General features: G+C 37.2%; 2 protein-coding genes and 1 pseudogene across 2 annotated transcripts; all 3 read left to right on the plus strand.

Annotated features, from left to right (window-relative positions):
* The first annotated feature begins 7905 nt into the window (after positions 1-7905).
* LOC107418619 (loganic acid O-methyltransferase-like) lies at positions 7906-14729 on the plus strand. Its single transcript, XM_048474700.2, has 4 exons — positions 7906-8004; positions 8404-9060; positions 9401-9622; positions 14595-14729. The coding sequence occupies exons 1-4, from the start codon at positions 7912-7914 to the stop codon at positions 14727-14729; spliced, it is 1107 nt and encodes a 368-aa protein (XP_048330657.2). The 5' UTR covers positions 7906-7911.
* Positions 14730-39019: 24290 nt separating this feature from the next.
* Positions 39020-39391, plus strand: LOC132800731 (NADH dehydrogenase [ubiquinone] iron-sulfur protein 2-like). Its single transcript, XM_060814984.1, has one exon. The coding sequence runs from the start codon at positions 39020-39022 to the stop codon at positions 39389-39391; it is 372 nt and encodes a 123-aa protein (XP_060670967.1).
* Positions 39392-61848: 22457 nt separating this feature from the next.
* Positions 61849-62694, plus strand: LOC125422621 (small ribosomal subunit protein uS4m-like; annotated as a pseudogene).
* Positions 62695-72089: the final 9395 nt, after the last annotated feature.

The following is a 72089-nucleotide window of genomic DNA, read 5'->3' on the forward strand; positions in this document are numbered from 1 at the left end:
TTGCTAATGGCCCCATTCGGGTTTCACATATTTCAACTAACGACCAACTTGTAGATGTATTAACAAAGCCTCTTGGTTGTCAACTCTTTCAGTCTTTCTGGTCCAAGATTCGTGTCCTTGACCAACCTTCTTATATGCTACTATACATGTATGTATATCTGATGGTTCTGTATCTTTATCTTCTCTGGTTTCAGTTGCTGTACACTGTATATATGTATTGCTGATAATAATAATAATCAAGCTTTTCACTCAATACGTGTTACTCCCTCACATCAACTTCCTTTCTCTCTCTCTCTCTCTCAAACTCAATCAAACCAACTATTTTAATCCATAAAATAACCATCAATCAAATTAACTAGAAAAAAAAAAAAAAAAACAAAACCAAACAATGAAATGCTTCTTGGCAACTTTTCTGACTCCACAATCTTCATCTTCAAGCTACCAAAAATGTGTCACTTTCTTCATTTATTATGGATTGTACAAGCAATATCATCTATGAAAATTTTGAAAGATTATACATGCATTGAAACTAGAATATAGTTAACATTATAAAAATAAAATATCAAGACTTATTTTATAATTATAATTTAAATATTAAGTGTTTAAAGTGTTAACTTTTGTGGCGGGCTTGAACTTCAACTATATACTTGGCATCGCCCCCTAATCCACACCATGAGGTTTTGGCTTGGAAACATGTTCCATCTTTAGATTAGAAAAATTGTTGCAACTTGATCCCGATAAAATATAGAGAGATATACATATCACTATATATGTTTGGTACTTAATTATTTGTGGATGAAGATACCAAAGAAGCACAAAGAGAGTCTTCATACAAGGTACTCAATTAATTAATAATATTTGACTTTAAAGTATGTATGAATTAATAAATGTCTAGGGTAACACCTCGTTCCATAGCGCATGGGAATTTTTTTCTTCACGAGGACCAATAATGGATAAATTTTGACTTTTTATTTTGGGTGGAATCTGCATTGATCGAGGCACTGTTACAAAGTACGCCTCGTCCTAAGTTCGTAGACTAGAAGCATGTCGAAAACAGAACTACGGTTTAGAAGTTATAAGCAAGAAAAGTTGCGTTCCAACTGTCCAAGGATGCCAAGTTTGACTTTTTATTTTTGTAGAATTTTGTTTGACTCTTCTATGGTTGTAAAGTACTTATCGATACGAGTTTATAGACTAGTGGCACGCCTAATTTGGACATTTGGTTGAAAAGTTATAGACCTATAAAATTTTTCTATTACCGTATTATTTTATGTTATTTTGTGCATGTGTAAAATGTGTGCACAGCGTGTGTCACGTGTCAACTTCTCAGCCAATTTTTTGAATGCACAGTGCTACCCACGGGTGGCTTTTGAATTGGGCAAAATTTGAGTGTGGAGGCAAGTGGAAGAGAGAGAAAAAGTTGTGAGAGCGAGGAGAGAGAGAGAGAGAGAGAGGACCAGCCACCACCGTTTAACCCATGTCCAGCTGTTTTCCATTCATACATGCCTGAACACCACCACCACCCTTCCATTTCTAGCTAGCCACCTGAAACCATGGCCAACTGACCCCCGACGTGCCCAGACCTGCCGTTTGTTTGTTGACGGTGGATTTCTCCTAAACCAGCCACCTATTTTTGACACTGTTAGTCCCATTGAGACACCCATCTTCCGATCTACCTCCCCACTAAATTTCATGGCCATTGGCCACCGGACAGACCACCAGTGGTGAGTTTCTCCGGTGGGCATGGGAGCTTGCCTTGAAATCTCATTCCGGCAACCCACATACCATTTTCCACTAATTTGACTTCCCTAAATCCAAATTCGAGGTTGGTTTTCTCCAATTCATGATGATTTATGAGATTCAAGGATATTACGTCCCAGAGCTTTCTGGCAAGATTCCGGCAACCACAAGTCCGATATACGGAAGGTGAGACTCAATTCTTAATCCTCGCATTGTAAGCTTCATTTCGGTATATCATTTATGAATTTTGGATACTGTTTGTGTTAACTCCCTGGGTACCCATGTGTAAAATACCCGAATAAAATATTAATTTATTTGATCTTGTGTACTGTTGATATTTTAGGGGCACATGTGGGTTGTGAGGCCGATCCCGTTAAGGAATTGGATTGATACGCCTGCTCGAGGTGAGTAAGCCACCTTCAAATTTATTTTGGAGCATTAAATTATATATATTTGGTTTCATTGTATACGTGGAAAATTATATTTTATATGTCGGATATTTGACAAATTTTATTTGAAATTTGTATGCCAAAAATTGGGGTAGAATGAAATATATGTGCATATGAATTATATTTTGAGTTTTTAGGAATTTCGAATTTAATTTTTATTAAATTATTGTTGAGAAAATTTTGTGATTTTGATGCATAGTAAATTTGTTTTCATGGTTTTAAGAATATATAAATTTCATGGGGCTTAAATATTATTTTTGAGCGGATTGATTTCATGGATTTGAAGAAAATAAATAAATAAATTTATTATGCATTGAAAGAAAATTATTTTATGGTATTGGAAATTTTCGGGTTTACACTGTTGGATTTAGGAGAATGGATTTAACGTGATTGAATTATGATGATGGATTGGAATTGATGCGTATTAGCCCTTGTTTCAAGGAAATTGGATATGGTATATATATATATATATATATACAGATGATTTTAAGACGTACTATGCAGTATCAGTGTTCTGTAGTTGTGAATGTGATTAGCACGCGGACGAATATGATGAGGGTGCAGGTTGTATACTCTTCTGTTGTGGCCATCGGACCGAGGGCAAACAAGTTTGATATTGGACATAGCCACCCCCCTCTATGGCCGAGATTGAGGGTTATAGCATCGGTGCCGTTAGGATGCCAAGATAGCCGGATGCAGGTTTCTTTCTTTAACCTCCCCATCAGGCGGTGCTTTAGGGTGCTGGGTACCATCGAGCATCACTGATATATAGTGTAGTGCGTCAAATTATTTTTCCTGACTTGATTTTGAAAATTAAATGTTTTCAAATTGTATTTGAAATTTAAATTATTTAATTGTGATTTTATTATTTATTTAAATTGGTATCCAAAAATATATTTTATCATGTTTCAAGGTTTACATAAATTTGAGATTTATCAAAGATTTCTACGGTGTCTCTCATTATTTTAATAAATTATTGAACAAATATTATAAATTATTTATTGGAACCAATTCTTCTTTATGTTAAATCTCTTTATTACTAAATGAATTTATTGCATATTAATTGCATTTTATTTATTAATATTTCTTGATTATTTCATTGATTTAATCAAATTTTATAATTTATATATTAAGTTTATTTTAGTTTTTATGCCAAATTTCTCTTGTACAAGTTTATTTATGATTTTAGTTATCTTATGGTATTCTGTTATAAATTTAATTAATTGTTTTTAAATTATTCTCAAGGTAAACTTAAATTCTCAATATTTGTATTCTATTTGCATTTATTCATTTATGGATTTCCTTAATTTTTTTAGGGTATATAAATGTTGGGCTTTGTGAAAGGGTTTTAAAAGGGAACCTTTCCAATTGAGTGAACTATGAAAATTTTGAGAACAAATGTTATTTTCAAATATTTATTATTTTATTGTTATACTATTATTATTATTATATAGTAGATCGGGTCACTCACTGCGATAATTAGCATCTCACGTTTTAAATTCGTTTCCCTAGGCCAAGCTTAGTAGATTTTGATTGTTCGGAGCAAGCTCGACGTCTTTCTCGTTGCTGAAAATCTATGGAGTCTTTACTTCATTTGTTTTCTATCCTATAATATTTCTATCCACTCCCTATTGTAGTAACTTTTATATTAGTGTTGTAACTCTAAATGCTCTGCATACTATATTGGATGTTATTTGATTTTATATCAATACAAATCCCTGTATTTTTATGGAAGTGCTGGAAATTGTGGATTTAAATTGTAGGAAGGTGGGGGGAATAAGGCATTGTTATTAGAAGTGGATTTTCTGTGCAGAGAATTTGTAGTAAGTCCAACCCTTAGGGGAGATACTGTCGAATAGTCAATTGGAAGGTTAGGTAGTGTTTCCCTGGGATCAGGGCTTGTCTAGGATTCCAGTGTGAGATTTTGGAAGGGTCCTAACATCTAGCTTGTTGAATTTGGAGACTACAAATAGCGATTTACTGAACCATCATGTAGAAATATATTTACATAGCACTTAGAGAGAATTAGAAGAAAGAGAGATGGTAGCAAAGGAAACAGGGATTCTACAAGAAGCTTATCCAATGAAAGGTGGAGGTGGCCACTATAGTTATGCCAAGAACTCTAAACATCAGGTCTATACATTTACCTCTTATATATAATGTATGTATACATTCTACAAATTCTCAAGTGATGCCCTCCTGGTAGAAAAATACTTTGACATCATTTTTCAGGTTTTGAATTGCTTTAGAAACAAAAATGGAGGTACAGATGATGGGTTGTATGTGTGTTGTGTCAAATTTGGTGTCTAGGTTTAATTATCCCATAAAAATCATACTTTCAAATTTTTGAAATACAATTATAATCTTGAGTATATTTTATCTACATATTGTACTAAGTATTGATAGAAATACTGGTACAAAAGCTTGTTGTTTGGGGAAATTATTAACTGTGTATTGAATGCTTGATATATTTCTGCATAGAAAAGCTACCGATTTTGCAAAAGAATTGATAAAGGCAGCAATTGTTGAGAAGCTTGACAAAGAAGTCTTACTTCTTCCAAAACTTTCCACATTGCGGATTTGGGTTGCTCTGTTGGACCCAATACTTTTTTTGCTGTACAAAATATACTTGAAGCAGTTTTGTCCAAATACCAATACTACGAAGGATTGAAATCCCAAATCCCAGATTTTCAAGTTCTCTTTAGCGATCATACCCCAAATGATTTCAACCTGCTTTTCACATTCCTCCCTAACAACAGGCGATATTATGCAGTAGGAGTTTCGGGATCTTTCCACGGTCACTTGTTTCCCAATGATTCTCTTCACTTTATTAATTCTTCTTATGCCATCCACTAGCTTTTTAGAGTGCCAATGGAGGCGGTGAATAAGAATTCTCCTACATGGAATAAAGGTCAGATTCATTATTCGAGTTCCAGAGATGAAGTATTTTTGGCTTATAAAGCTCAGTTTGATAAGGATATAGAGCGATTTCTACAAGCCAGTGTACAAGAGATTGTTTGTGGAGGATTGATGGCACTTATTGTTCCTGGAATTCCCAATGGAACTCATCGCTCTCAAAATGGATCAAGTATGAATTTGGAGCTTCTTAGATCTTGCCTCATGGACTTGGCAAGGAAGGTAAGAAAATATTGGTAAGTAATTAGCATATATGCAAAAACTCAGTAATAATATAGGATTTCTGACCTTGTGTATATGAAATAGGATAAATTTTTTTGGATACTTGGGTTATATAAGGATTCGAACTTAGAATCATTATCATTTATAAAAACAGTAGCTTTGTCACTAACCTATTCCTGCCGCACAGACAACATCATTGGATTTTTTATATTGCATCTTAGTTTCATGAATAATTTATGGTTAAGGTTATTTTGTTTTAATTGCTAAACAAACCTTCACTACTACCAATTTTTCTTTATATTTCTAAGGAATGGTTAGTGAGGAGAAAGTAGACTCTTTCAATATACCAACTTATCGCTTGTCTCCCCAAGACTAGAAGCTGCTGTTGAAATGAATGGTTGTTTTACCATAGAGGGAATGGAACACCTGCATGTTCCTATACCAAGTCACTTTGGTGAGTATAAAATTAATGGCCAAGTTGCTACCTCTCATTTGAGCGCTGTAATGAAGGGATAATCAAGCAGCATTTTGGTGAAAAGATCTTGGATGTGCTCTTTGACAGTTATAGGAAGAAATTTGATGGGAATTTTTCCAATTTTAAGTCAGGAAAAGTAAACTACTTTTTCCTCCTTTAACGCAGAGTAATGGACTAGGCAACTGGCTAGTTATAAATTACCTTCTTGCTTCTTTGTCATTTTATTATTTGTTTTGGTGCAATTGTGGTTTTATTAGAGGGACACACAAAATTACTATGATTTTATATGGAAAAAAGAATCAAAGCTGGAGATAAATTCGGTGAAAGATATCAAATTAAGTGCATCTCATATTCTTATTAAGAGCATCTCATTTCATGTTGATTGGGTGTGACACAAATAAATTAAGGTGTCTTTCTCTTATGGTAAAACTTTGTCTTGAAGGTTGAAGTAACTCCTAAAACTATCTTCCAGTATGTTCATGTAACTGTTTATTATATCTTAGGACATGCGTTTATTATATATAAGCTTTGTTAACAATCTGTTAGGATGCTGGTTTATTAAATGTATCAGGCTTTGTTAACATTCTCCCTCACTTGTTGATATACCATGTTAAATTATTATTAAGCTTAAAAACTTAATTCGTTAGGATGTGAGTTTATTATATATATCAACCTTCGTCAACAATAATATATAAATAAACTCCACATCTATTTGTGAGAGCACCAAAACCTAATGGGATTGCCCTTCTAAATAATCTTTTTGGAATAGCTAATAGGATGTTTAAATATAGAGCCAAGCTCAAATTCAGACTACTTGATAATTTTAATATCATATTTTTTTTTATTAACCCTTAAATCACATTAAGGATTAAAATTTTAAATTTAAAAATAGTAAAATAAAGATTGATTGACAAAATAAAATCTTATTTAAAGAAAATGATATTTGTTTGGATTTGAGTTTGGTTGTTTAAATATGCATATATATATATATATGAGAATTTTCTAATGCAGACATCCATATTTTATTAAGATGGGCATGTTATTTTAGATAATAATTTTTAAAGAAACCATTGTTTAAAGTGCTACATTGTTTTATAAAAATTATTATCAAAAGTAACGTTGGATTATATATATATAATTATACTTCACAAATATCTTTGGAAAACCCTTCAGTAGTTATTATTATTATTTCTTGGCGCATAACTCATGTTGGTTTCTTTTGCTTTAAAGGTAATTCTTCAGGAAAACAAAATAGTAATAATAATAATTAATAATGTTTTACACAAATAGTCACCTTTTGCTTTGGTCGACAGAAATGCCTTTGGTTATTGAAATTTAATATTTTTTCTTCAAAAAGATTTGTGATTCTTTCTTTAAAAGTTAAACCGTACGTACAGTATATGATAAATACTGGCCTTACCGTTGTGCTATATCTTCTCAAAGGAAACGTATGCATTATCAATGTAAATATGGTTTGATTGGCGGTGTGTACACAATCAAATGCCAGTTGGTACGTATTTGCAATGAAAAAAAATAAATAAATAAATAAATTATCTCCTTATTTATAAGTATCTGCAGAAATTCCACGGTTGTTCTTTGTTTAATTATTGAGGCCTGACTTATAAATGAAAGTGGCTCTTTCTTTTATATGAATATTTTATGTGAATATAAAAATGCTACTCGTTTTCCTTTATATGCATATTCAAAAATATATATATATATATCATTATTTGATGTTGGATTATCAATTAAATTTTTACATCATTTAAATGATTATTTCAAAAATATTTATATTTTTATATTAGATTTTTACTATAAAAAATCAATTCCATTGAACCATCAATTCTAATAAATGATACTCATTCACCCAAAAAATTTCACTGATATACCATTAATAACAAATAGCAAATCTCAAATCAACGAATTGCTTTGTGAGAGTGATGCGGCACTAAATATATTACGTAGTGGTTGAGTAATCACAAGACGTTTTTGACTAATAACACTTACTCAGCTTATCAAATAATTTATTCACTATAAACTTCGTGAACAATTGATCCTGAAAACATATACTTGCAAACCACTAAGAGAGAAATAGAAGAAAGAAGAGAGATGGCAACAGAGGAAACAAGGACTGTGCAAGAAGCATATCCAATGATGGGTGGAGATGGTCTCTACAGTTATGCCAAGAACTCTACACAGCAGGTCTACGTAATTATTTCATATAATATATATATATATATATAAAGATGCTTTTATCTAGATCGTGGACTAAAGTTAAAGTCAAAAGACAGCGTCACAATTAGTGAATAGGAGCGCTAATAAGGGCGTCTACATGAATTTGTAAGCTGTTGTTGGAATTCATTTTAGTCCACGATAGTCGATAAGAAAATTTCCATACATATTGTTATATAATTATAGAGATAGCTAGAAAAACTTTTTACTGATACTTTTGGATTGTGTGTAATTTGTTTTCCAGGCTTAATTATACGGACTGTTGACGGTTATGGGTATTCTAACAATTATTGTAGTAGAAGTAAATCTTGTTTGGTTCGGCTATTATCAATTGTGAAATGAATTTGCAAATTTGGTACATTTTTGCAGAGGAAAGCTATCGATTCTGCCAAAGAACTGATAAAGAAAGCAATTGCAGAAAAGCTTGACAAAGAAATCCTACTTTCTCCCAAAAGTTTCCGAATTGCAGATTTGGGTTGCTCTGTTGGTCCCAATACATTCTTTGCAGCACAGAATGTACTCGCAGCAGTTGGGTCCAAATACAAGAGCGAAGGATTGAATTCACAAATCCCGGATGTTCAAGTTTTCTTTAGCGATCATAGCTCAAATGATTTCAACCAGCTTTTCACATCCCTCCCTCAAGACCGGCGATATTATGCAGCAGGTGTTCCTGGATCTTTCCATGGTCGCTTGTTTCCAAAGAATTCTCTTCACTTTGTTCATTCTTCTTTTGCCATACAGTGGCTTTCTAGAGCACCAAAAGAGGTGGTGAACAAGAACTCTCCTGCTTGGAATAAGGGCCGGATTCATTACTCGAATTCGGGAGATGAAGTAGTTTTGGCTTATAAAGCTCAATACGATAAGGATATGCAGCAATTTCTACAAGCCAGGGCACAAGAGATTGTATGTGGAGGATTAATGGTACTCATCGTTCCTGGAATTCCCAATGGAACTCATCACTCTCAATGTCTGCCAAGTTTGACTTTTGAGATTCTTGGATCTTGCCTCATGGACTTGGCAAGGAAGGTAAGAAACATTGATTCTAGGCCGATTAAAAATATAAACTCAACTGAATTTGATTATACTATTTTAAATCTGATCCAGTCTAATGTTGATTAAATCTAAAATAGTCCAAATTGATTGGATCAAACTAAAATAATCTAGTTCAATTGATATCAATCTCTCATTTCAAATCGGCAATAAAATATATGTGCAAAACTTAGTAATAATGAAAGTATTTTTCTAACATTGTGCAATTTGATATTTGATATTGCTATCTTTTCTAAATAAGTTTAGGTTCACTTTGAATTAATTGAAAAATAAATCTTAACTTAAGGATGCTACTCTTTTTACTATATATTTGCAGGGAATAATTAGTGAGGAGAAGGTGGACTCTTTTAATTTACCAATATATAACATGTCTCCCCAAGAACTAGAAGCAGCTGTTGAAAGAAATGGATGTTTTAGCATAGAGGGAGTGGAATACCTACCTCTTGTTATACCAAATATTTCTGGCGAATCTAAAATTAATGGCCAAGTTCTTGCATCCTATTTGAGAGCTGCCATGGAAGGGATAATCAAGCACTACGCGAAAATTGATATTTAGCGACACTCATTTAGCGACGCTACGAAACAAACACGTCTGAAAAAATAAAACCGCGACTCTGAGGTTAATACGTCAGTAAAAATTCAATAAATATACGACGTACTATATAATTGTGAGTCGCCTGTTCTCTCCTCCACTTTTTTTTTTAGTTCTTTTAATTAATCTAATTTTAATTTAACAACAAATAACCCATAAAGATATTAGAGCAACATAACTGAGGTTGGTTTTTGTTTTTTTTCTTTTTTGTTATATGTGTAACAGGCGACCCACCAGTAAGATTGTGCATCGCCTGTTCTCTTTTCACTTTATTTTTTTTAGATCTTTTAATCAATCTAATTTTATTTTAATAATAACAATCAATAAAAATATTAGTGCACCAAAACTGAGGTTTATATATATATATATATGTATAGTTAACAGGCGACGCACCAATAAGATTGTGAGTCGCCTGTTCTCTCTTCACTATTTTTTTTTTATTTTTTAATAAAATCAAAATAGGACCATAACAAGAATTGAACCCAGACCCTCTTACACTCTCAAGAAATCACCACACCATCAAGTCAAATAACTTGTATGTACAAATGCAACAAAAACTGCTTAATATAGTGTTAGGCGACGAATTACTCAAAGAATGCGTCGCCAAATAGATGAACAGGCGACGCATTCTTCAACAAATGCGTCACCTATTCTTTTTTTTCTTCAATTTTTTTATTCAAACATTTAAAAAAAAAAATAAAATCAAAATAGGACCATAACAAGAATTGAATCCAAAACCTCTTACATTCTCAAGAAATCACCACACCACTAGGCCAAATGACTTATATATACTGATACAGCAAAAATTCGTTAATATAGTATTAGGCGACGCATTATTTAAACAATGCATCACCAAATACAACAGGCGATACAAGAACAGGCAACGCATTCTTCAACAAATGCGTCGCCTGTTCTTTTTTTTTTTTTTTTCAATTTTTTTGTTTAAACATTTAAAAAAAAAATTAAAATAGGGCCATAACAAGAATTGAACCCAGGACCTCCTACACTCTCAAAAAATCACCACACCACTAGGCCAAATCACTTATATGTACTAATACAGCAAAAAGTGGTTAATATAGTGTTAGGCAACACATTATTGAAACAATGCGTCGCCAAATACAAGAACAGGCAACGCATTATTCAACAAATGCGTCGCCTGTTCTTTTTTTTTTTTTTTCAATTTTTTTGTTTAAACATTTAAAAAAAAATAAAATCAAAATAGGACCATAACAAGAATTGAACTCAGGACCTCTTACACTTTCAACAAATCACCACACCACTAGGCCAAATCACTTATATATACTAATACAGCAAAAATTGGTTAATATAGTGTTAGGCGACGCATTATTCAAACAATACGTCGCCAAATACATGACGCATTCTTCAACAAATAAGTCACCTGTTCTTTTTTTTTTTTTTCAATTTTTTTGCTTAAACATTTAAAAATAAATAAAATCAAAATAGGGCCATAACAAGAATTGAACTCAAGACCTCCTACACTCTCAAGAAATCACCACACCACCAAATCAAATGATTATATGTACTAATACAGCAAAAATTGGCTAATATAGTGTTAGGCGACGCATTATTAAAACAATGCGTCACCAAATACATGAATAGGCGACGCATTCCTCAACAAATGTGTCGCCTGTTCTTTTTTTTTTTTTCAATTTTTTTGTTTAAACATTTAAAAAAAAAATCACTTACATGTACTAATACAGTAAAAATTGGTTAATATAGTGTTAGGCGACACATTATTCAAACAATGCGTCGCCAAATACATGAATAGGCGACGATTCTTCAACAAATGTGTCGCCTGTTCTTTTTTTTTTTTTTTCAATTTTTTTGTTTAAACATTTAAAAAAAAAAACAAATAAGGCCATTACAAGAATTGAACCCAAGACCTCCTACACTCTCAAGAAATCACCACACCACTAGGCCAAATGGCTTATATGTACTGATACAGGAAAAAATGATTAATATAGTGTTAGGCGATGCATTATTCAAACAATGAACAAGCGACGCATTCTTCAACAAATGCGTCGCCTGTTCTTTTTTTTTTTTTCAATTTTTTTTAAACATTTAAAAATAAATAAAATCAAAATGACCTCCTACACTCTCAAGAAATCACCACACCACCAGGCCAAATGACTTATATGTACTGATACCGCAAAAATTGATTAACATAGTGTTAGGCGACGCATTATTCAAACAATGCGTCGCCAAATACAAGAACAGGCGACGCATTCTTCAACAAATGTGTCGCCTGTTCTTTTTTTTTTTTTCAATTTTTTTGTTTAAACATTTAAAAAAATAAAATCAAAATAGGGCCATAACAAGAATTGAACCCAAGACCTCCTACACTCTCAAGAAATCACCACACCACCAGGCCAAATAATACAATAAGAACTAGCTAGTATAGTTTTAGGGGACGCAGTCTTTTAAGAAATAGTCGCTAAATAGACTAAAAGGCGACGCATTTGTAAACAACTGCGTTGCCGTTTCACCCATCCAATTTTTAACTTTTTTTTTCAATTTGAAAGTTATTTTTAGTAATTTTTTAGTTTTGTAAATATGTTTTTTTTTTTTTTTAAGTTGTAGATGACCAATCAACAAAACTAATTAAAGATTAAAAAAAGAAAATGGAATAGGCGACGTGTTTAGTGGAATTGCGTCGCCTGTTCCTTCAATTATTTTTTATTTTTTTTTAAGAAAAAGCAATTTAATAGAGTTTCAATTTTTAAAAACAAGTAAACTATCAATGACCACAAACACATGAAAGTTAAGCTCATTTAACATACTTATCTAGATAAATTGGTCAATAAATGCTTGTTAAATTAGAATTCTATATTTGGTACCCTATATCAAATTAGGTCTTTAGATATTTTGTCTCGTCTATACACATATATGTATAACTGAGAAGAGCATTGACAAAACTATTTTCTATTTTTAGATTAATGGAATTTATTTTCATTGGATTGCTGCATGAACAATTTAAAAATTATTTAAAGATTATAAAGAAAATATAAAAAAATGAAATAGGCGATGCTTTTCAACCATAATACGTCGCTTGATCCCAAAATTCAAGAATAGGCGATCCTTCTTGAAGAGAATACGTCGCCTATTCTCTCAATTAACAAAAACAAAAATTTTGAAAGACATGCAAATTTTATAAAGAATAAAGGTGTACTTGAAAAACAGAAAAATAAACAGCAATCTTCGATATTTTGCTTCGCATTTTTAAGAAATATTTTCAGTTTTTATTTGTAGTTGAAAAATAAAAATATTAATCAAAGAAAAAAAATGCAATTGGGAGAAAAAGCGCGTTCTTGCCATTTTTTGAAAATTTTTGGCGCATTTTTAAATTTTTACGCGCTTCTTTGAATCCATTTTTTCTTTTTTAAAACTACATCAAGTACACCACCTAATCGATATTAGATTTGGAAGCAATCTAAGAGAGACTTGAAGAGTGAGATATTCCAAGTTTCATTTTTCATTTGCCTACGTTGTCGTCGGCCCAGAAGCTAGATTTCTCTTTGTCGCCCTCGTGATTTTTTGGTTTTCTTCTTTCTTTATCTCCATCGTTTAGGTTAGTTTCTTTTTTCTTGACATGAGGTGGGTTGTTTTTTTTTTTTTTTTTTTCATTTTAACTGCAGCTTAGGTTCATTGGGTTTTATTAATCTTGCTTTTTTAGAAATTATGTTTGTGATATTGCTTGACATTATTTTGCTAAGTTCAACAAGTATTTTGTGTTGAAGATTAACTTGAATCAAGATGGTCTATTGTTTTAACTTCACCACAACATCGTATGGTTGTTGAAGAAGATGTTCTTGGAGATACAAAGATGGCTCACAATCCATTTGTCATATAGTTCCCAAGTGTTGATGAAAATGATAATGAGGATGGATGTGAGAGTGACTATGTTTGTAATGACTGTGAGGAGAGAAATGTGATTCGTCAAATCTTAAGAACAATGGTAATATTTTTTAAATTTTCATTTATACTAAATTACAAATTTAATAATGATTAATATTTTATTTATTTTGCATAAGTGGTGCTAATAACTTTTTTAATGTTTCTATATGCAGTATGAGGATGTAATATCGTCAACAAGAGGTCAACTTCCATCTCAATGAATATGCATTCATGGAAGTTTAATTAATATTAAATTTGTTATGAAAAATACAATAGCTTACAAATTATGTAAAAATATATCAATGAGATGATATTTAATTTATTTGATAATTAATTTGTTATGACAAAATATTTATTTAAAATTTTTGTATTCTATTTATTTTGGATGAAGATAGTTTTCATTTTTTTGTATTTTAATTATTTTTATATTTTTACTATTTTAATCACTTTTCACAAAATTTAAAAAAAAAAAAAGGGGCGACGCATTAAGAAATAATGCATCGCTAAAAGTATCGATCCATTGTTAAATAGGCGACTCTATTAATGTGTCTCTAAATAGGCAATTCTACTAATGCGTCGCTAAATAGTCAACTCTATTAATGTGTCGCTAAATAGGCGACTCTATTAATGCGTCGCTAAATAGTCACTTTATTAATGCGTCGCTAAATAGTCACTTTATTAATGCGTCGCTAAATAGACGACTCTACGAATGCGTCGCTAAATAGTAAACTTTTTTAATGCGTCGCTAAATAGGCGACTCTAATAATGTGTCGCTAAATAGTCAACTCTATTAATGCGTTGCTAAATAAGCGACTCTATTAATGAGTCGCTAAAAGTAAATATGAGTTGCTAAAAACTCAAAGATAGGCAACTCTTATAATGCGTCGCTTGTTGTCTTATAGATTTAGCGACAAGACGTTAGGCTACACCGTGCGATACGTCGTTATTTATTTTGTGCGACGCATTTATTGCGTCAGTTATCAATGCGATTCTAGTAGTGAAGCAGCATTTTGGTGAAGAAATCTTGGATGTGATCTTTGACTCTTACGGGAAGAAGATTGAAGAGAACTCTTCCATTTTTAAGTTTGGGAAGGCGGTCTACTTCCTTATCATTCTTAAACGCATAGCAAAAAACTAGCTTAGTTAGCTGGAATAAAGATGCGCAAGGAGGTGGAGACAAATGAGGAGCATCTGATTGATCATTTTGTTTGCATATGTAGCACAAATAAATTAAGTTTCCTTTCTCTTATAATAAAACTTGGTCATGAAGGTCTATAGTACTCAAAAAGCTATCTTCTAATATGTTCATGTGACCCACGTGAACTCCACACGTTTCTGTGAGACGGCCGGAGCTAATAGGATAGGATCTACTAAATTATTATTGTTATTATTTTGCTTTTCAAAAGACAGTCGCAGAGACAGCCAAATGTTAAACAAGTTTCAATCTCATATTTTCAATATAAGAAAATATATAAGAAGATTAAATATAATTTAATAATAAAATAGCACGTGGCTTAGCTAATTTGGTTTAGATTGCTTAGGCTCTAACGAAACCTTGTATCTGGATTGAAGAGGGTCCGGCTCACTTCTCAATTCTCACATCCTTTCTCATCCTTCATCTGAATGGATTCTTCTTTTTCCTATTTTCTTGTTATTTTATTTTTATATGTTAAAGAATTAGAATATATACTTCAACGCATATGTAACAGTTCAGACCACCCGCATGTGGATATTATTCTCTTTGGGTCTGGGGAATCCTCTTATAACTCAGCTTTCACGGGTTTAAAGTGCGTTTACAAGGGAAAAGTATCCACATACTTATAAGCCATGCTTCGTTCCCCTTTCCAACCGATGTGAAATTTCACAATCCTTCCCCCTTGGGGCCCAGCTTCCTCGCTGGCACACCGATCCAGGTCCAGCTCTGATACCATCTGTAACAGCTCAGACCACCCGTGTCCGATATTGTCTCTTTGGGCTTGGAGAATCCTCTTACAACTCAGCCCTCAAGGTTCTGTCAAAATGCATCGTAATCGTTAGGGGAAATTCTCTTACAACCCTTGCCTACCAGTCCCACTAGTATGGGCTTCCCAGGTCCAAAATGGATAATATCTACATGCGGGTGGTTTGCACTGTTACACGTACCTTTGGAAAACCCACTTATATATGTACATTTCTTTTGGTTGAAAGTACCTCACACGCAATAATTTTTTACTACCTAACGTGTCAACAAGTTATTTAATTTACCATTGTACAATCAATTTAAAGGTAAATTCACATTTTTTGATTTTCGAGAATTTTTCCAAATAACTTATGTTACGTAATTTATTGTAGAGAAAAAATAGCCAATGCGTAGAGAAATTTTTTAAACAATTTATGTTACGTAATTTGTTGTAGGGACAAAAGGAGTCAATATGTTGCCATGTTATATTTTTAAAATATTGATTAAATTTATTTATTAATTAATATATGGATGTTGCAATAATAGTTAATTATTTTTTTATATATTTATTTGTTTACAAGAATACTTATTCATATTTGAATTGTATAAATATGTTAATTAATAATATTTTAATACATATTATTTTATAAATAAATTTAATAAATATTTAAATATTTATAATATTATTGTAAAATAAAATATGTGCTAAAGTGGCAACCTATATATATATATATATATATGTAGCACTTCCACTTCATTTGACATCTTTTAAAAGAAAAATCATGGATCTTTGCACAATAAATTTTAAGCATGATTTGCGTTGACAAATAGTTATCTAAGTTATATATTCTGTTTTGATGTGAAAATATATTATTAATTTGAATATTTATATAATTTAAATATAGATATTAAACTTTTAAATGAATAAGTGAACAAAAAATCAATTAAATGTTATAATAATATTCCAATATTATATGGTAAACAGATATGATGAATATTTTATGACATTAGCATTATTGTTTGCATAATTAATTTGATAAATAAGTATATAAGGTTTTCTTTTTTTTCTTTTTTTTGAAAAATCATTATATGAGTTATATGTATATTTGTTGAATAATACTAGACATATAAAATAAAAAAAATATATGATTATGAGAAAGTTAAATATATATTTATATATAATAATAAAATAGCACATGCCTTAGTTAATTTTGCTTTAGGTTGCTTAGGCTGTAACAAAACCTTGTATCTGGATCGAGGAGGGTCCGGCTTACTTCTCACATCCTCTCTCATTCATCATCTGAATGAATTCGTCTATTTCTTTAAATATAGAAATGGAGTATACTTTCACCGGATACCTTTGAAAAATCCACTGACACACGTACGTTTCTTTTGGCTGAAAAGTAATTCCTCACACGAAGCCATTTTTGACTGCTTAACGTGTCAATAAATTATGTAATTTACCATTATACAATCAATTTCAAAGTATTTTCAATTTTTTTTGGTTTTCCAGAATTTATCCAAATAACTTATATTTTGTAATTTATTTGGGAAAAAAAATAAATTGTGCCCCCCGGAGCTCAACTCCCCCTTCTCAATTTTCCTGGTGTCCCCAGTGGAACTCATCATTCTCAAAGTCTGCCAAATATGATTTTGGAGCTTCTTGAGTCTTGCCTCGTGGACTTGGCAAGGAAGGTAAGAGACATTGATTGCCATCCCCATTTAATGAGAAATCTTTAGCCTTAACTGTGGAAACAGGACAAATAAAGAAAAAGTTGCCACCCCTGTATTTCAAGTATATATGAAAGACTCAGTAATAATAAGAGAAATTTCTAATTACCTTTGTGTATGCAATTGGATATATCTGATATTGAATCTTTGCTTAAAGAATAAAGTTTGGGTTATTTTGAATTAATTCGCAAAATAAATTTGCAGTGAATAATTAGTGAGGAGACAGTAGACTCCATTAATATGCCAACATATCGCATGTCTCCCCAGGAACTAGAAGCTACTTTTGAAAGAAATGGCTGTTTTAGCATAATAGATGGAATGGAAGGTCTTCCTCTTCCTGTACCAAGTGACTCCTCCACTCCTGCATCTCATTTAAGAACTGCCGTGGAAGGGATGATCAAGCTGCATTTTGGTGAAAAGATCTTGGATGAGCTCTTTGATTGTTAGAGGAAAAAAATTGATGAGAATTTCTATTTCCTTATTAAAAGCAGAGCAGCAAACTGGGTAACAGGCTAGCGATAAATTGCCTTCTTGCTGCTTTATCCTTCTATTATTTGTGTTAGTGCAACTATGGTTTGATTAGCGGAATACAGAAAAGTACCATGATTCGTAATATGGAGAAAAGAAGCAAAAAGGTGGAGGTAAATTCAGTGAAAGATATTATTTACAAGCTGGCTTTTTTTAGGGGAGTTGGTAAGTGATTCTAAAGAAGCTACTTGTTCTATTCATGGGTTCTGAGACTTTCTTGGGGAAGGATTGCTATTTAGTGGAGGACACTAAAATGCTGTTTGATTTTCATAGTCAATTTCTTTGTTCTTTTGCTCCAAGAGAAGCAAACAAAGCTACTCATTTGTGGCTCGCCACTCTTCATCTCTATCTTATTTTGAATCTTGGATGGACGATGGACCAGATTGGTTGAATCCTACTCTTGAAGAGGATATGTGTGCCATTCCTATTTCTTAATAAATTTTTGAGTTTATTTTTCCAAAAGAACAAAAAAAAAAAAAAAAAAAACTTTACGTTTTTGTTTAAAAAAACTTTACTTTTTGTTTATGATATGATACCAAGATAATGTGGTATCTTTAGCATTTTATATATATATATATATCTTCCTTTAATTTATTATTTTTGGGATATGCTTCACAATTTTTTTCAATTCAAATGATAAATCAAAAGTTAAGATTTAAATTCAAATTTTAGAAAAATTAAATTTCAGATTTGAAACTAATTATATACACACACATACATATACATATATATATATATATATATATATATTTTTATATATACATATATATTTTTAGAAAAAGATAACTTAGTAGTTAATTGACATGTATTAAATTAGATTACTTTATGTTGACATCATCAATGATGTATTTTTAGCATCATATATATTATTTTACTTCCTTAGCCAAAGGGTTTGGGTTATCACATTCTATTGTGACTGAAGTCCTTAAAGATTTACCAAATAAATAAATAAAAATCTAAGGGCAAATTTCATTTAAACATCTTAGATTTATTTCAATTCATATCTTATATTTTGGAAATTTCAATTTTATTTTAATTCATGTCTTATATTTTGAAAAATTCATCATTAACTTCTTTTTAATTTTAAGTATTTATCAAAATGACCCATCTATTAATTGAGTGATGTTAAATTTAACGATTAAATGGTGTGTATATATATATATATATACATATATCTTTCACAATAAATTTCTTCCATCCCAGTGTCTTAGACTTACCACATTTAAAAAATATATGTAAATAATTATCAATTAAATCAATATCATTTTACACATTCAAATAGTATTTTAATACTTACATTTATTAAATTACATTTTTTTGAATAAAAATAATTGTTTACTTTGATAACCTTTAGCTTTATTTGTTTGTTTACGATATGGTACCAAGATCACGTGGTACTTCTAGCATTATTTATTTAATATAATTTTTTCTTAAAAAGAAAAAGGTTATATAGTTAATTGGCATTTGCTTGGTAGAGATTATATTATTTTTATGTTGACGTCATCAATGATGTATTATTACAAGCATTAGGTACATTATTCAATTGGTATTTTTAGCTTTTTATAATATGTACACACTATTTGACTGTTAAATTAAAGTCACATGCAACGTCATCATCCAAAAATCTTCGGTTTAGGAAAAAGTAAAATAATATATGTAATGCTTAGAAGTATATTATTGATAATGTCAACATCAAAGTAATGTATTTCTGGTATTCTTTTCCTTTTTTTTGTTTCTTTTAAACAAGAGGTTTTGGATGATGATGTTGTGTATGCACATACATATATATACAAATATATATATATATAGAGAGAGAGAGAGAGAGTGAGAGAGAGATTCTATGGTCAGGTCGGTCCTGACCATAATAGGTGCGGTCTAAAAACAGGCGAAAATGCTTAGTCATTGGATTTCAACATATATAATGAACGGATTAGATACTTCCCTGTTATATATGAGAAATTGCAATCATCCCGCAATAAAAAATCATTTCTTTTCCCGCGCCGCACAACTGTTCACAGACCTCATCATTTGCAAAATTTCGAAATCCATCTCCTACGATTTTAAAATTTCAAAATTTTCAATAAAATCCACCATCTCGGACTGTTTCAAAATTCCCCATTCAAATCCCACCATCTCTCAGCATTTCCAAGTTCCCAAATAAAATCCGCCATCTCCCACTCCTAGCCCCATATATTCTTTGCTTCCACCGTCCAAGCCTTCTCCTAGACAATCCCAAAGGTTAGTAATTGTGAGCCACTACTTTGTTTTTTTTATTTATTTTTTATTTAATGTGAACCAATGGCTTATTAAATCTTGCATTGTCTTATTTAGAAGTCACAGCTGGAGATTAATTGTGTAAGCATGTCAACTAGTACTAGTGAGGACATTATATGCATTTAAAAACTTCAAAGACAGATAAGAACCCATATCATCAATTTTGGAAATGCTTAGATGAAGAACAAGTCGTACAGAATTGTGAATGTGTTGAATTAGCATTTGTTTTTGCTAATAAATTAATTAAATTTTCATTTGGTTTTCATTTTATAAATTCAACTGACACAGGAAAAGTGATGTGGTAAATTCATTTGGGCAAAAGAAGGAGAGCTTAAGGTTGACAAAATGGATATACTTATCAGTGAAATTCATCGTTTGTCCTTGCAAGTGGAGAAATCTAATAATATTCTTGAAGCAATTCAAAAGAATACTAAGAGGAGCCACCAAAATGACCTTAAGAGTGTTATAGTTGCGGTAATTTTATTATTTAGTTTATTTAAAATGTTTAGCTATTGACCAAGTGACAATATATGTGTGTGTTGGTAAACTAATTATGTACTAAATTCTATTATGTCCTTGTTTTAGAAGCAAATGTATCCCAAAAAAATTTGACTTATGTTGTTGAACTATGCAATATGACTTCGTTAATTAAATGGCATTTTTCTATTTGTTGTCGATTCTAAATGAATCATATAAAATGGTACTAATGGATATACTTGGTAAAGTTCAGTGCAACTTGTCGATTCTATAAATTTCTCGTTACATCAAAATAAGGATAAAGGTTTTGAAACAAAAGTTATAAGATAATTTAAAAAAATAGATAAATAAAAATTGACAAACTTGAACCAAAGCTGACGTTACATACACGTAAAAGTGTCAGCGTATTACATTTTTTTATTTAATTTTGTTTTATAGTTATTATTCACTATTGTAATTTCCATTGATGCTTGTAAATTTTCTAATGATTTTATACAAAATAATCACAAATAATGTTAAAAAAATATACAAAATCAATAAAAAAAAATCATGAACAAAATTAAAATATTAAAAAGTACACCAAGGCCAACGTTGTTTATAAATAATAACATCGGCTATTTTCAACTCATTATTTAAGTGTTTTTTTTCTTGTTATCCTTTACTATTGAAATTTTCATTGATGCTTGTAAATGTTTTACAAAAATCGTTAACAAACCATAAAATTTACAAAAGTTCCTAAGATTAAATCAACCAGCAAAGCCGTGATTTTGACATGTAAAGCTTACCCCTTGTTTTTATTACTTGTTTATGTATGTTATCTTTCACCACTCTAATTTCCATTGATCTTATAAATTCTTTGAATGATTTTAGACAAAATAATGACAAATGATTCTAAACAAAATCAAAAAAATCATTAGAAAGAAAAGATGTTACAAAGAAAATGAAGAAATTAAAAAATGGACCACCGCCAACGCTACGGAAACAAACAAGCGTCGGCTTTAGAATAAAAAGTTTCTTGTTATATGTCAATGTTGTAAATTCGATGATCTTGTTAAATTACAACATGATTTTAGACCCCAAAAAATGATATATAATTGTAAACAAAATGTAATAAAACAAATAAAAAAATCAAAATGTACACCAATGCCGATCCTATTTAGATATTGTAACATCGGCGTTTGTATCTATTTAATTTTTTTTTCCAAGTGCCTTTTTCTTGTTATCCTTCACTACTATTGAAATTTCCATTGATGCTTGTAAATTTTTTAAATGATTTTAGACAAGATAATGACTAAGGTTTTGTTACAAAAATTGTTAACAAACCTCAAAATCTACAAAAATTCCTAAGCTTAAATCAATCAGAAAATTCGACGCTAGATCAAACTTTGTACCGATTATGGACAAAATAATTACTGAGTAATTTAGACAAACTTTGCAAAATCTTGCAAAAAATAAAGCAAGAACATAAAGAGATGTTATGATAATTTAGTGGACCAACGCCAACGCTACATTGAAGCTTTATCGTCGTCTTTTGTATAAATGCCGATGCTAGATCAACAACCACTCGTCGGCTTAAGGCCACAACATTAGGATAATTTATTAACTGTATTGCCTTTGTAATTTTGTTTGCTGCTTGTAAGTTATTGCACCGATTTTGGACAAAATAATTACTGAGGAATTTAAACAAACTTTGCAAAATCCTAGGTCAATGACCACTCGTCGGCTTACAGCCACAATATTAGGATAATTTATTGACTGTCTTGCCTTTGTAATTTGGTTTGCTTCTGTAAGTTTTTGTACCGATTTTGGACAAAATTATAATTGAAACAAACTTTGCAAAATCATGTAAAAAATAAAGCTAGAACAAAAAGATGTGTTATGTTAAGTAGGGGATAAATGCCGACGCTATGGTTTCTTTTCCTGGTCGTCTTATGTGTAAACGCCGATGCTAGTTCAACGACTAATCATCGACTACAACATCAGGATAATTTATTGACTGTATTGCTTTTGTGATTTCGTTTGCTCCATAACATTAGGATAAATTATTGATCGTATTGCCTTTGTGATTTTGCTTGCTCCACAACATTAGGATAATTTATTGATTGTATTGCATTTGTGATTTCGTTTGCATCTTGTAAGTTTTTGTACCGATCTTGCTCAAAATAATTACTGAGGAGTACAATCAAACTTTGCAAAATCATGTAAAGAATAAAGGTAGAACAAAAAGATATGTTATGTTTATTAGGGGACTAACGCCGACGCTACGTTGACAACTACCCGTCGTCTTATGGAACAACGCCGATGCTATACCAATGACCACTCATCGGCTTACGTCCACAAAATAGGATAATTTATTGACTGTATTACCTTTGTGATTTTGTTTGCTTCTTGTAACTTTTTGTACCGATTTTGGCCAAAATCATTACTGAGGAATTCAAACAAACTTTGCAAAATCATGTAAAGAATCAAGCTTAAACAAAAAGATGATGTGTTATGTTTATTAGGGGACGAACGCCAACGTTGCATTTTCGTATCATCGTCGTTTTAATCATAAACGCCGATGCTATGTAAATGACCAAGCGTCGGCTTCAGATTATTTGTTGAGTGTATCGCCTTTGTAATTTCGTTTGATTTTTACATGTTTTTGCACTAATTTTTGGTCGAAATAATGACTGAGGAATTGAAACAAACTTTGCAAAACCATGTAAAGAATCAAGCTTGAACAAAAAGATATTGTGTTACGTTTACTAGGGGACCAACACCGACATTACGTTTTAACTTCATCGTCATCTTACTCATAAATGCCGATGCTAGGTAAATGACCAGGCATCGGCTTAAGATAATTTATTAACTTTATTGCCTTCGTAATTTCGTGTGATTCTTGTATGCTTTTGCATTGATTTTGGTCAAAATAATTACTGAGGAATTCAAACAAACATTGCAAAATCATGTAAAGAATTAAGCTTGAACAAAAAGATGATGTGTTACGTTTACCAGGGGACCAACGCCGACGTTCCATTTTCGCATCATCGTCATCTTAATTATAAACATTGATGCTAGGTAAATGACCAAGCGTTGGCTTAAGATAATTTATTGAGTGTATTTCCTTTGTAATTTCGTTTGATTCTTATAAGTTTTTGCACTGATTTTGGTCAAAATAATTACTAAGGAATTTAAACAAACTTTGCAAAATCATGTAAAGAATCAAGCTTGAATAAAAAGATGATGTGTTACGTTTACCATGGGACCAACTGTCAGGACCCGTCCAGAATTCCTTCCCCGGAACCCTAGACAGCCCTGATCCCAGGGAAACTCTACCGAACCCTCCAACGGAAAATCCGGCAGAGCCTCCCCTAAGGGATTTACTTACCACAAATTACCTGCACTGAAAACACACTTCTAACAACATCCCCTTATTCCTCCCACAGACTACAAATTGTTTCCACAAATTACAGCACTCCAAAATAAATACAGTAATCCAGTGCATAATAAATACAACAAGAGTGAAAGAAATATTACAACTGCAATAAAAGAATAAACGGGTACTGCCGAACTAAAACAGCGAGGAAGATCAAGTCCGCTCCGAATGCACACCGACAACCTGGTACCTAGAGGAACGGAATTTAAGAGTGTGAGATGCTAATCATCTCAGTGAGCGACCCTACTACTATACCATATAATATCACAGTAATAAGTATAAATAATAATTATTTGGAAATAATAATTTCTCTCAAAACCCTTACAATTCTCTCAGTTGGAAAGGTTCCCCTTTTAAAACATTTTCACAAAACCCTTTATTCATATTCCCCAAAACCAAGACATCAAATAAATATCCGAACAGTAATAATTATATTTTTAATTCCAATACAGTTTCCAAACATTTTATTTTTAAAACACAGTTCTGAAAATCATTTGATGCACCCACTATATACCAGTGGCGCCAGAGTACCCAGCGTCCCGAGGTACTGCCAGACAGGAGGTTATAGAGAGAAACCGGCATACGGTCGCGTGGCGTCCCACTGCGCCGCTGCTAACCTGGTGTCCCGGCCAAAGGGGGGTGGCCACCCTCTCCGATGGCATCCACAGGACACCTTCATAATATCACCTGCGCGCTACTCACACCCACCTGCGCGCTAATCATATCCGTGTGCACAATATCCATATCACATATACCATATCACATAATCAGAACACCAGTACGTGCACGGTGCATCTAAAAATTATAAAATCCGCAAATTTAAATTATAAAACAAATTTCACATTTTTCATAAGCATAGCGGGCATAATCCATCCGCTTGAACCGGGAAATTCTCCACAATTTCCTTATAATCCATACCATAAATTCCACGATTTTCAAATCCACCAACTTCCAAATCCATCAATTCAAATATCCATATATATTTTTTTTTTCAAGCATAAATAATTTCTCGAAATATCATAATCAAATCTCATAATATTCCATGGGCATATTTTATAAATATTGAAATCACCAACATAACCAAATATTTTCCTTGAAATATTTGAAAATCAAATCGTGCCCAATTTACCATTAAAATCACACCAATTTCGAAATCCTCAAAACCATAGCATAATTTCACATGGCATAAATTTGTAAAATGCACATGTTCTTAAATCCAATAAATTCATAAATAATTCCACAATAAATTGAATAAATATTTGGCACATAGAAATTAAATTCCAAATATTTAAATCACACATAATATATTCACCAATTAAATTTCCCAAAATTAAATTGAAGGTGGGTCACTCACCTGGAGCACGCAATTAACCTATGATCCACTACGGGATCAATTCTACGACTCACCGGTGCTCCTAGAACAAAATTCACAGACAGTCAAATAAATTAATATTTTATTCGGGTAAATAATACCCGATACCCGGGGGGTCAAAACACAAACGATATCTAGAATTTACGAGTTATATACCGAATCGAAGCTCGAGTGATGCTGATCACAGATTCGGTCTTACTTCCCAGTGATCGGACCCGACGGAATCTCGCCGGAAAGCTTTTCGAGTTTCGGCTCCGCAATTCTCCCAAACCGTCGCGAATTGGCGGAAACGGAAGCCGGATCCGGATTCAGGAGGTCGAACACAGCGGACTGGAGCTGGCCGAAAATTTCGGGTACTCGCCGGAACAATATTTTCCGGCGGGCCGCCGCGGTCACCGGCAACCGTCGCCGGCGGCGCGTGCGTGCGGTGGCAGTTGGCTGTGAACTTTTGCAGACTTGTAGATCGTGAGGAGAGCAATCCAACGGGACCGACGGTGAGCAAAACGGAGGTTGGACGGCAGAGAAATCACCGTTTGAAGATTTCCGACCCCTCGCCGGAAAACGCTCCGATCCCGGCGCGTCGGTGGTCCGATGGCCGTGATTTTTGGTGGGTAGGCCGGACTTGAGGAGAGGGATGATGGGTGTATGGCGCGTGTACTGTATATCATCCGGAATAGTGCCGATTCGCGGTGGCCGGCGGTGGAGGGGGAAAAATCGCCGCCAAACTTCGGAGGTCCGATCCGGGCGCGTCCGGCGGCCGTTCGCCGTGAAATTTGGAGGTTTTGCCGGAAATGAGGTGGGCAATCTGGCTGGCCGGTGCGTGTACAGTAACTAGGCCGGAAAACGTGAAAATGACCGGCGGCCGGTGACTCTCTCTCTCTCTCTCCTCTCTCTCTTTCTCTCTCTTCCCCGAGTGTTTTAACAAATAAAACCCCTGTGTGACACTGTTCATGCCACGTGGACCAATCAGAAACTGACACGTGGCGTTTCACTGTTCATCGACCCAAAAAACATTAAAATAATACGGTATCCGGTAAACTTCAAACGTCCATAACTTTTTAACCGGATGTCCGTTTTGAGCGTGCCGCTAGTCTGTGAACTCGTATCGACGAGTACTTCACAACCATGCATGAGTCAATGCTCAATTCCCCATAAACAAAAAGTCAACTCCGGCACCCCTTGGACAATTTGGACCGCAACTTGTTTCGCCCATAACTTTCAAACCGTAGCTCCGTTTTTGACGTGCTACTAGTCTACGAACTCAGGGCGTCATGCACTTCACCACGGTACCCTGGTCAACTCGAAATTCTCACCGAGTCAAAAAGTCAACTTTTGACCCCCTTCGGTCATCGGTCAATGGTCAACCTCGGTCAACGTGCACGGATTCCGGTGCGATTCGGGACGGGGTGTTACACCAACGCCAACGTTACATTTTTGCATCATCTTCGTCTTAATCATAAACGCCGACGCTCTGTAAATGACCAAGCATCAGCTTAAGTTTATTTGTTTTGTGTATTGCCTTTGTAATTTCATTTGATTCTTACATGTTTTTACACCAACTTTGGTCGCAATAATTACTGAGGAATTCAAACAAACTTTGCAAAATCATGTAAAGAATCAAGCTTGAACAAAAAGATGATGTGTTACGTTTACTAGGGGACCAAAGCCGACATTACATTTTCGCATCATTGTCGGCTTAAGATAATTTATTGAGTGTATTTCCTTTGTAATTTAATTTGATTCTTGCAAGTTTTTACACCAATTTTGGTCTAAATAACTACTGAGGAATTCAAACAAAGTTTGCAAAATCATGTAAAGAATCAAGCTTGAACAAAAAGATGATGTCTTACGTTTACCAGGGGACCAATGCCGACGTTACGTTTTTGCATCATCGTCGTCTTAATTACAAACACCGACGCTAGGTAAATGACCAAGCTTTGGCTTAAGATAATTTATTGAGTGTATTTCCTTTGTAATTTCATTTGATTCTTGCAAGTTTTTGCACCGATTTTGGTCGAAATAATTATTGAGGAATTCAAACAAACTTTGCAAAATCATGTAAAGAATCAAGCTTGAAGCAAAAGATGATGTGTTACGTTTACCATAGGACCATTGCCGATGTTACATTTTTACGTCATCGTCGTCTTAATCAGGAACGCCCACGCTATGTAAATGACCAAGTGTCGACTTAAGATTATTTATTGAGTGTATTGCCTTTATAATTTCGTTTGATTCTTACATGCTTTTACACCGATTTTGGTCTAAATAATTACTGAGGAATTCAAACAAACTGTGCAAAATCATGTAAAGCATTAAGCTTGAAACAAAAGATCATGTGTTACATTTACCATGGGACCACTGTCGATGTTACATTGTTACGTCATCGTCGTCTTAATCATAAATGCCCATGCTATGTAAATGACCAAGTGTCGACTTAAGATTATTTATTGAGTGTAGTGCCTTTATAATTTCGTTTGATTCTTACATGTTTTTGCACCGATTTTGGTCAAAATAATTACTAAGGAATTCAAACAAATTTGCAAAATCATGTAGAGAATCAAGCTTGAACAAAAAGATGATGTGTTACTACCAAGGGACCAATGCCGACGTTACATTTTGCATCAGCGTCGTGTTAATTATAAATGCCGACGCTAGGTAAATGACCAAGCGTTGGCTTACGATAGTTTATTGAGTGTATTTCCTTTGTAATTTCGTTTGATTTTTTCAAGTTATTGCACCGATTTTGGTTGAAATAATTACTTAGGAATTCAAATAAACTTTGTAAAATCATGTAAAGAATCAAGCTTGAAACAAAAGATGATGTGTTTCGTTTACCACAGGACCAACGCCGATGTTACGTTTTCATGGCATCGTCATCTTAATCATAAATGCCCATGCTATGTAAATGACCAAGCTTCAGCTTAAGATTATTTTATTGAGTCTATTGCCTTTATAATTTTGTTTGATTCTTACATGTTTTTGCACTGATTTTGGTCAAAATAATTACTGATGAATTCAAACAAACTTTGCAAAATCATGTAAAGAATCAAGCTTGAACAAAAAGATGATGTGTTACGTTTACCATGGGACCAACGCCGATGTTACATTTTCATGTCACCGTCGTCTTAATCATAAACGCCCATGCTATGTAAATGACCAAGGGTCGGCTTAAGATTATTTGTTGAGTGCATTGCCTTTATAATTTCATTTGATTCTTACATGTTTTTGCATCGTTTTTGATCGAAATAATTACTAAGGAATTTAAACAAACTTTGCAAAATCATGTACAAAATCAAGCTTGAACAAAAAGATGATGTGTTATGTTTACCAGGGGACCAACGCCAACTTTACGTTTTCTCGTAATCTTCGTCTTAATTATTAACGCCGGCACTAGGTAAATGACCAAGCATCGACTTAAAATAATTTATTAAGTGTATTGCCTTTGTAATTTTGCTTGATTCGTACATGTTTTTGCATCGATTTTGGTCGAAATAATTACTAAGGAATTCAAAGAAACATTGCAAAATCAATTAAAGAATCAAGCTAGAACAAAAAGATGATGTGTTACGTTTACCAGGGGACCAACGTCGACGTTACATTTTAACTTCATCGTCGTCTTACTTAGAAACGCCGACGTTAGGTAAATGACCAAGCGTCGGCTTAATATAATTTATTGATTTTATTATTGCCTTCATAATTTCATTTGATTCTTGTATGTTTTTGCACCTATTTTGATCAAAATAATTACTAAAGAATTCAAACAAACTTTGCAAAATCATGTAAAGAATCAAGCTTGAACGAAAAGATGATGTGTTACTTTTACCATGGGACCAATGTAGACGTTACATTTTCACGTCATCGTCGTCTTAATCATAAACACCAACGCTATGTAAATGACCAAGCGTCGGCTTAAGATTATTTGATGAGTGTATTGCCTTTGTAATTTCGTTTGATTCTTATATGTTTTTAACACCGATTTTGGTCGAAATAATTACTGAGCGATTCAAACAAACTTTGCAAAATCATGTAAAGAATCAAGCTTGAACAAAAAGATGATGTGTTATATTTACGAGGGGACCGATGCCGATGTTACATTTTTGCATCATCGTTGTCTTAATCATAAATGCTAACGCTAGGTAAATGACTAAGTGTTGGCTTAAGATTATTTATTGAGTGTATTTCCTTTGTAATTTCGTTTGATTCTTGCATGTTTTTGTACCGATTTTGGTCGAAATAATTACTGAGGAATTTAAACAAACTTTGCAAAATTATGTGAAGAATCAAGCTTGAACAAAAAGATGATGTGTTACGTTTACCAGGGGACCAACGCTGATGTTACGTTTTCGCATCATCGTCGTCTTAATCATAAACGCTGATACTAGGTAAATGACCAAGTGTCGGCTTAAGATTATTTATTGCGTGTATTGCCTTTGTAATTTCGTTTGATTTTTACATGTTTTTACACTAACTTTGGTCAAAATAATTACTGAGGAATTCAAACAAACTTTGCCAAATCCAGTAAAGAATCAAGGAATAACAAAATGATGATGTGTTACGTTTACCAGCGGACCAACACCGATGTTATGTTTTCGCGTCATCGTCGTCTTAATCATAAATGCCGACGCTAGGTAAATGACCAAGTGTCGGCTTAAATGTATTTATTTTGTGTATTGTTTTTGTAATTTCGTTTGATTCTTACATGTTTTTGCACCGATTTTGGCCCAAATAATTACTGCAGAATTCAAACAAACTTTGCAAAATCTTGTAAAGAATCAAGCTAGAACAAACAGATGTTGTGTTACGTTTACTAGGGGACCGACGCCGATGTTACGTTTTCACTTCATCGTCGTCTTATGCATAAACTCCGACACTACATTTTCTCTTCAGCATCATCTAAATTTTAACAAAGGAATTTAAATTTTAAATGACCAAAGCTAACGCTATTTACATGTACCAGCGTCGGTGTAGGCCTCTTTTTTGTTCTTTTGTATCCTTAACAAATTTTAAAAGAAAAATGAAAAACTTAAAAAATACCGAATCCAACGCTTTCACATATACCAATGACATTGTATGCGTCATTGATGCGTGTACTTATTCGGATGAATTGTATAAGACAAACTAATAACTAAGGAATTTAAACAAACGTAAGAAAATCATTAAAAAGATGAAAGTTTAAAAGAGAGTAGAAAAACTCTAAGAATACCAAAGCCATTGCCGTTGGCATGTACCAGCGTCGGCTTAGGCCTCATTTTTTAAATTTCTTTCCCCTTTTAGCCTTCACTGTTGTCATTACCATTGATGCTTGTAATTATTCGAATGAATTGTTTAAGACAAAATTATAACAAAGGAATTTAAAGGATAGTAAGAAATTCATAAAAAAAAAATTGATTTTGTAAACAAAAAGTAAAAAACCTGTACACTACATAAATAAAAAATATTTTTTACAAAAGCTACAAAATCATTATTTAATAAATTAATAAGAAGTACCAAAGAATGAACAAAATTTACAAAACCCAATGAGGCTACCAAGCAGAAATTGTCATGAGTTTGAAATAGCTTTGACCATAGCAGATGCCCATTCGGCTCGTAATTTGTTGACAACATCTTGTGGCTACTTAAAAAATCAATAGACAAAACCCCTTCCCAGCCGATGGGAATCTACGTCTGGGTCTTATTCCATCTCAAACTCGGATTAGGAAGAGTGCCCTTGAACTACAGATCAATCAGAATAATAATAAATACAAGAAAAGAAATGGATTCTCCTGCCCGAGCTTTCCGATCAACCAATCCCCTATTTCAGGGACATCTCTTTGTTAGGAAGGGCCAGGTATCACTAATTCATCGAATGAGCCCATCCCTCTGGCCTATCATTTATTGGTCGATTCGGCTGGTGGCTCCTGCATCTCCTGCATCTCCATGGGGCCCCTTCATACAAGTTTGTTGCTAGGAGTCCCTCTCTCTAGTCGAATCAATAATCAATAGAAGACCTGGCTCTTCAATCGAAATTCTACTGCTCCCGAACGGTGAAATGCTGTTCCCCATACCTGCGGTTAGAGCTTATAATAGTATACTTAGACAAGATGGAGAAGGAGGGCATTCTCCGGTCCTAGGTGTGTCTGGAGGAGGCCCAGAAGTAGTTTTTAGGAGGATGTTGTCCCCTCAAGACTACGAGTAGTTTTGGTTCTTGAATCTCATGTAACAGTATGTCGAAGACAAAACACACAGGCTGACGCATTGGCTAATAACCGCTCTCACGATCCCTTTTTGAAGGAAAGTAAAGGTGGTCGTGGAAGAAAGGCTTGTTCTTCCACCGATACTCGAACACCTAGCCGGTTTGAGTTTTCTTCTTTCGAGCTGTAGTTTCTTCCTTCTCGAGGAGCTAGAGCTTAGGAATCCATAATTTTGCAAGAAGACAAGACTAAATTAATGACATAGGATCAAAAGAAAGCTTCTTATTGAGAGACTGATTACAGGAACTCCTTACACTTCTCCCAGGGACAGGGACTATGGCTTGACCTTCGGGGAAGAACTCCGTGGGCTCTTTTGGGTTTAGGTTTGAATGAAGGAATTGAATCCACTAAAGTAGCGGTTAAAGGTCATCCTCTCGTGCTTAAAGCTTAGCTCTAGCTCTGTTTCTCACATTCTACTAATTGAATCAGCTCTTACAGAATCGGTTGTTTGCCGATTCAACGGTATGTGAGTTGGGTTTAGAACGTCGTGAGACAGTTCGGTTCCTATCTACTGTCGGTGTTAAAGGGAGAACTGCAAGGAGCCAACCCTAGTACGAGAGGATTGGGTTAGGCCAACCTATGGTGTATCGATTGTTTTTGCAGTATTGAACAAGCGGTCCGGGGAAAGAAAAGGACTACTTTTGAAAAAAAAATGGAACTAGCTTAATTCGCTAGGCCTTTGGAACAAAGGTGATTCTGTTCATGCTTCAGACGATCTGGCTAATTGTATGTACTTTTATCTAATTATAGACTCTTCTTCGTGAACCTATAGGCCTATTTTAGCGCATTTCCACAAAGGTAACCGGTTAGGTTTACTTTGGAAACGCTACTAAGGACTGGGTGAAGAATGAAAAACGTCTACTAACACCAACGGGAAAAGATCTTTTTTAGATCAGCAACAAATGTCTTATATCTATGAAGAAAGATTATTCCTCGGGTTCAGACCCTGAATGCCATACCTTGCTAAAGGCGATTCACGAGAGAATCGCGCATATTTTCGTTTGACCGAGATGTGAATGCCCGCGATCTGCTCGGTATAGTGATGTATTTCATGGCCGACATCTAACCGACACGAATACACCGACATGAAATGACAGAGCATTTCTTCTTTCATCCTCAGACGTTTTGTTCGATTTTGGCACTAGCGTTCTCATGCCCGGAACCCTCGCGATTGATTGGGAGAAAGAGCGAAAGCGAGAAAGATGGATTGTTATCCATCGAAAATCGATAGGAATTCCCCGGGGATTGCCTTCTAATAGATGTTATGTCTTTTATTATTAACATCCAATCCCATGCTAATAAGAAAAATGAGCGATTGCTAGTCATCTTTCATTTTATGCAATACATGGTAGGGGCTAAGGCTCTGAAGGCTTTCTAACTTGCTTCAATTAGGGAATAGTGCAGATGGAGAAATTACGTGGTTCTGTAGCATCCTCCAACTTTCTATCCACTCCCTTCACTTTCTTTACTAGATGGGAAGATGTGAATCGCAAAGGCCTTCCCACCACGCGAAGTTAAGTTCAAACTTCGCCGGGGAGAGAGAAGCAAATTGAAAACCGGCCTCAAATCCGATATGGAGGTAGAAGAATATAGACTACATTCGGGTAAGCGGGTACTAGATTATACAATTACTTCCTTGATGATTGGCATAATGCTTAACACCATAGTTACCTCACACTTAACTAATATAAATTGTTAAGAGGATTATGGATAACAATGCAAAATCAGTATTTACATTACTACGAAATGGAGATACCGAGAACCTTTCTAATAAACTCATTATGATAGCACGTTACCTATACGAGGAAAGGCCTAAGTATAAAAGTCTTATTTTAGAGATGGAACTGGAAAAGCGTATCCTCTCCTTAGAAGATTGAACTTTTAGCTTTTCCTCTATGTCAAGATCATGGATTCCTAAGCCTCATAAACCGGGTGAAATGAAACCCATTACAAAACCTCATAAAGAGGACATTATTGTGTTAGATGCCTTCTCTCTTTTCTTAAACAGTGTATTCGAACGAGTCTTTCTACCGCAATCCCATGGGTTTATACAAAGACGAGGACCTATTACATTCTTTCTTCAAATGAGGAAATGGGGAACTCTGGATAGACTGGTTAAAGCTGACATTGTGAAATAAATGCTTTGATAACCTCAACCATGATCTGCTCCTGGGCTTCCTCCAAGTGCACTTAGGACTTACTGATTCCCCCCTTTATTTTTAATAGGCTCCTTCTGCAAAACAAAAATAGTAGGAAAGAAATAACTTTTCATTAGAATGAAATGGCATTCCTCAAGGGTGCTCAGTGAGCCCGGTGTTGATGAACATTTATCTGCATGGAGTGGATGTTTCCCTTCTACTCCTTAGTGATCAATATAAAGGGAACTTCACCTACGCACGGTATGCCGACGACATGATTATCAGAATCCGAGGAGGTGACCCTAACTTGTTATTGGTTTTATGGAAACAGGCTTTTGAAAACTATTGTAAGAAGATAAAGTTAGAAGCAACTTAAAGTATTATTGATAAGAATCATCCTCGTAAAATTATGGTGCTAGGCCTTGTGACGACTATTAAGGAGAATGGTGAATTGGTAATAAAAGCACCCTTTAGAAAATGGAAAAAGTGACTGACCTTAGATAAACTACTAGAAAAAATGGAGCAGAATAGGTCTTTTAAAATGGTTTATGGTACATTGATCTCCGCCCTGATATCCCGAGCGGGCTGCTGCTTTTGCTGCACTCAAGTTTACAGTGAAACACATTAGAATTATCTTCTGTAAGCAAGTGTTCCATGAGCGAACCCGACAATTCCTCCAATTATACGGCAGGTCAGACCCGCGACCCCATTCTAATCGGCAGGCTTTCTTTTTCATCAATTCCCTTTCCCTTAGGGTAAAACAACTGAAGGTGAAGATAAACCAGAAAGCCAAGCGCTTCGATCCTCGGGCGGGAGGCTAGCCATTTCGTACTTTAGCTTACTCGGGCAGGGTGCCGAAAGGCGGGCTAGTCCAGGAGGAGGGTATAACTTAACCAACCCCTATGGTTCTGATTACCTTATTATAAAATTTTTAGGGTCAGTAAACTAGTTTAAGACCTCATTGGTAATGTGTCCTGATTTGTCTTTCATGTGTCCAGGAAATTGCGTTAAATAAGAGTTTATTTAATTCGCGCCACTCTACCCCTACGCTGGATGGCTACCGGCGTCAGTAAGGACAACCTGCCCACTCGCTAAGTTTCGTAGTACTTAGGTCTAGTGGGATGTGATTTTCCCCTGTGAGGAGTTAAGCTTTCGTAATTATTGTGGCTTTTCTCCAGGCAATTTCAGAAAATATGTAACTTGGGATAAGCTTGATCCCCCCCTAGATTATTTTGGTTCAATGGTTATGGTAAAATGGGAGATAGAGTGTTTATTAGTTACTAGGTTCTGGTTGAGTTGCGACACTGCACCTTAGTCTTGTTTGATTAATAGGAAAAGGAGGAAAAAAAAAAGCTTCTGATGAGCATCCTTTATTTTTTTAGTTCCTTTAGTTGTTTTCTAGCAGCAGGGCTTTTCGGACGTTTTCTAGGATCAGAAGGAACCACTAGAATGACTTCAGGTCGAAATCTCGTAACTTTTGGAATCGTGATTTTTCGCATTTCTATTTCTCTTTTGAAGGCATTGTTTGCAGTTGAAAAAAAAGTACAGCTTTCTACTTGTCTCTATTTTTTATATATCAATTCAATTATTCATCTCTTTTTTTCTTTTCTTTTAAACTTTACTTGATAGAAAACTTTTTCCTTTATTTGAAAGATGTTTTTGCTTTTGTTGTTGTTTTATTGTGGGGACCGTCATTACTGCCGAGACCAAATACGGAAAGATGATGATGGCCCCTTCGGGGGGTTCGGGCTTGTCAGTCTCGACTCGTGGACGGGGAAGGCTAACTTTAGTCTTCCTTTCCCTAAACGGCTCTCCTCTAGCAATGTATACTCGTGCACTGCTTAAGGCCCCTAAAGCCTTCAAAAGCCTGCACCAAACACAAAATTCAGAAGTCTCTCTAGCGAGAAATTCTTAGTTAAAAATCTACCCTATAGAATTCCAGTTTATGTTTTTCATTTACCTTGCAATTTCTAATGCATTAAAAGGACACAGACCAGCAACTCTTTGCTGAATGTGGCTCATGTTTAACCATCTGGTGAGGTATTCAGGTTGAGACTCCCGAACTTGAAGTTGTAGAGAAGATGGGGATTCTTAGAATTGCCAAGGAGTAGGATATATAAGTGGGAAAGATGTGATAGGCTGGCTTGGAAAAAAAGCACTCATTTGAATTAAAGACCAAGCTACACCATTCTCTGCTACCAAATCATAGATCTTCTAGAAAAGACAAAAAAAAGCGAATGAGCTCACTCGATTCGCGTATGATCCTCCATTCTTTCTCATAGACTGATGCAGAAAAGAAGTAACTTAAGGAAACATCTGGTGAATTCGCGACAATCCAGTACCAATGGACGTACCGAAGCCAATCCTTCATCCAGTTCTTAAGAAAATACCACTCAAGGAAGTCCTGGACTCTTTTTGTTGGAAATAATTCATCAGGAGCCACCTTTAAATCTGAAGGTTTCATCTCTTTAAGAAGGAAGGAGATAATGAAACCTTGAAGATAAGGAAGTGAAAGCTCACTCTGCCAAGCCACAATTATAATGGATAGTCATTGTGACCCTGAGGCTTGGTGTACATAGCAAGAACCCACTCAAAGTGATGAGATCTTGTATGACTGAGTTTGGCAAGGACCTTATAACCTCCAGCACCTATCCTTACTAAGGTAGAGAAGCTTATTAATGAATGGATATATTTTACATATAGCCATCAGACCATATCACCCTTACTAAAAAAGCAAATTTGGACTATGTCATGAAAAAGCTATTTTTTCTTTAGAATTTGGAAAGAAATAAACTGATCAAAATCAGAAACTAAGCAGGACTCCGTCAGAGAATGAAAAAGAAAGTGTTGGGAGGAACTATATCAGCTTGACACATCGACAGGTAGTCAGGTGAGCATTATTTAGTTGCTTCTGTTTAGCTAAGGGATTGGTGGAACTTCTTTTTAGAGTGATTATTGGATGGTCCGCTTTTTAAGCACATCTTTCTCATATTGATAAAGCTGGTTTCGTCTCATTTTCCAGCCAGTCATACATACTATTCCACTTTAGCTAAGCTAATGATGAAACAGGATCTGGATTTGTCTGCAGATGATGATGATGTCCACTCCTGGCTCAAAGCGCTTAACGTGTTCACTCCTCCTATTGTCTTTACCCAGCAGCAAGACGCTTAGTTTTGTCGGAAAGGGAATGCTTCTTCCCCTCTACTGTGTGGGTTATAAGACTAGGCGAAGAATTAAATGAATTAATTCGCTTGACCACCCTGAGCCTCTAGTTCTTCTGATTTTGCCAACATCCTTTGATGATAGGCCGATCGAAGGAAGACGCACCGGGATCCTATTTCTATCTCATCAGAAGTAGGCGCATAGGCTATAGAATATATTTCTACTCTATCAGCTACTGTGCCTAATTTGTTGCTTTTTGGTCATAGGTTGCCAGTTTTCGGAGCTCACTTTGCAGGTCAGAACTATCGGAAGATGAAAGAGAACTTATTTAGATGAAAAGTGTACCGGTGCCATTACCCCCAAAAAACCTACATATCTTATGAGGTTGTGTACAAAAACCTTAATTGCACAAGCCTGGATTGGGCCTACCTCCATCCCTAGAGGAGCCGTATGAGGCGGAAGCTCCACGTACGGTTTTGAAGCCGAGCCTTTCCAGCAATGGGGACTAGGGACTGATATGATGATTGGTTTAGGTAGGGCGGCCGGCCTACTACGAGCGCCTGTAGGGAATAGTGCGTGAGACCGCGATCCACAAAACTGATGCATAGGACTCACCCTTTACTTGGCAATGAAAAGGGGAAACATAGCATGTCACAAGAGCGAGGCGAGGTTTGGAACCCTACTGTCAGAGGGATGCCTCACGAGCTGGGCTTCTAGAGATGAGGCCTTTTGGCGAAGCCAAGTCAATTTTGAGCCACCAAACCTTGCAACTGATGAGAAGGCCCTTTTAGGGGAGCTCAATCTTCGGCTTCAAAATATCTCCCTTTGGGAGCTATTTCTCGTCCCTTTATAAGGGTAGCTAATAAGCTTTTTATCTCTCTGTTCCGATACTTATTAGCTCCGTTATGTTTCTAAACCCCTATCCCGCCCGCTCGGGGGTAAACTACACGCATACATGCACACATGTATGTGTGGGTTACACGGGTGCTTGGGTGCGCGCATAGTTCTTAGAACCGGCCCTAGATTGTGTGTCAATGGATAACCTATCACGAGGTGGTTGAAACTCTTGTTTTGATTATCAGAGTTTGTCCTCTAGAGCGAAATCTGTTGTCATTGAAAATCGAATTTTCATGGTTTTGATATTGGGTTCGTGTTTTTTGTACTAGTCTTTATGAGAGAAGCGGTACATTTCGCCTCTTTAGCTCTCCCTCGGGGAGAGTACTCGAATCGGTCTGTTACCCCCCTAAGTCCTCCTCGGGGGGATTATCTAGGTATTTGAAGCTCTCGTTCGTGCCCCTTGTTCAAGGGTCACTTCACTCTCTTTTAGAGTGTCCTTCCTTTTTCTAGCTTGTTTTGTGGCGGTGGGAGTTTTACATCCGAGCGAAAGGTCAGACCAATCCCATTCATCCTGGTCCAATCCGAACAGATCTTGTTGAATGAATTGATCCATTGTTGTATGCCCTACTTCTTAGTTTAGTGAATTTTTCCTTACTCGGACCCGCCTTTTGACTACTCCTGAGATATAGTGGAAACATTTTGTTATGGTGGAGAGTGGGGAGTGAAAACACCAAGCCCTTTTTTCCACATTCTACTTATTTTATTGTTCTTTCCCTTCTTTCCTTTGTTGTGATAAGGGGGGTGTGGTTATGAACTAAACTATATATAACCAAAGTACAAAAGTGGTTTCAGGATACGCTTTGGTTACCGGCGAAGGCTTCCAAAGGCGACCCTCTCGAGTTTCCGGCTATTTCCTAGATTGAAGTAGCCTTTTGTCACCCTACCAAACAAAAAAAGTCACTATCAAATAGATTGCCCTACTGAAGTACTAAAGGTACACTCCACCCGGTGACTAAGAAAGAGATTGGTTTGCATTTGAATTAAAGTGATGTGATTGCAAAGAGGGAAGTAGGGCTCCTATTGAAACACTTTCCTTCCCTCAGCTTTCGATACTAGTTGTTACGTTATGCTACAATTTTTCCAATATCATTGAATAGCATGGCCTGGGGCTAAGGTAACTCAAGTGGGAGAGCCGTATTATAGGTGACCTTATTGCACGGTTTAGAGAGCACTTGTGTATGTGATGCAAGTGAATGTGTACGAAAAAGCTGTCGTAAAGTTTCATTGTTCATTCCGTCATCGACCCTATCTATGTTTCTACGATGGCCCAAGAACACGTTCATTCTTCAGCCGTAGAGAGACTTTGGAATTGCGAGGTACCATTACGAGCTCAATATATACGAGTGTTATTCCGTGAAATCACTCAAATTTCAAGTCATTCACTTGCTTTAACTACTCATGCTATGGATGTAGGAGCATCAACTTCGTTCTTGTGGGCTTTTGAGGAGCGGGAGAAATTGTTGGAATTCTATGAAAGAGTCTCGGGAGCCAGGATGCATGCCAGTTTCATATCACTAGGTGCAGTGGCACAAGATCTGCCTCTTGGCTTATGTCGAGATATTGATTCCTCCACACAACAATTTACTTCTCATATCGACGAATTAGAAGAGATGTCAACCGATAACCGTATCTAGAAACAACGATTAGTGGATATTGGTATTGTCACTGCACAGCAAGCAAAGGATTTGGGATTCAGTGGTGTAATGTTAAGAGGTCGTGCGATATGAAGACATTGATAGCAATATGGGGGAAGTTCCCATCAGGCAACAACGGTTCCGCCCGACCCTACTTAAGCATGCATATTATGTTAGTGAAGACTTAGTGTGAAGCCTTGGAGCTTACGTTAGAAGAGTAAAAGGCCCGGGGCTAGGCTGAGTTGAGGGGGGACAACGTAAGTGAGCGAATGTGTGTAAGCCCAATCAAACATGACTGTTCTAGAAGGGGCGGGCCACCCACCTTCGAATGGTGTTGGTCCTACGGACCGTGAACGGACGCCTCTGGCTTCTGGGCTCGTCGGAACCGCATGAGTTCACCGGGGTGGAGCACGGTCCGCCAAAATCGGCATAGGTTATGTGCTATCGATGGAACATGGTAAGCCTATCTTTCTCCATATGGAAGTGCTGCGGGCACGTAGAGATGTGGGTAGAGGAAGCTTTAAAAAGCGAAGGCCAAGCTGTAGGTCATGTGACCTACACCGAGTTGGTGGTGGACTGGGGTTTTTCCTTGATCAAAGCAGATCCGCTCGACTTCTTGTTATCCAAAATTTGGTTTAATCGGGTGGGCCCCTGCCCCGGAATGTCAAATGAAATAGGTGGCTAGGTTCTTTTTCTACAACCCTTTTGATATGATAGGCCGGACCACTTTCCCCCTATCCCTTATGTTTAGGAGCGGGATCCGCCCAAGAACAACCATGTTTCACAGACTAGCAATCCCACCCTTGTCCAATACGTACTACTTTCTTCCCTTCCATCTCTCCACTTTGCGCGTGTCTCTTGGTGTAACTAATCTAACTCTTCAAGTTTGTTCTTCCACCTATAAGCTCTGCCCCCAGGCATTGATTGGGGTTGCTAGAAAAGACTTCTCCTCTCCTAAAAAGAAATCCATTCCCGGAAAGAGATAGTATCTTCTAAAGTGATCCTGTTGTAAAGGCTTTCCTTGAAAGGAATGATAACTCTTAATTAAGTAAATAGACTATTACTGTTTTGCCTTAGAATCAGTTTCCCTTTGGACAGATCCAGTTCCCATTTGGGAGCCAAAGCTTGACTAATAAGGACTACCCGCTTGAGTCGGCAAAAATCCTTAAATCTCAGTTTCAGTTCCGTAAAGAGGTAAATATCTGGATTCATGGCCCATTGAATACCCTGTTCCCCTGGGTATAAGCACTTAATCTAGTTGTTTTTTCTATTGATTTAGTCCCATAAGCGGTGGCAGCAAAGTTATAGTAAAAGAAGCTGTGGGGGGACTATCAACTACTGATATACTACCTGGAAGGGTTTTCGGCTTAGAAAGAGAAGCAATGGCAACTGCCGCTTAAACTACATCTTTAAATGACTAAAAAGTAGCTTTACCAAAAAATGGACGTCACTTTGGGACACATGCGGATAGCCGCCCCGCGTGGCTAAAAGTAAGCCAAAAGAGCTCACACTCTTTTAGAAAAACTGAGAAACTCGAGTCTTATAAAAGATGCAACTATACGAGGGAGGTCCTCGGGACGAGTCCTTTTGCATTCATCCCAAACAAAGCGAACCCCTTCTGGTCTTGGTCGGGAAGATGCAGATAAAAAGCCAGTAGCCGCTTCTATGGCATAAGCTTTAAAGAAATGAGCTAATTAAATAATAATAATAATTTCATAAGAAAATCCATTTTTGAAAAATCTTAAAGGTATAGGTGAAATTTTGCTCCTAATTTCTACAAGGATCTTTTACGAGTGGAACCCAGCACCTGTAACATGGTTGGCTTCGGGAGCGACTCAGATGAAGAGCTTAACTTCCCAGTAGTCTCTGACTTGGTCTTCAAATCGTAAGTTTCAGACCCTTCCTAACTTTTGCCTCGCTCTCAGGTTGGCCCTGAAACTTGACTTAGTAGTATTCCACTCGTGTAGTGGGTGTATGGGCTAGCCCATGGTGTGGTCAGCTATGAGTTTGGTTCACCTGCACTGACAGCCGCTTAGCAACCAAGCCCTAATAGACTAAAATAAACCAATAGCTGAAAACCAATATTAAGCCCCTTGTTAATGTCATCTAACTTCCTTCTCTCCTCTTTCGACAGTTCTATCTAAGATACCTTTAGATAATCGAAGCAACCATGACTTAGCTGTTGTGTTATAGCTAATAAGGTGGTATGTTATTTCGTCCATATACTCATCTTTTGTAGACTCCCAAAAAAAAGAAAAGAGCAAACCCCATTGAAGACAAGAGTGAGGTACAACAAGGCCATTTCTTAGTTAAAAATCTACCCTGTAGAATTCCAATTTATGTTTTTCATTTACCTTGCAATTTCTAATGCATTAAGGGGATAGAGACCAGCAACTCTTCACTAAATGTGGCTTATGTTTAACCATCTGGTGAGGTATTCAGGTTGAGACTCCTGAACTTGAAGCTGCAGAGAAGATGGGGATTCTTAGAACTGCCAGGGAGTAGGATATATAAGTGGGAAAGATGTGATAAGCTAGCTTTGGAAAGAAAGCATTCATATGAATTAAAGACTTGCCTTGCCGTCCCTCCTGCATGCCTATTTGACTTCCTAACTTGAACTTTCCTAAAGGACTTTTTAAAGGCTTGAAAAGAGAGGTGGAACTCGGTGGAAACCAACTTCCACTACTGGGACTGATTCCGTTCCTCTTTTTGTGGAATAATCGGTGCAAGTTTTTTTTGTTACAGTAAGAGTTTTGAGTAAATAGAAGCTTTGGTCCTATTTGCTGTTGGTGATGAAGTCAATTAAGAAAACGCGGTTGTTGGAGAAAGAGCTGCTCTCTTTTCACGAATCCAACTGACATAGGGGAAAGATCTTAACTATTTAAGGGATCCTAATTCGATTAGCTCTTACACTATATGAATAGTTTTTCTGTAAGACCTATAGGGAAATTAGACTGAACATGGCATGTCTTATTGATTTTATATTATAAGCCAAGGAACTTCTTGCATTGCACGTAAGGAAGGTGCGTATCCTTTCTAAAGGAATGCCTCAAGGCATAGCAAAAAAGGTAGGACTAGTTCTTCTTCAATTGCGAAAACAGCTGACTACGTATTCTCTTTTGGAATCGAATGCCCTCTGTGCCTTCTTGCTAAACGCCCTGCTGTTTGAAGAAAAGTAGCTTCTATATTGGTTCAAATCCAATTTGTGAGATGTCAGAGCGGCTATAATAAATGCAACGCAAGGGTTGCTCTGGCCTATGAGAGAGAAAATCTCGGGGTCTATCCTTTCTGGTAAGGTGACTTATTCTAGCTTTAGCACGAGGGAAGTAGAGAGAAAAGTGCCAACAAGGCGCTTATGAGTAGCTCTCGCATGCCCCCAAAAGGGAGAAGGAATTGCATCTATCCCACAGGCTTAAAGGTAGCTCAAGAAAGACCCATATTTAAAGTAAGCTCACCTGGATCATATGCTCTAAGCTGGATCAATAGCCAAAGCAACTATAACTTCTATTTATTATCCAGAGATGAAGACTGGTAAACTCGCTTGAAGGGATGAAATGACTCAAAATGAAACAAGAAGGGATCGCCATCAAAACAAAAGCTTCTCCAACTTCAACTGGCTTGCCGGTAGATGGAATGGGACTATCAATTACTGATATACTACTTGGAGGGCTTCCAGCTTAGAAAGAGAAGCAATGGTAACTGCCACTTAAACTGCATCTCTAAATGACTAAAAAGTAGCTTTTTCATGCCTCACTCGCTGTAACAGCCTCAGAGATAGCATTTGCCCTTGGAAATAGAACTCGAATTGATTGGAACGCAACTTACAATATCATCCACAGTTAAGGGTACAGGGAATGCCACCACTTTAACTGGATCCCAAAACGCTTTAGGAAGGAGATTTAATCCCAAGGAACCAACTTCAAATAAAAGAGCATTTGATCAAAAATCTTTCTTTTGCCCACTTAATTAACAATTAACACATAGTAAGTAGAGAGCATTTCTTCCCTTGGTTCCGACCTTCCATTGGGATTCGTTCACAGAGATAGATCACACTGGAAACAAGAAAAACCTCTTTCTAGTCCTACTCCTATTCTCGAGGTAACTCGAATCTTTCTATCCTCAAATACCAGTCAAGACGCGCACCTCTTCCACAGCGAGGAACTTTTCCTTAATAGCCTAATCCTGCCGCTATCGTCTTTAGTCTCTAAACCCTCATAAGGACACACTCTCCGAAGGGATTTCTAGGTGCGAGACAATCCCTTCTCGCCAAGGAAAGAAGTCCAATAGCAGTTTTGAGCAATTATTCCTTTTGTTCCTACATCTGAGAGTGGTCACGAGCTTATTGGAATGAGAGCTTTTTCAAGCATTCCCATAGTAAGAAGGTCAACCGAAGCCAATCGAGATGAAAGTTTATATATAACCCGGGAAGGGAGATAAATAAAAAGTAACAAAGAATTGGTGGCCATGGAACTGGCTTGCTTCTTCGATGAGAATCCAAGTAAAGTGATCTTTCTCTGTTTACGACTTTGGTCTTGGTGGTAGGTCGCTAAGAAGCTATTGTTGAAGCAGTGGCGCAGGAATTGGTTAAAGCACTTTGCCAAACCTACGATCTACGAATTTGTGGCTTAATGGTGGGGCGTAGGGGAAGACAGGATAGGAGATTCTTAGAAGAAAAGCCTTAGGCCTCTCCACTTGATGGTTCCCTGAACAAGTAAAGAAAAAGGCTACGTATAGCTGGTGTACAAGTCAGGATGGTAGTATAGCTGGTAATCTAATTCACCCTTTTATCAACCAAACCGCTAGCTTTGATTTCCGGATGTCCTAGCTGGAAAGAAAGAAAGGTTGAAGTGGAACCGGCCCTGTAATTGTAATCCTGTAATGGCCTTCTCAGGAACGTGTTTCAAAAGAAGCATTTTTCTTTGGCTGTCACTGAAGGAGCTTTCTTCTCCCTTTGTTACAGACTTTGGTACAGATTCGGACACCTGTTAGGTAAGTAGCTACTCTAGCTGATCTAACTCCAGATGATCCAGCTTCTTTTAAGGATAGGTTAGCGTCTTCTCCTTCAGGGGATGCAGTAAGACTACGTTCTCATCGGAGTTCCACTTCTTCCTCAATCCATTCTAAGAAAAGGCAAGTACAGCTACTCTACTTTAGAGTCAATCCAGCTTTCGCTTCTCCCTCGGGGTCTCATGAGGCTTTTATCTTTCTTTTTTTTTAAGCTTTTCTTTTTACGATTACCTTTCCAGTATTAAAGATCTTCGCGTCCTTATTCCTTTATCAAAGTTTAGTACTTATGGTGCAAGTTAGTCTCTTCAAGTGACACATCATCATTGATTATAGCAGAAGACTACCATAAAAGAAAATGAAGCCACGTAGCAGCAAGCATTCCATTCCAAGAAAGTAGGCTGTTACCTTAGTCCTTATATGGGCCTATCCCTTAGTCTGGTATGCCAGTAATCTTGTTTTCGGTCTAGCACCTGTCTTGATGTATTCCTTCTCTCCTCGTTCTGTCTGGCCAGTGGTCCAATCAGTTCTTGTCGTATATCCATGGGCTGGGTTAGTTTAGGTGCCAGTTAGACATGAACTGAGACAAGGGGAAGTCCATAAGAAGGACTGAATCCAAAGCATTGACCCATCGAGGTGATTCACTCTGAAAGACCAGTTCTTCCCTCTATGAGAACAGAAGAATTGTCAATAAAAGAAGAAGCAGATAAAAGAGTAAGATTCGTTCAAAGAAAAAGTTATCCTCGATCCGCTTTGAAGAGGCCTTAGTCGGGTAACTTTCCAGAGGGATTAGGCAAGGAGTTAGTAGGTAGTAGTGGTAAAAAGATTCTTTACTCATGAGTGGAACGGCCAACATCTCACTCTAATGTCCTAGGATGTACCGGAGAGGGTGAACCAAGCCAAGCCCCTTCACGTTTGTTATCCCCTCCATCAATAGATCAGTAGAGATCAGCGAGTGGGGACTTTCTTGAATAAGGAGCTAATAGAAAGACTTGGCCAGAACTACTTGTCCCAGTTCTAACTAATCTAAGGGGCATTCCCCTAGTACCATTAGCTATCTATATTATTTGTCTTTCCTGCAGGACTCATGAGAATGACATCATCACAAACAAATGGGGAGAAAGTTGAGGGATTGTTCACATCCTGATACGAACCTAGGACGACCTGCTCCTAAACCGGTATTATATTAGCCCAGATCTCAATTAAGTTCAAGTTTTAATGGAATTGACCTCAACCCCTAACCAACCTGTGGTTAGAAACTTTGGTATAATGTAGACGCCACAATAGGGGATGGAAAACGTATTGATAAGTCAAGCTAAAACAACCAATTCTCTAATGGTGTTTTAGGTGTTCTCAAAGAACAAAGAGATAAATAATCTCACAAGTATTTTCTTTATCAAATCAAAGTTGTATTCTTATTGATAACTAAGCCTTTAAATAGGCTACAAAGCCACGAAATAAAACCCTAGAACATAAAGAAAACCGGCCACCACACATAAAGAAACCTAGTTGGCCGAAACTATACTTCCTTTCCTAATCTAAGTTTGATTAATTAATTCCTTTATATTAAATTAGGAATTAATTAATTTACGATGGAAAGAATAAAATAAAAACGTTCCTAAAGTTATTTGTCCAGAAAATAAATAAATAAAAGACAAAAAGTAATGGTAGTTTCCTAAAACAAAAAGTAAAAACAAATTAGGAAACTAAAAATGCTAGCCTTTTGATCAAGTTGACTTTTATCAATCTTTGACCTCTTTGAGCTTCAAATAAGCTTCTAGATTCTTTTTAGGATGCCAAATAAGCTGAATATGAAGTCCCACACGTTGCCCATGCTTGGAAAAATAAGGAAAGGCTAGTACAGTAAAATAGAGTAAAGCCAACAAGCAATACAGCAAATTCGGCCAAATTGTTGATGCTGTCCATACAAGCCCTTTTTGATTGCATTTGAGGCTGATTTAACTTGATTCCATGACCTCTTAGGCATATGTATTGAACCCATAAAGCATTGGAACATTTCATGCTTCCCGGACTCCAAAAATGTACCAAAACCGTCACCTGGGTCCATATCGGCTTCCACCACTTGGATGCTTCGAATAGGCTTTGTATCTTCAAGTATGGACAAGCTCTGTTAAGATTGATTACCCTCTGTATAAATACTCCCAGGTTTCCCTTAAATCTCTTAATTTGAGCTCTTGTGATTGGCCTAGTCTTCATCCGTGTCGAGTCAGCACCCCAACGGGTTATCGGTGGAGCGGGCTCGGGCGGAATCACGTCACATCCCCAGGCCCTAGCCAGAACATGATCTAATTGGTTAAGGAGGTACCACTCACCAAAGACAAACCAAGGTTTGTTGAGAAGCGAAGGAAGAGGTCTGGCTATTACCAAAAATGAGTTTCGCCCTTCAACTAGAAGGAGATGTTGTAAACTCATCTAGATGAAGGAATCGGAAAAGAAGAACACAAGAAAATAGGAATTGGGAGTTAATGTCTATGCTATTGATGATAGGTATGATGGAAAAGGAGGAAATGCTATTCGTGGGCCTCGCAATGGAGTTTCCCTGGTAAACAAACAACAACATGCACCAGTTTGACTTGGGGAGGTGGTGATTTTGTAGCAGTGGGTGGCAAAGTTGCTTTGTTACCTATTCCATTAGGAACTACAAATTTTTTGGTCCATCACATTCACGCATTTACGATTCATGTGACGGTATTGATACTTCTAAAAGGTGTTTTATTTGCTTGTAGCTCGCGTTTGATACCAGATAAAGCAAATCTCCTTCCTCAGTGATCTTATTTGGATCGGACAAGGACTTCTATAAAGATCTTTCCACTCATTCATCATACTCAAAGTCGAAGTCACGGCATGGGGGCTAGGAAAAATAACAAGAATCGGTGTCATGGTGGTGCACTAGTGGACACGGGGAGGGAGCAGGCGAAGCGTGTCGTTCGTAATGAAAAGAAAGATACCACTACTTTGCCTCTTTGTTGGACCGTCGGCACGAACATAGTGGCCTCTGACCAAGACCAGGAACCAATTCGAATTTGGATCTTGACATGTCGGTGGTTTTTAACTGTAGGCATCTTGCCAGGAAGTTGGTGGAGCTCTCCCTTTCCCAGGTGCATAGAAGAAAGGAGAAAGGTTTGAGCTTCTAGTCCATTTCTACAGAACGGAGAACGGGGAGAGCAGCTTAGTCCAATACGTGGTGGGTTTGATGGTCATAAAAAAAAGGAAACAAGGCAATACGTTAAAATTTCATGAATTTATGATTGATTGCGAGAAAGAGAACAGATAAACGAACTGAAAGAAATAGCTAAGTTCCCAAAGGTGAACAACCCTCTGTCCTTTATAGTCGTAAAGGGCTCCTCAGAAAAGTAAGGAAGGACGCATTTGAAAGGCCGACCACTATATCATAGGCCTTCTGATAGGAAGGCCGACGACTACACGGACTCTATACCAAGTCATGAGTGATAGCGGAGCCAAGCGGCCACCTATAGACAAAGGACGAAAGCCCGACGAAGGCCTATGATATAGTAAGAAAGAAAGTACTTTAAGGTTACGAAGTCACCTAGCCGTCTACAAAGGGAAAGACGTCGGTACGGAGTCACGTCAGCTGTGGATATAGACTAGGTAGGCTATAAAGGAGTCAGTCTTAAACTATGGACCGAGACTACACTAAGGAACAAGGAAGCTTGACTAGTGATTCTTCACTTCTTATCCCCTCCCTATTTTTAGTAGCACTGGCCAGTCTTTCGCGACACTTCATGTTAGCTTCTATTTACTCAAAAACTCTTACTGTAACAGAAAAGACTTGCACCGGTTATTCCACAAAAAGAGGAATGGAATCAGTCCCAGTAGTGGAAGTTGGTTTCCACTGAGTTCCACCTCTCCTTTCAAGCCTTTAAAAAGTCCTTTAGGCAAGTGCAAGCTAGGAAGTCAAATAGGCACGTAGGAGGGACGACAAGGCAAGTCTTTAATTCAAATGAGTGCTTTCTTTCCCAAGCCAGCCTATCACATCTTTCCCACTTATATATCCTACTCCCTGGCAGTTCTAAGAATCCCCATCTTCTCTACAGTTTCAAGTTCGGGAGTCTCAACCTGAATTACAAGGACAAAATGAACCAACCCACTTGTCCTGATCGGAACGATTGAAGAAAGAAAGAGAATGGTGGCCCTTTTCACCCAGGGGGCATCGTCGGAGAACAATGTCAGGGACAGGGTGAGAACCTTTCGTTGGTTACGCCCTTTAAGTGTTGTTTCTTCCTTAGATATGGCCAGATAGAGATCCATATCTTTCTATCGATAGATAGATAGTATTAAATACGCATTTATAGAATAGAGCGAAAAAAGGGCTTTTGAGTGAGCTTGGGAGATTTGATCGAGGTCAAGGATTGGTCTATGAAAATGGTGTAGTTGCTCATTTTTCTCCACCCATTTTATCATAATGATCTTTCGATGGATAAGGGGGATCTTCCAGAGTATATAGATCTACTAGAAAAGAGATATTCGTTAGAGAATGGAGATCGAAAAAAAGTCTTTTGGTAGGCATTCTCTTTCTGCTATCTTTCCCGAAGGGCCTATGGGTAACTAAGGTCTACTCGTCAATAAAGTCACTAGCAATGACTTGCACGATCCATTGGTTCATATAGAACCTTACTTTTTTTTATTCTATTAGTAAAGCGCTAGCGCCCAACCTATAGGCTTTGAAGGGGAAGGGAAGAAAACACAAAGAAGGTCCTTTAAGAACATGGCTCATTCAGTCAATTATCTCTCAATTGCCTATCCTTTATAGATGAGGGGGAGTACCTTAGCAGTAGCTTCCAACACTTAAGATTGAGCTCCTCAAGTGCCAAATATGAATGTTTTATTAATTTCATACAGGACTGCTTATCTAAAGTTCACTTCTAACTTACCAAATAAGTTTACTGAAGGAACTGATCGCTATCTCTCTCAAATACAAATGCCAAGACAGAGATTCGAATAGATATCTGATAGATAAGAGGGGTTGAAGACCTCCTCTTCCCCAAGCACCAGCTGGGTAATCCATCAATAGTCCAGGTGGATGGCAAGTTTGCCCCTATATATTCGATTTTCCCTTTAAAGAACACACACACATTTTGAAATTCTTCACTCATCTGATTCATATTTAGATTCAGTGGGGAATAATAAGTGAGCTCATCTCGGATCCCGGTGGATGCCTCAGAAGAGGAACTATTGGAGACCGAGGGGGCCTCTATAGAACAACTTCCCTCAGATGGAGAAGATTTTGAAAAGGAAATCTCAATCCAATCGCTGGGTGAATAACGAGTGGGACCGATTGGATCAAACTGTGATCCATACTGAAAAATAGAAAGCTTAAGCTTCATTTTGATATGAATTATTTTATTACTCTTAAAGCACACCACTTGCCTATTCCGACTAAGCAGCCCGACGTGCTTCTTAATGAGAAGCAAAACCAGAACGCCTAAAAGCATTCTAAAATAAATGAGGTAGAGGTTGTCCCTACAAATTGAATGAGGGAAACTTTTTCATTCAGCACGGTGTATAGCCTAGCCGACTACTAAGTGAAGACTTTCCACTTCATTTAATAAGGGAAGGGGGGAGGTAAGCTTTGCTTAGAGAGCTTTATAAGGTCGACCACCCCTTTGATCGAGTGCTATTTCTATAAAAAAGATTGAGTAGGAAAAACTGGAATTCGCTTCAATCGAGATTTCCTCCGTTTCTTAGGCACATGAGGAACCGGCCTAACATCTTTTCAATTGAAATCCCAATCAAAGACAAGTTCTACCAAGGCCAGGATCTGAAAGAGAAGATTCAATTTCTGGAATTCTAAGTGACATGATTCCTTCAGAAGCTAAAGTTGAATGATCGAAGTCTCCTTCAGGTTCAGTCGAAGCGAAGTCATCAATTCAACCATTCGTATGGTCCCCCCTAAAACTGACCTCTTTTCCAAATGAACCAAACCTCGATGCCACATTCATCAAAGACAACTCCGTAATCCACTTTGGATTGATTGCTACTTTCGGAGAATTGAAAAAAGGGTGTAGCTTCGATGACAAGTACACAGGGATTACATGACTTTGATAGGTGCTGATAATAAGGAACCACTTTCTATCAGATTAAGAAAGAGCTTCCAAGAATTCATTACTCGTTGCAGCTACAGCCATAGCCTATTCGTTAACTGGATCTCCTACCTCCACTTTTACGGAAGGTTGTATTGAAGACACCACATTTAAGAAAAGAGCATATGACTTCCTTTGAGGATAAGCCTATTTTGTTTTTAGACTACCCATTAATTAAACCTTACCCCTGCTTTAGGAAAAAATGGAAGAGAAGAGGCTATGGGAACTGGTGAAGAAAGCTCCAAGCCAGTATATAGCTTAGCTTGTCCTATATGTTAAGTAGACAAAATGGGCATTCCCAGAGGACTTTGAAAACATGTTCTTATTTCTTCGTATGCGCAGATTAAGGCCCATGTGGAGTAGTTGTATGATCGTACGGTGTCCCGGTAGAAGCTTTGTTACTTACCTTTTATGTAAGGGGAGAACTATAGAGGGGAGGAAATAGAATATAAGTTCTTTTACTGCAACTGGGTCTGCATATTCAGGATTTTCTTAACCAAGAGCTAGCTTATGGATCAGATATCGATATTGGAAGGTTAGGCCCATCATTTCTTCTTGACTTCGATGATTTGCCTGCAGGAAGGAGGATCATCGAAGGTTGGAGAAAGAGATAGAAAGCTGACTAGAGTAGGGGGTAGAGGGGCTGTGTATATCTATTCCAATCAGGGTGATAGCTCAACTCGGCAAATGAGAGAGAGATCAAATCATGTGGGAGAGGGGGTCTCTCCAGCGTATGGACTTTTTTCATTCCCATAGGACAAGGAAGGATCAACTACAAGCTTCAATCAAAAAGATGCCTTAATAAAAAATAGGATAAACAAAGCCAGGGCCGGTATTGTGTAAAGCTTATGGAATACCACCACAACCCCACCTTGGTGAGTATGGGCAACTGGTACGCGAGAATTTTGAAAGTGCTTTGAGTGTTGACCACTACCGCAAGGCCCTAAGTATTGCATTTTTCAAAGTTCAAATAATGGCACTGAAAATCCATTTACACGATTTTTATTTGACTACATGATAACCGAACCAGTAATCGACGTTATACTGAATCAGTCGCTTTACAACGACATTCATTCAGAAGCTGCTTACGACCTTTTAGAAGAGAAGGTGCAACCTGTTAATCCTATGAGAAAAGGCTTTCAACAAAATCTTTTGGAAGGCCTTAGTGGTATCACGTATCGTATTCTAATAAATAGAAAGAAAGCTATTCTATAAAGCAGGCTTTCTCTCATCAAAAAGCTAGTGTGTTATCATATTATAAAGGAAGGCACCGTTATATGTTTAACACATGAAAGTCGCCTACTCATATTCAAAAGGCACGACTTCTAAAGTCAAGTTGAGTACCCGAACCGGAGGATGCCAGCCCGGATGACAAGATCTGATGTTAAAGGGTGGCCCCTTATTTAGGATAAGCCCAGTGTAGTTGGATGGAAGGAAAGCGCATATCAGAAACGAATCTGGCATCTATGGAACCCACATGCAAACCTTTAGAGCTCAAAGTGAAATGATAACATTAGGAACTTTGAGTTTTTTATGGTCAACATACGATGCAACTCGTTCCAGTCAAGCTCAGATGAAAATAGGTACTCTGAAAAAGTCAAAGTAAAGTTCTCAAAGACAATGCGCCGGAAACAGTCTTCAGTCGGTGTATGTCGAATATTTTCCCTACCTTTCCCTCGGTCAGGCAGTACTGCTTTTAGTCATAGGGCATCTCATAGATGCCTTCCGGCCTTCCTACCCTAAAGGTACTGTGAGAACATCCGCCTTTTTGTTGCCCTTCTCCATCTCTGTCTCTACGCTCGATTAGCCGTCTCGTTAACCTCCTTTCCTTCTTCTTTCTCCTTTCTCGGTGGTTGATCAAGTTCTGTTTTCACTTCCTTTACCGAGGGGATAGCTTTCTTTTCACTTCCTCTCTAGGTGGGAGAGGGCTGATGGAATTTGGTGTAGGTTTATGTTGTTGTACCCTAGAGTACAATCATTCAAGGTGTTAGTCAAGAATGATTGTTGTTGGTTCTTGGTTATTGGTTCTTGATTTTGTTTTTTTTGTTTTTTGGGTTTGTTTGGGTTTTGTTTCTGGTTTTAATGGAGGTTTAGGGTTCTTGAGAAGGTTGTTAGCTTTTGGGAAGAAGAAGAAACCAAAATGTAGTAGATGAGAGAAAGAGAGCCAAAAATGTTGTTTTTCAAAATCTGTTTTTGAATATTTTCTTTCTCAACGTTTTTCATTACAATTTTCATACTTTCAAATACATCAAAAAGACAATAAGGCATGCTGCCATATTGAGCAATAAATACAAAAGCATTAAAAGTAACCAACCAAGCCAAACTACCTCAACTAACTCTAATCAATGTGCTGGGCATGCAAGAAACCTTCTTTAATGGGCAGTTCAGCTTGTCTAAGGAATTTGAATTTGAAAACCAGCTCCATTTGACTTGAAAATTGGAGGAAAGCCTTTTTGAATATTGAAATATGTTCTACCCAAAAAACAGATAAAACAAAGTCCATTTACCCATTCAAAAGTAATCAAACCCGAGGCAGTTTTGCCCAGTTTTCTGGGCAACAACACTGCACAAGGGTCAGATTGTTTTGAGCTTAACTCAGCCTTCCCAGCTCCAAATTGGGCCATTCATTTTGGTGCTTCTTCCTCTGCATATCTAGTGTATCATGTCCAAAATTCAGGGCCAAATACCAAACCTACTTCAAACGGCATCCAAGGAAGTGGACTTATGTTGCTGGAAATACAATTCCAGCAACTAGACAAAAAGGCCTTAAGCTAGATTATGAGCTTAGGGCATTACAAAAAGGATATTGTTCTTAAACATTACAAGATAAAATAAAATGCATAAACATAAATAATGTTTGGTCTTTGATGTTGCAAAACAAAGAGTGCAAGTGTAACCGAACTACCTTGCACATTGTGGCAAGATCACCACATTTCAACACTCCTCCTTGGTGTTCTTGCTTGAAATATTTAGAAGCTTCCTCAAGGTCTCAAATCTTTCTTTTGGAAGTGGCTTGGTGAAAAAATCTGCAAGGTTATCTTCGGTCTTGATATATTCCAAGCTTACTTCTCCATTTTCTTCAAACTCCCTCAAAAAGTGATACTTCACCAGTATGTGTTTTGTCCTTCCATGTTGAACGGGGTTCTTGGCTATTGATATGGCTGAAGTGTTGTCACATTTGATGATGGTTGAACCCTCTTGAGGATAACCAAGGTCCTCCAATAATTTCCTAAGCCAAATGCATTGATTTGCACATGAAGAGCGAGCAATGTACTCGGCTTCGGCGGTGCTTTGAGCGGTTGTTGCTTGCTTCTTTGCATTCCATGAGAATGGTCCACTACCAAGTGAGAAAAGATACCCCAAAGTGCTCTTCATATCATCCAAGCATCCAGCCCAATCACTATCCGAGTAGGCCATTAATCTCATCACATCTTGCCTACCATACCAAACTCCAAAGTCTTGTGTTCCTTTTAAGTATCTAAGAATTCTTTTGGCACCTACAAAATGGTTTTGGGATGGTGCATGCATATATCTAGACAAAACACATGTGGCATACATAATATCCGATCTTGATGAACATACATAGAGCAAACTTCCTATCATGCTTCTATATAGGGTCGGGTTTACCTTTGGTGTGCCATCCTCCTTCTTGTATTTGTCTCCTTGGCTCATTGGTGTTGACATTGGCTTGCATTCATCAAGGTTGAACTTTTTCAAAAGATCTTTGATGTATTTCTCTTGAGATATGAAAATACCCCTAGAGCATTGCATCACTTCCACTCCAAGGAAGTAATTCATTTCACCAAGGCTTGACATGTCAAACTCCTTTTCAAGTTCATTTTTCAAAACTTCCACATTCTTTTCATTTTCACCCGTGACCAACAAATCATCCACATAGAGTGAGATAACAATCATGCCTTCTTCATTCCTTATGTATAGTGTTGGCTCATTTGGACTCCTCCTAAAGCCTTGGTAGGTCAAGTAACCATCAATCTTGCCATACCAAGCCCTAGGTGCTTGCTTTAACCCGTAAAGTGCCTTGTGTAGAGGGTAGACTTTGTCCTTATGTCCTTGAACAATGAAGCCCTCGGGTTGCTTGACATAAACCTCCTCTTGAAGCACACCATTCAAGAAAGCCGACTTTACATCAAGGTGGTACACCTTCCATGACATTGAGGCCGAGATGGATAGGATGAGCCTTATGGTCTCCATTCTTGCAACCGGTGCAAACGTCTCTCCATAATCTACACTCGCTTGTTGTGCATAGCCTTTTGCCACAAGCCTTGCCTTGTGCTTGCATATTGTTCCATCCGGGTTGAACTTGGTCCTAAAGATCCACTTTACACCAATTGGTTTCTTGTTTTTAGGTTTAGAAACCAAAGACCAAGTTTCATTCTTTTCTATCATATCCATTTCGGTTTGCATGGCCTCCATCCACTCTTTCTTTTGCATAGCTTCTTGAGCATTGGTAGGATCACTCAAGGCAACATTGCACCTTTCATATATTTCAAGCAATGGCCTTTCTCCTCTAACACCATCTCCAATCTCCAATTCGGCTCCAATGGTCTCAAGTGCATCCTCCTCATCATCTTCATTTTCTTCATTGTCATTGTCATTGGTTTCTTCTTCTCCATCATCCAACCGAGCATTATCTTCATGGACAAGAAGCTCCTCCTTTGTCCAATCCCAAACAGCATCTTCATCAATCCTCACATCCCTTGTTACCACAAGTTTCTTGGTTTCTAAGTTGAAAACCCTAAAACCTTTGGTAACCTCACTAAAGCCGACCAAGATGCCCACATTTACCCTTTTGTCAAGCTTGTCTCTCATGTTTGGATGAACATGGAGAAAACAAACACTTCCAAAGATTTTTATGTTATCCAAGGATGGTTTTTCTCCATACCATATCTCATAGGGTGTCTTGGACTCATTGGCTTTGGTGTATGCTCGGTTTTGGATGTAGCTAGCCGTGTATATGGCTTCGGCCCAAAACTTCTTTGGCATGTTCTTCTCATGTATCATGCACCTTGCCATCTCCATTAAGGTCCTATTTTTCCTCTCACAAACACCATTTTGTTGTGGTGTGTATGGTGTTGTGAATTGATGCACCATTCCATTTTCTTTGCAAAAATCCTCCATAGCCAAGCTTGTATATTCTCCACCATTGTCGGTTCTCAAGCACTTCATCTTTGCATTGCTTTGGGTTTCCACCATCTTCTTGAATTCCATGAACTTCTCAAGTACTTGTGACTTGGTTGTTAGAAAATATACCCAACACATCCTTGAGTAGTCATCAATGAAGGTTAGGAAGTACTTACATCCTCCAATTGATGACAAACTCATTGGTCCACACACATCCGAATGGACTAGCTCAAGCTTCTCCTTAGCTCTCCATGAACCAGCTTTAGGGAATGGAAGCCGTATGGATTTTTCTAGTTAGCATACATTACATAGGCTTTTCATCTCCTTAATCTTTGGCATGTCCTTCATAATGGCATTGGTGTTTTTCATGGCACCATAGCTAGAATGCCCAAGCCTTTTATGCCAAAGTTGAGAAATGGACTCCACTTTGGTTTTTAAGGCTTGTTCATTCTTAACTAGGTCCAATCTATAGCTTTTGTCCTTCAATGGTACCTTAAACAGCTCATTACCACAAGCATCATATATGATACATCCATCTTTTGCAAAATTTAAAGCAAAGCCTCTTTCTACCAATTGTGCTACACTAAGCAAGTTTTCACATAAACTAGGAACATATAGCACATCTTTTATAATTTTGGTACCTTCCTTGGTGTTCAAGCACACATCTCCTTTGCCTTCTACTTTCATGAACCGACCATCACCAATCTTCACTTTGGTTTTGTAGTTTCGGTCAAGCTCCATAAAGCCATCCTTTTGGAAACTCATGTGGTGTGAGCAACCACTATCCACAAGCCAACCGAGACCACTACTTGTGGCTTTAAGGCATGTGGCCACAAATAGGTTCTCGGCTTCTTCATTAACCACATTAGCTTGTTGTCTCCTTTGCTTGCATACTTTGGCAATGTGGCCTTTTCCTCGACATCTTTCACAAGATGCATCCGGCCTCCAAAAACACTTGGATGGTGGATGTCCAAGCTTCTTGCAATGAGGGCAAGGTGGATGCCCTCCTCGGTTTTGATGGCTTTGTTGTTGTTGTTGTTGATTCCATCCATTTTTGTTGTTGTTTGTGTTGTTGTTAGTTGTAAAACCGGTTTGGTTGGTGTTGTTGCTCTTCCTTCCTTTATTCTTCTTTTTGTTGTCGTGGCCACCATAGAATGCACTCTCTATGGTCTCCTCCTTTCTAATGGCTCTCCTTTGTTAGGTTGCTTGAAGAGCATTGATGAGCTCACTTAAGGTTATTTCACTAAGATTTCTAGATTCTTCAAGGGAGGAAATCTTAGCTTCAAACCTTTCGGGTAAGCTCACCAATACTTTCTCTACTACCCTTTAATCGGTCAATTGCTCACCAAGGACCCGAATTTGATTTACCACTTTGAGCATCCTTTCCATGAAATCCTTGACAAGCTTATTCTCCTTCATCTTCAAGGTCTCAAACTCTCTTCTTAGGTTTAAAACTTGCATTTTCCGAGTTCTAGTATTTCCATGGAACTCCTCTTGAAGCTTTATCCAAACCTCTCTAGCATTTGTGCATGACATTATCCTTGTAAAAATGGAATCACTCATGGAGGAATGCAAGGCAGTGAGGGCCTTGAACCCCTTGGCAACTTCGGCCTCATGTGCATTTCTTTGTGCTTGGGTTGCATTAGCTCTCAACTCTTCCACTACATAACCTTCTTCTATGACTTCCCATAAACTAAAGGCTTGAAGGTAGGCTTTCATTTTTATACTCCAAATGGAATAGTTTTGGCCTTCAAACTTAGGTGGTGTTGGGGTTGCAAAGGATTGTGAAGCCATTTGAAAAAATGGTTTTTGAAAAGTTTTGAAAAATGGACACAAGAACAAGCTCTCGGGTGGTGGTGTTTTGGTGAGTTTCAACTAGTCTTTTTAGGAGGTTTTGGTTTCGGTTGGAAGGCTTTAGGTGGGGGATCCTCTCACAAATAAAATGTTCTAGGTTGAAAGCTCACAAGGTCCTAAGAAATTACACTATGCTCTGATACCATGATGGAATTTGGTGTAGGTTTATGTTGTTGTACCCTAGAGCACAATCATTCAAGGTGTTAGTCAAGAATGATTGTTGTTGGTTCTTGGTTATTGGTTCTTGATTTTGTTTTTTTTGTTTTTTGGGTTTGTTTGGGTTTTGTTTCTGGTTTTAATGGAGGTTTAGTGTTCTTGAGAAGGTTGTTAGCTTTTGGGAAGAAGAAGAAACCAAAATGTAGTAGATGAGAGAAAAAAAGCCAAAAATGTTGTTTTTCAAAATCTGTTTTTGAATAGTTTCTTTCTCAACGTTTTTCATTACAATTTTCATACTTTTAAATACATCAAAAAGACAATAAGGCATGCTGCCATATTGAGCAATAAATACAAAAGCATTAAAAGTAACCAACCAAGCCAAACTACCTCAACTAACTCTAATCAATGTGCTGGGCATGCAAGAAACCTTCTTTAATGGGCAGTTCAGCTTGTCTAAGGAATGTGAATTTGAAAACCAGCTCCATTTGACTTGACAATTGGAGGAAAGCCTTTTTGAATATTAAACTATGTTCTACCCAAAAAACAGATAAAAAAAAGTCCATTTACCCATTCAAAAGTAATCAAACCCGAGGCAGTTTTGCCCAGTTTTCTGGGCAACAACACTGCATAAGGGTCAGATTGTTTTGGGCTTAACTCAGCCTTCCCAGCTCCTAATTGGGCCATTCCTTTTTCTGCTTCTTCCTCTGCATATCTATTGTATCATATCCAAAATTCAGATCCAAATACCAAACCTACTTCAAACGGCATCCAAGGAAGTGGACTTATGTTGCTGGAAATACAATTCCAGCAACTAGACAAAAAAGGCCTTAAGCTAGATAATGAGCTTAGGGCATTATAAAAAGGATATTGTTCTTAAACATTACAAGATAAAATAAAATGCATAAACATAAATAATTTTTGGTCTTTGATGTTGCAAAACAAAGAGTGCAAGTGTAACCGAACTACCTTGCACATTGTGGTAAGATCACCACATTTCAACAAGGGCTTCTAAGAGATCCTTTGTGAGATAGGTCAGGCTGATGTTACATTGAAGGGTGATGGCTAACAGAAGGGTGTGCTCACTGGTGGCTAGCAAAATAAATAATCTCTAAGAGCGTATCTTTCCCGATGTGGTTCTGAATGATCAGGCTTATGCACTAGCTTATGGCTTACCTTAAGAATAATCAATAGATTAGTCCCTCCACCATGCACTTAATATGTTATCTGTTCCTATGTGAATGTGAGACAGATCAGGGGTAAGCATCGATCTCAGGCTGATGTTCTAGTTCCAGGGTGTGCTCTCAGAGGGCATCTTATTTGAGCAATTGATATAGGAGCAGCTTTCATTGCAGTTTGCTTGCAAGGAGACAGCTTCAGGCTAGCTTATGTGATAGTTCCAGGGTTGTCAACGAGAAGTAGCTTTACTAGAGGAATGAATGTTGAAAGCTCGACCACCTGCATAGGATCATAATAAAGGTACCCTAGCATACGAGTAAGACTTGAAAGCAAGACCAAAGTCCGAGTAAGATTAAACTAGCTCGACCAGCATCCCAGGAAGCTTAGCGAACGACTAACGAGTTCTCAAGAAGGAAGTTCAAACTAAACAGGCTATGAACGACCCCTGATTAATCCCTGAGGGAGCACAACACTCCCATAAGCTAGCCTGAAGCGGTCTCTACGCCCTTCACTTAGTGTAAGTAAAGCTCGTTCCGCCCACCCTTCTGCTACCGCATCAGCCGTCTCGTTCTGCCCACCCTTCTTTCATGAGTTTAGGAGTGAATGAGCTAAGCTAGATATTTCTCTCCCACAGGGATAGGATGTTCAAAGTGAACTTGCTATCCCACCTAGAGAGGAATTCACTTGATTGAAGGGTCCCCCACCGGTAAAGGAATTTTCAATTCACTTGAAAGCTCTACTACAGGGCAGGGATAGGAAGGTTAATAAGGCGCTTTTAAGCCCTGAAGCTACCTCTTATGCCTTGTTGTTCCTCCTACCCATCCACGTAACATCTTCCTTCAGCTAGCCCTCCTAATCTAATAAGAAGATGCCTGATCGCTTACCCTCTCCTATTCTAGTTGAGCTACTTCACATACCTTACCCCCGATCTTCTAGTTAATAGCTACCCATCAGCTTGATAGTAGACAACCCTGGATTCCTTTATTTGTTTGTTGCATTTCCATCAGAAAGAAATTTCCTTTAGCTTAGCAAGAAGATGCTATTGACGAAAGAAACTTGACTACAAAAGAAAGGTAAAAGTACTTAAACGAAAACAAAAAAGATTACTGCTTAAAAGGCCCCAGTAAGAGGGGGTTAGTTATCTTAGATCCACCAACCAAGATGGGGGGCCGGGGGGACTTGCCATGCCTCTGCCGAAACTGAGGATTGTTCTCTTGAGAGAGCCGGTTCTGCTAGAAAGCTGCATGCCATATCGAAGAGCGCAGATTTGTTCCCCCAACTGTGGAATTTTGGCATGTAGATGGTGAACACGGGATGCAATATTTGATGTTAATGTGTTAAGCATTTAGCGATCCACGATTCATTGGGCGCTTCGGGCCCCTGTCAGTCGGCTTGCCAATCAACTGACCCACTTTCCTGAGTCAACAGGAGAACTACCCCTATTCTGACTTTGAACAAGCTTCTTTCTTTCTAGCCTGTTCGTTTTGGCCTCACTATTTCATGGGAGAGGAAAGGTCTCCTTTGTCATAGGCGGCGGAGGGTGCCTCTTAGAGGTTTTTTTTTTCAGGATCCCCTCCCAATTTGCATATAACTCACTTTTAGCACTTCTGTTAGTTCTCCACATGCACATGTCCGAAAACCTTCTGGAACATCGACTCTGTACTTCTTGCAACTTCATCTCCAGAACGCAACATACCGACAAAACTAGAACATGATAATGAAGAATGTAGCTCTACACCCATAGGGTGTTGGAAGGTAAGCACGTTATCATCCAAATTTAGAAAACGTGGACTCTAGACCTAAAGGGAGGGTTGAAGATCTGGAAGTGGGAATGCCACAAAACTCAATTTTGACTTAACTAACGTTCCAAAAATTTTGTTCATGCTTACTTACTTATGAGCAAAATGGGTTCTAAATAAGAAGCCCTTTGAATAAGTGGCAAAGAGTACATTAGTCAAACGGAAGACAAGACAAAGATGGTGGGAATGAAACTAAAGATCTTCTGATTTTATCCTTAGGCCAACTCATGAGCTGGACTCGAACCAGCACTTTCGGATGAATTCCATCCAGCTTTATACCAATGATCGTTATTTTTGGTTATCCGATTCATCCTAGGCGATGAATTCCGGGGAAACTCCCTTTACCCTAAGGAAAACCAAGGTTTGTTTGATCTGAAATAAAAGTCTTTGGGTACATTGTCCTTTTCTGAAATGGGAGAATCAACTTGCTGATGGATCTCGTGCTTTCTTTTTTTGAGCACTTTTCAAAGTAAACCTGAAGGAAGCCTCGCATTTCATTATTCGCCTTCTTGAAAATGTTTCTAAATTAGATCCTAGATTAGACAGTCATAAGAGCAATAACCAGCTCTTCCTTTATAGATCTAGTTAGAAGCCTTTGTTAAAGCCTTTCATTCATCTATCTTATTTTCAAATGAACGGAATTTCTTATTCACTTTAGTGATGCATTCGCTCATTTTAAGCGATGTAAAAAGGCTTCCCCTTTCTCAATATTTATATCTCAAATGCGAAAGTTGGAAGGGTTACTCACATGCCACGTCTCGCCGATTACTGACCCAGCTCATCTTTACCATTGCGATATATGCTATAAATAGGGAGTTGTCTAATTGGTCGAGGCTTAGAGTGGCCATATTCGACACCTCCTAGCCTTATCATGACTTTCATTCTTTCTTGTCTACTATTTTATCTTACAGCTAGTGCACTATTGGTGTCTGGGCGCTCATGGGATGGAAGGGCTAAACCTCACCACACCATCCTGAGAAAGAAGATTGAACCCTTCCCCTGCTTGTTTAGAAATCTAGCATTCATCAAGACAAAGACTCAGCTCAGGCACTTACCTTATTATTAGAGAAAGGGGAAAGAAAGGGTTCCAAACAAACCTATCTTACTAATAATAAGAAAGGGGCAAGCCAAAACCTACTCCTAACAAGTAGCTGGATCGAAGTAGAACATTCTCCATCCGCCTACCAGCAGTAGAGGGGGTTCGATTCTCGTTATATGTGATGTGGTGAAAAAGACCTTTTCAATGAGATAGGCCTTGCCCGCATTAAGATTTAACACTTGTCGTCTACTTTTAGGAAATGTTCGAAACAGAGAACTTACAATAATACAACGCCGCATTCTCTGAAGATTGAGGAACAAGAAGAGATCTATTAAGAGAAAGATTTATCCGAGAGAAAATCTTAACAGTTACACCCAATCACAAACTACACGAAAGTTGCCCCTTTTTCATGGGGATTTACCCATCGTAGAGATGCACAAAGGAACAGAACGAACTTCATATATCCCTTTTCCACTCAATCCAGAAACAAGATCGGACATTATTCTGGTTCGTCTCCATTTTTGTGAAACTATTCCTCAAGCAAGGCATCCAATAAGTCATCGAAGGGTTTATGTGAATAATGGAATGGTAAGCATTACTCATTTGAAAGTCTCCCACGGTGATCTAATATCTTTTCAAGAAAATGACACGAGAATCCACGGTTAAGAAATAAGGAGATCTTTCTATATCGAAATATCAGTTGAAAAAATAATAGGAAAATTCGTGGATCACCCGGTAAGAATGTGGAGAAGAACCAAAACAGAATGGTTCCACCTACTCAAAACTAAGAGGGGATGCCGCCTACTACTAAAATCTCAATTTTTGCAATAGTTGCGTTCTTCTATGCAAGAAGAAGATTTAGAAAGAACAAAGAAGTTTGGATCCGAAAAAGTATGCTTTGGCAATTCCTTCGTTGAGCACAACAGAATGAAGAGGAATTTGTATCATTTCAAATCCCTATTCTTATCGAAGAGAAGGAACGAGAAAAACCGAAACCTTCCATGCAATTAGCAATAATCTTTTTGTGGACTTTCGGAAATTTTATTCATGTAGGTTGGCAAGGAAACTTTGAGGCATGGGTAGAAGAATTCTGCCGTTTGAGAGCTATGATGATCCCTAAGAAAGAGTTCCATGCACCTAAGAGGAATGGTTTCCGAGACTTTCATCTCATAGGTCGGAGAGAGGAGCGAAGACCTTTCGGATTGAATTAAGAGGACCGGGCCAAGCATAAGATTCGGATGGGATGATGCCCACTGTTGTGAAAGCTTTTCTCAGAGGACCCTTTTGCCTGCTTTCTACCTCCTTGTTCACTATGGATTGAGTTGAGCCTATTTTCTATTGTCTCTACTTTCAGAATTGGCCTGCCTGATCCTACGAAGCTTGTCTCACTCTCCAACATAGCTAGGGTTTGTGTAGAAATCGGTCTTCTCAAGGAAAACCTCTCAAATCGTGTTTTGATTGGATCTACTGTGTATGGATCACTCACAATAAATCGTTTCCTTTTGATAGGGCCTTTCATAAAGCAGTGTATAAGGCGACGACTAAGGTGTATATATGGGATAAGGCAGATCTTGTACCTCATGTTCATGATATCTACATTCAACTGTGCCCCGGAGAAACGGTTGAAGCACGACTGCCCAGTGTGCTTCTTTCACGACATGCTCTGGTCTCGGGTGTCTTCTAGTGGTCTTCTAGCCTTAGAAGAAGTCGTGTCCATCCCGGACATTTGCAACGTCCTCCCACACTTTATTTTTATAGGAAAATTAAAGGAAAAGACTGACCCATTCGGTGACTTTCGCGGTCGCCCTCACTGAACCAACTTGAATCTGAACTACGATTCAGATCAAGTCTTATCGAAATCGGATTTCCTTTTCATGCCATATGTAATTAGGCTTGACTTCCCCTTTTCTTCCCGGTCCAATATTTGTTCTCGAAAGTCTGCATTTCCATGTAGAAGCAAACTCTCAAAATTGTTGACCAACCTTTTCCTCAGTGATCTTACAACAAACAGGGGTTTTCCATTGTAAATTCGTACGAAGCAATCACTCCGACTCCCAACACAGATAGTTTTACCCCACGACAGTGGAAGCAGATTCAGAGGTTGAATCCATCTTTTCATATCTCTTCCTCCTCTGTTCTAGGTATTTGCTCGCTCCCCCTTACGCTTATAACATAGGGGGTTGCTTACTTTCTTCGTGTGCATCGAAGAATATGACTGATGATTCTTCACTTCTTTCTTCTCTTCGTTCTCCATCTAAATTCCTTATTGTTTAAACTGTAAACTCCGAACAATGCCTTCTAGCCAGTCTTAGTACTCTCTCTCGTTGTTTAGTCATGAGAGCTCTGCTGCCTATGCCCGAAAAGAAAGCATTCCACTCTATTGACTCCGAAAAATTCTTTCTTTGGATAAAATCTTCCTTAAGTCTTATTTTGAGGCTGTGCATAACTCCCGAAACGCCCTTCCCCCTCCCCGTCCCTTACTCATTTTTTGAAAGCCAAAACATTCGCATACAGGAAAGAAAAGGCCAGTTCTTTACTAAGCTTAAGAATTGTGTTGTGCTTTCCCTTGGTTGGGGTAGAATTTCAGCCTGCCTTCCACTGAATATAAAACACCTTGCAGCTGCCTAAGCTACTGACATTCCAGCGAAGAAAGTCATTATTTGAGTCACATCCTCGAATTCGAGAGAAGGCTTTCCTGTTATCTCTTAAATTATAGGCATTGAAGCGATCGAGCGAGAGACAGAAAGAAAACTATTGCACATGCCCCTCATTCGCCCTTTACTAATATAATAGAAGGGAAGGCAAAAGCAGCTTAAGTCCTTCCGATCACCCGAGAAGCCCTCGATGAACTGCCTATACTTTTGTTTTGATCGCAAAGATCATGTCATCCTCATATCTTACATAGCACAGGCTTTCTTCTTTATTCATAAAGGCCTTAATCTTAACATCAAGCTGGTGAAGAAAGATATTACGCCCTTAGTTTGGTATAAATAATAATTTCCTTCTTTGTCCAAAATATTTTTAGGAAAGCAGCTCATCATTTGATGCAGAACTTATTTCGTAACCACCATCCATCACCAATCACATCCCACTTCAAACTTTTCGATTCCTCGGGTAGGGGTAGCCCCCTCTATAAAGGCATTCCAGCTTCAGAGGTAGGTGAGCCAGGGCAGGAAGGAGTTTGGCTGCTAGGATGGGATTGGATCTTACTCGAAGCATTCCACAACGAATAAGAGTCTTCGGGAACTATTGATTTGAAAGCGTAATCCGGGCTAATATTTCAAAGTGGTTATCCATGGCAAAGGCTTTTGTAACTGTGGAAGAAAGCTAAGAAAAAGCATTTCTTTGACCGCCTTCACCAAAAGATTTCATTCCTTTACTTAAGTCCCCTTTCCTTTGAGCATTAAATTGACCCGTAGAGGGCTTTATAGCGCTTGATCTCTATACAAAGAGCCCATTCCCCTTTTCACAATAATAAGGTAAGCTCTAGAATCGGTGGAATTGCCCAATCCTATTTTTCCTTGAAGTAACTCTAGAGCGGGAGCTGGGAACTTTCCTAAGCTTTCTCCCGCTGTTGGTAGTTTCTAGTATTACTCAATATTACTTAACTAGTTAATAGACTAATATGAATGTGGCAACTCGACTGGGTCTCCCTATCTCTCCTCTCTGAAACTCCCCACGATCTTCGGCCCAAGCTGTATGAGGTAGAAACTCATCCCATGTAGAGCACCTTTTCTTAAGGTTTCGTACTACTACTCAAGTGATACGAAAAATTTCTCAGGATAAGTTTAGCTAACCGGAATGAGTGAGAAAGTTTGAGCGAAAGTAGAGGCTATTGCGGCCCTCGCTCTCAAGACTGTCGAAGATAGCATTGTGACTTTTCAATGAATACCTCGACTGACCGAGAAAAACAAGTTTCAAAGACATTTTCCATTCATATCTAGTCTTTATGAGAGAAGCTGTACGTTTCCCCTTTCTAGCTCTCCCTCGGGGAGAGTACTCGAATCAGTCTGTTACCCCCCAAGTCCCCCTCGGGGGGATTATCTAGGTATTTGAAGCTTTCGTTTGTGCCCCTTGTTCACGGGTCACTTCACTCTCTTTCAGAGTGTCCTTCCTTTTTCTAGCTTGTTTTGTGGATTGGAGCCTATATACACGCCCATGCATGCATACAAGCGCACACGAACCCAACATCAAAACCATGAAAATTTGATTTTCAACGACAACATATTTTGCTTCAGAAGACAAACTCTGATAATTGAAACAAGAGTTTCAACCACCTCGTGATAGATTATCCATTGATCAAAGCTAAAAGCCTTATGCATCTTTTGAGCATGTTCAGCTTCAAAAATTCCTAGAGTCCTACGACATTCTCACAAAAGGAAAACACTCCCTCATACTGCACATGCGATTAGTTTATTACAAATTGGATGCACATGTACAAAACAGTTTAATAAAAATAAATAAATTGCACTGAAGTACAGGAAAATTGGTGGTTCTCACATGTGAGTTTAAGTTTTTGCGAGGTATTTGTTCTCTAATGATGTCCTGCATTATCATCATTATGTAGTAACCACATTACGTACTACCAAGCTGCTTAGGAGTCTACATTTGTAATCATAAATGTTAACGTCATATTATGTAAGAAATACTACTTGTGTTTGATAACTCTGTAAACTAACAACAATATTACTCAATTTTAACCATCCTAATTTACCTATGTATGGGTTTGCCAGCCAATTTTTTGTGTGGTTACGCTGATGGTCTCTTTCTTCCATGCAACGAATGCACTATATCAGCAAATACAGTGTAGCATTATTATAATATTATGAAATTTTTTGTAAATTTCATTACAAATAAATTATTAAAATTAAGTTACTATTGAACTTACTTGTCGATCAACTTCCTAAAGTCCTTAATGATTTCATTGTTATGACTTGCCAAAGAATCAAAAAACCAAGCTGTTGCGTAGAATGGGTCAATAACCCCTAACATCCAATGATTGCTATAAACCAATAATAAATTATTAGTTAATATGTGCATAACTATTAAATTACTTGGCTAACTAATTATTGGAACTTAACACCACATATCCTGAACAGTACGGAAAGAACCATAATTGGTTGCGAATTGCAGATCTCCATCTACCCACAATATTTTTTGTTCTAGCATTTAGGTCTGCATAACCAACCGGTGCAGTCAGTGCAAGATGAACAAAGCAAAATCTTCGTGCACCATGTGTGATTTCCAATCCAATATATAAGTGTTTGCCAAAATCATTTGAAGTATGTACAAGTAAATAGAAAATATGATATTGATAATTATAATTGATTGAATTGAAATTTTAGACACTCTATACATGGATGTAGTTTTTGTCACCTAATGTAAAACAATATGCACTCTGCAGATATTTCCCTCATGTTACAAAAATCAAGGATGTTAGCCTTCGCTATGCACAACTGGTATACATCTCCCACACTTCCTTTCTCCATGTCGAACATCCAAATATTATTTATATCGATGGCCTCGATTTGGCTTAACAACACCCGGATGGGTGGGGTAAAAACTAAGGGATCACCACACTGGTCATCCTCGTCATGGGTTTCCTCCAGGGGAGGTACACATGTCTCCTCCACATGTGGTACATGTGTCTCCTCCACGGGTGGTGGGTTAGAACCATATGGAACTTCCTCCACATGTGTCTCCTCCACATGTGCCTCCTCCACATGCATCTCCTCCACGTGTGTATCGTCCACATATGTATCCTTTATAGGTGGTACATTTGGTAGATTGGACATTCCCTATAGATATCAACATAACATTATTTAAGTACATCTGCACCACCCTACATAGATGAAAGTTATACGTGCATATATCACAAACAATCCCATGAAATTGTACCTCTATATTTGGGATAATGACAAGATTTGAAGGCCATGTAAGTAATGCACATGCGGCTTCTTCGACTTGCATATAGTTAGACATCGGAATAGGCAAAGCGCTAGAACACCTCATCTACAGTGACCTTCAAATGATGCAAACCAAGCATGACACCGTCGCATCTATCCGTTGGGAGAGAAGGGACTACAGTGCCAGGTGCTACAATATTTGGACACTGCCTTGGGCAAGTTGGCATTCAACACCCTGCGTAACAAACAATGTTACAAATTGTTTAGTACATATCTAATTGTACATTTCACATGGATGTGACAATAAAATACACAAGTTAAATCATTTTTAAGCAGTGAAAATAAAAGTAGAAAAATTACATATGATTGACAATTTTAAAGTTGACTTATTTGTGAGTTGTCAAAAAACCTCTTAAAATGTCCTTTGTGGTGGATGGACAGGAGGAGCATCAAGGCCATGATGTGATGGCATCAGACGATTGCCAACATCATCGTCATGTATCACATCTTCATCGTATGCCTCATTGGGCGATGACTGCTCCCCATGTGTTTGAGGATTTGATTCGAGGGTAAAATCACATGCATCTGCTAATTTATTGAGCTTGTCAACGTTTGGATTCCCTTTGGTAGCCTCCCACAGACCATGGATCATTAACTGTAGTTGCTTAATTTCGTCGAACTTAGCCAGTTTTTTAGGACGTGGCCTATGGATGTCGAAAAAAATTTTAACGATATAATGTTTGCCTCGACTCCTAAGCCAACCTTCACTCTCCTCGGTCCCCAGTGCTTGCGTAAGGATATCATCTGGAGGGGAGGACTCAAATTCCCCTTCATTGGCTTGGTTCCTTAAGCCATCCTACAAGAAAATAATATAATTTCACTGCATGTCAACAACAATAATGTGTAGCGTTTAGGCATACGTAATTAATTTCAAACTGTTGTATCATGAATAAAATAACTTACCATCATTTCCACTACACGTTCAACACCTTCGTTTGTGAATTTTCCATCCTTTCCCATTCGTACCCGAGTCCATAGGTCCTCTCGGCCTATGCAATCTTGGGTGCATATTTCGTTTTGCTACAAACATTGAAAATAAATATGAATTTCACGTGTGATGAAATTAAATAATACATGAACTTCAAAACTAACATTATTATTTTTCATACCATGAGCGCTTCCAATCTCGCATATCCCAATACACCCATTCAATGTGGATACTCGTTTAATTGTCTTCGTTTGGAAATTTTTTTACCTATTTTCTACAAAAAAATTGACACACATGCAATAAGTTAAATATGAAAGTAAAAATTGAAGTGCATTGGGATTTATAAGATTAACTAAACATTAATGGTTGATGAAGACAAAAATACCTGCTAGTCATTGGTCACCCTCTGACTTACAAACTCATCCCAAACGTCCTGGGTTATAAAATCATATACTTGTGGTCGATGCTTCGAAACTTCAGGCGTGCCCAAATACGGTCTGACATAGTTTACATTCATATCACTCTTAAGTCTCCTCCATTTCATAGCACAATCTACGAGAGTTTGCTTCTTCAAACTCTCATCTTTATTGGAAGATTTATGCAAATTACAATTAACAAACACTTATAGGTTTCATATACATATTGAATGACCAATACCAATTCATAACTAATTTACAAATAAACTTTACATGTATTACCTTTATCTCTTCCCATAGGCTGTTCTTGAGGCCTTCAGGCACGTCTCTCCACTGACAAATAGAAATTGGTATTGTACTTCTAACCAGAGACGCCTCCAAGTTGTTCATGTGCATGGCTGCATGGTTTATTGCAACTGTAAACTCATTATATTGAAGTGGCTCATCCATCATAATTCGTTCCATCCTTGTAGGTCCTCTTCGTTTGTGTGATTTGGATGAAGGATTGGGTGTGGCCATTTCAGTCGAGGCTGATGTATCAGCATCAGTAGCGGCGAGGCCATTTTTAGCACATGGATCCATAACTTAAGTACTGCAGAAAATCAAAATGAAGATTGTAGAGGCGTCAACAGACGGCAACGAGAACGTTAGAAGTAACGATGTTTCTGTTCCCGCAACGAGAGTAGTGGACACGGTACGGATCAGACCGTTGATAGGAACACGCGTGTAAATCAATTTTAAAAAACAACTATTTAAGAAAGCATACGACAACGCCGACCCTATTGTCTCCTTCTACAATATTACGTACCTTCAAAAAACCTAAACAATGAAGAAGAGTCCAAACAAAAATAAATAAATAAATACATCCAATATGAAGAGACAGGGTTGGTTCTTCAAGCGTCTGATTTTTTGTAAATGCTATTTAAAATATTTTGTAATTAATACAAGTAACAAGGAATATTAAAATAAAAAATAAAATGAGACCTACGCCGAGGATAATACATGTAAATAGCATTGGCATTGGTCAATTTTTTTGTATTTATGTTTTTTGTCAATAGTTTTAAAGGTATTCTACAATATTTAGAAAAATGTATTTGACACCACGTGGGTTTTAAAATTAGTCAGGATAAAAATGAAAATAAAATTTAGAAAATATGTGTCTAAGACGACGCTATAACATGCTAACGACGTTGGCTTTGGTATTTTTTTTTTTTTCGACTTATGTTGGAAAATGTTGTTATATTTCCTGTATATTTATTTAATATTTTTTTAATCTACAATCTTCAGAAAAAGTAATTTGACATCATGTGGGTTGCAAAATCATTCAGGATAAAAAGAAAAATAAAATTTAGAAAACATGTCTCTAAGCCGACGCTATAACATGCCAACGACGTTGGCTTTGGTATATTTGTTTTTCGACTTGTGTTGGAAAATGTTGTTATATTTCCTGTATGATTTATTTAACATTTTTTTAATCTACAATCTTTAGAAAAAGTAATTTGACATCATGTGGGTTGTAAAATCATTCATGATAAAAAGGAAAATAAAATTTAGAAAACATGTATCCAAGCTGACGCTATAATATGCCAATGACGTTGGCTTTGGTATATTTGTTTTCGACTTGTGTTGGAAAATGTTGTTATATTTTCTGTATGATTTATTTAACATTTGTTTAATCTACAGTCTTTAAAAAAAGTAATTTGACACCATGTGGGTTGTAAAATCATTCATGATAAAGAGGAACATAAAATTTAGAAAACATGTGTCTAAGTCGACACTCTAACATGCCAACGACGTTGGCTTTGGTATATATTTTTTTTTCTGACTTGTGTTGGAAAATATTATTATATTTCCTGTATGATTTATTTAACATTTTTTTAATCTACAATATTTAAACAAAGTTATTTGACATCATGTGGGTTTTAAAATCATTAAGGATAAAAAGGAAAACAAAATATTGAAATACATGAGCCTACGCCGACGCTATAACATGCCAATAGCCTTAGCTTTGTCTAGCTTGCTCTACTTTTGAATGTTTGAATATTTTCATAAATGTTGAATAATTCATGGTCACGGTCAGCAAAAAGATTTGCTCAGAACATAAATATCATGTCCCATCCAATTACACGCGTCTAAACTAGCCAATCTTTTAAGAGTGAAAATATCTATGTGATTGATTTTTGACGGAGAAACCTAACTTGTAAAACAACATATCAATTTCGATCACCAACACGTGGGATTTGCTATTAATGATCACATACGATCTTAACTAAAGCCGACACTATGGACAGATACTTGTGTCGGCTTTGTACGTTTATTATTTAATTGTTTTCCTTGTTATCCTTCACCATTGGAAATTACAATCTTTTAATGTCGTTTAGATCGTTCCATCCAGATATAAAAAAAATCCAAAAACAGAACATAGTTCATTCTCATCACAAATACGCTATTTACCAGATCATCGTTCCTGGGATAGATATGCACGTTTGTTTGAGGCAATATAATGGTACGACTTATATTAAAGTTCAAACGAATAGTTCATAGTTATTTTCATAATAATCCTAATGCTATTTTGTTTTTTTTTCTTTTTCTTTTTTGTTGTGTTATTTTCATTTCGGAATTGGCACCATCAGTTGTTTAAGGAAGTTGAGAAGCCTCCTCATCGAGGCAACGATTCTGAGAGATACAAGCTCATCCTAATTATCAGAACAGATTTTAGAACCGAGGAGTACGACAGGGTCGAAGGGATTTTTGTGGGTAGAGATGTTAAGTTGAAGCGATAAATACAGACAGTGAACGAGAGTTGTCTATTATAGGAAGAAAGGGATTTTCAGAGATGTTTTGTCTACTCTCATTGGTGCCTTGCAACTCCATGTGCGTGTTCACCTTCTCTGAAAATCCCTTGCTTACTTGAACAGATAAATATTCCATCATTGTCTTTATTTTTCGCTCTTACTTCTCGTCTCTACCCATCGGAATCCCTTCGACCATGTCGAAATCTTCCGATAATCATGTTGAGCTTGTTCTTCTCATAATCGATGCCTAGACGAGTAGGACTCTCAGTTTTCTTAATCACCTCATGTTGCCAAATCCAAA

The sequence above is a fragment of the Ziziphus jujuba genome, chromosome 2, assembly GCF_031755915.1.
Source record: "Ziziphus jujuba cultivar Dongzao chromosome 2, ASM3175591v1".
Lineage (NCBI taxonomy): Eukaryota > Viridiplantae > Streptophyta > Magnoliopsida > Rosales > Rhamnaceae > Ziziphus > Ziziphus jujuba.

Bases quoted from the DNA above. Each gene is read 5' to 3' on its own strand.
- LOC107418619 (XM_048474700.2), top strand. From the start codon at position 7,912: ATGGCAACAGAGGAAACAAGGACTGTGCAAGAAGCATATCCAATGATG. The intron at 8,005-8,403 runs GTCTACGTAATT...ACATTTTTGCAG, and splicing joins CCAAGAACTCTACACAGCAG to AGGAAAGCTATCGATTCTGC. The intron at 9,623-14,594 runs GCGAAAATTGAT...CTAGTAGTGAAG, and splicing joins AAGGGATAATCAAGCACTAC to CAGCATTTTGGTGAAGAAAT.
- LOC132800731 (XM_060814984.1), top strand. From the start codon at position 39,020: ATGGCCCAAGAACACGTTCATTCTTCAGCCGTAGAGAGACTTTGGAAT.